Source organism: Haemaphysalis longicornis, unplaced genomic scaffold (genome assembly GCF_048455015.1).
Source record: "Haemaphysalis longicornis isolate Haplotype H1 unplaced genomic scaffold, Haemaphysalis longicornis Haplotype H1 scaffold_5, whole genome shotgun sequence".
Lineage (NCBI taxonomy): Eukaryota > Metazoa > Arthropoda > Arachnida > Ixodida > Ixodidae > Haemaphysalis > Haemaphysalis longicornis.
The window spans coordinates 124842455-124914543 of NW_027526385.1; the positions used below are offsets into that span (position 1 = coordinate 124842455).

Sequence of the window (72089 nt, forward strand, 5' to 3'; positions counted from 1 at the left end):
GGTCTCCGCGAAGGGCATGACAACAGGAACGAGGAGGCCAACCGGGCAGCGCACGCGCTCACCTGCCGCGGCGCACTTGATAGTCCGGCCTCCTCCCCTAATTCGACCCAGCCTGTGGAGACGGAGCCACTCATCACATAAGGGGACATCCTCGAGTGGTACCGCATTAATCGCCGGACTCTCCCGCCACCTCACCCAAAATTGACAAGAGAAGAATCAGTGACATTTAGACAGCTACAAACGAACTCGCTATTAACCCCGGTGTTACCCAAGCACATGTGCCCTGACGTGTATGTAAGTGATAACTGTGTATTGTGTAAGAAGGAGAGAGCCACTGCGGCTCATATCCTATGGAACTGCGAAGTGAATCCAAGCAAGGCCAACGCAGCCACAGTGATCCCGCCGCAATTTATGGACGCGGCGAGAAGCAAGGACTACAACATCCAATTTCTGGCCGTCCAGCAGGTGTTGGCTGCCATCGAACGCCAGCGACCCGAAAGTGCTACCTCCTTCGGAGGTTCAGCATGAAGAGGTAGCAGGTGACGTGCGGCAGACCGACGCGACGTTTAGGCCACGTCTCATCTGCAGGTCTCAATAAAGTTGTTTCCTCCTCCTCCTGTTCGTGGTTTTGTTTACAGAGCAGACCTTTTTTATTGAAAACAGCTACTCTCGGCAGAATACCATCCTCTGCATCACCACAAAAAGTTTCGACGCATTGACCTCCAGTCCGCACGGGCCATGACTCCTGGCGTGCCTGCAGGGGGCGTCGGGGCTGAAGCATCTGTAATGTTTGGCCGTGGCGGAAGATTATGTACGATTACCCTCTCTTCTTCGGGTGTCTTGATCGGGGACATCTTTCCGAAGTACTTCACAAAAACGTCCACAGCACTGACCCCTGAAATATAGGGAATTACATGGTGAACAAATAAGAAATACGTGCCGGAAGAAATTTTAATTCACCAGAGACACCACAAGCCACGTCGTGGAGTATAACGGCTATCTTACCAATGCAAATTCTGCAATTAGTACACAAACCAAGTCGGGCGCGACAGTTAGAAGGAAAAAAATGGGTCGTCAGCAGAGCCATATCGTGTCATTCCACTAAAGTTTAAAATTTGCCGCCCATGCTGAAAACTGGTAAGCCAAAGCTGCATTATCTGTTTGAAGAGGCACGTTGAACTGCCATGATTCTCCTCTACCAAATCTTTTTGAACTTGGTTATCTCCAACACAGAAACGGTAAATACAGTCAATCCCGGATATATCGAACCCGGATATATCGAATTATTGCATATCTCAAACAAACTAACCAGCACCTTCGAAATCCTATGCAAAAGTATAGCACTTTCGTACGTGTGTATCGAACTACCGTTCACCGTCACATTCCATATATTGAATGCCGCGCCGCAAGTGCCCCTGACATGTGCTTCTCCTGATGGAGTTGTGGGCGATGACGATTACTTATCGCGCGTCGCGTCACTTTGGCGCCCCCAGTACTTACAAATAACTGTATGCCTTCAACACCTGCTCCACCTGCTCGACACACTAGCGTGGGGTACCCTCATGACAACGAGAACGCAAAGTGTGATTGGATATGAAAGGGGAAGGGGATACCGACCAGACGCCTGTGACCCATACAGAGAAGCTCGATGTTGTGACCCAGCGGCGGCTCTGCTGGCATGGAGACTGGTGCAGCGTGTTGCGTCCTTGTTTTTTTCTCGGCGGCTTGTCTCCGGAGACATGGTCGCGAAAAGAACATAAGAATTTGGATTTAGCGATGAAGGCGGACATCATCAGACGGAGTGGAGGCAAGTGAGAAGTAGTCGTCGGTTGTAGCGGCATTTGAAATTCGAAATTCTTCGCAGCCCGTTCGGGCACGAAACTGCGCAGCAAGCTGACGTAAGGCAAAGGCAGCGCAGTGCGGCCGTCCAGGAGCGTGTCGTGTGCGTGTTCCTGCAGTGGTTCAGCAAAGCAGCTTCGTGGCGGCTCCAGACGAGAGGCGTTCGGATACAAAAGACCACGGAATTGAGTGCCTTGAGAGTGAATTAACAGAAAGCTGTCATCATTCCATTGCGAAAACCCGGGGCCGCAACAGCATGTAAGTTCGTAACTGTTGATGACGACGTGCAAAGTGTGGTGGATCGCGACGATGAAGCGATCGCGGTGCGGATCGCCGTTACAGAAAAATTGGTCCTTACTAGCGAGGCCGACGATGTTCCCAACTAGCGTCACTAAATAAAGGCTTTCAGAGTATTGGCACTCTTTTCTCCCATTGCCATGTGCCACCACGATTTTCATTGGTCGGTCGGCACCACGTGATATTTGTTTGCGTATGGGCGCAGCCATTTTGTTTCTAGGTGCCTCTCTCACTTCCTCTCTCTCTCTCTCTCTCTCTGCTGCGCGGACGCTAGAGCGGCTGGTCACACTCCGCCCGTCACAACCCACAACCAGCGGCGGTTTCATTGGGAGAGGGGGCAACACTGCAAGCCAGAAACAAAATGGCCCCCAGACGCTTCCGGGTGCACGAAGTGGCGGTACTCTTAAGCGGAGCTTATTAAGTGACGCTATTCCGAACCGCTTACGGAAGCCGAGCTTGCTACTGCATTCAGCGTATTTCGTGGCCATGGCGGCGCAGTAGACGGCGACTGGCTTGGCTGAAGATAGCTTGGTGAACTTCATGACGAGAAGATAAAGCAAGCGAAGCTCACGGACTTTTTTCGTGCTGAATAAAGCTCTGTGGTCGTCGCGTTCTTTCATATTTTTTGTACTTTGAAGAGCAAATTGGGAAGCTAGCGCTTTTCGCCATCTCTCAAAGCTCTCAGTGCTGTGCGAGGTTTTTAGATGCAAGGCATCTCATTCACCCGCCTTGTCCCTGCATCCGGCGTTGTCGTCGTCGGCGTCCGCCCCTCCCCCATTCTCGTCGCCGCGCCAGCTGCGCTCTCCGCCGCTCACCCCCTCTCCTCTCCGATAGCGAACACTCTCTCGCGAGGGGCATTGGATTCGATTCGATTGGGTTGGCTTGGATTGGCTTGGCTTGGCTTGGATTGCATTGGATTGGATTTGGATTGGATTTGGATTGGATTTGGATTGGATTTGGATTAAAGTGGATTGTGTTGGATTGTGTTGCGTCATAGCCGCTGCAGACGCACTGGCGCCGGCGCGTCCCCTCACCGTTATGCGCGCTATAAAACGCGGTGCCTGCGCCGCTCTGCTCCATCGTTCCAGTGCCGTTCCTCCGCTGTCCAACTCTGCAACATGAACCCCCTATGCGTCGCATCTACACAGGGGTTACCGCGAGGGGAGGTGGGAGATTTTTTAGACAAGCTCTAGATGGGCATATTTTATATTGCGAAATATCGATATATCGAAATATTTCGCGATCCCTTAGAGTTCGATATATCTGGGACCGGCTGTATACGATGATTCAAGCTTTCGTTAGTTGATTGATTGTAGGGTTTAACGCGCCGACGCAACGCAGGCGATGAGGCGCGCCGTAGTGGAGGGCTCCGGATTAATTTTGACCACCTGGGGATCTTTATCATGCGCCGAAATCTCGTACACACGGGCGTTTTTGCTTTTCACCTCCATCAGAAAAGCGGCCGCCGCGGCCGGGAATCGAACCCACGACCTCGTGCTCAGCAGCGCAACGCTTTCGTTAGTTGGTGTGATGTAGTTTAAGGAAACATCGATAGGTTGAAACGAGACAAGACAGCGCTGTCGGTCCTGAAACTTCACCCAGTCCTCCCACCTTAATGTACTCCGTTTGTTATCTCTGAGCTGCGGGAGAAACTGATGACCAGCGCTTAAAGCACGGTACCCCACGGTCTCTTCGAATGAAGCAATCCCACATCACCAGGCTGAAATAAAACATTTAGTGGCAGAATTGTCTAGACCGAACTTTGTCCATCCGTCGGGCCAAAAACCATCGAAGCCTCAAGAAAGAATTGGCCCCGTATCTGCTCCTCTCGTTGCAAATTTCGTCAAAAGACGATAGTCTTTGCAGACATTTGCCAAGGAAATGCTCCCCTTTGCTTGCCTCTCATGCTGTTCCTGTTCCGTCGCGCTCATCCCAAGGTAAACACAATAAAGGTTCACTCAAGGCGATTTGAATTTACCGCGTTCCACTGCGACAGGTGGGGTTCCTCGATGCCAGAGCTGCAGTACGGCGGAGACGCGCGTGAATCGAGGCGGCCGACTTCGAGGTTTATAGTACCGCCTTGTCGTGCTCCACGTGCGTTTCAAGCAGAAACCTAACCTAGCTAGTGGAACCTTTCGTTGCTGTTGGCACATGATTTCTCATATGCCGCCAAGAAGTGGCGCGGGCAACAGCAGGCGGTGGTTTTCGGCAGTAGATGTAGAATATCATTTGCTATCGAAAAACCATGCATCCGTGAATTAGTTAATACAGAAACAATGTAAATATCCCTTGGGTATTAATTTTCGGTCTTACATTGTATAATGTCGTTATATTTCACAAAGTTGACAAGTATGAACATATCAACCGGGCTTATATGCTCACAGGATATACGACACAGGAAGCCAGCGACAACCTTACACGCGTAATCACGGAGTGTGCAGTAGAAGTCGGGGGCCCTATGGCTAGACAGGATACTGGTAAACTTTCACAGGAGACGAAAGATCTAATCAGGAAACGCAAACCATGACAATCTCTACCGAAGCTGACAGAATAGAACTAGCGGAGCTCTCGAAGTTAACCAATAAGTGTAAGAAAGCTGACATACGGAAGTATAATATAGAGAGGATCGAATACGCTGTAAAGAACGGAGGTAGTCTGAAAGCAGTGAAGAGACGTCTTGGCGTGGGAAAAAAATCAGATGTATGCACTTAAGGATAAGCAAGGCAATGTCATCACAAATAGGGATAAAATAGTCACAGAGGCCGTGGAGTTCTATAGGGATCTGCGCAGTAGCCGGGACATCCAGGATAATGCCGAACGAGACAGTAGTTCAGAGAAGATAGACATCCCACCAGTAACGACCGAAGAAGTGAGGAAGGCTTTGAAAGAAATGAAAGGGGGCAAAGCACCTGGTGAGGATCGGATAACAGCAGACCTCTTGGAGGATGGCGGAGAAATTGTACTTGGAAAACTGGCAACCCTGTATACGCAATGCCTAATGACCGCAATGGTACCGAATCTTGTAAGAACGCGAACATCATCCTAATCCATAAGAAAGGCGACATGAAGGACTTGAAAAATTACAGGCCGATCAGCTTACTGTCAGTCGTCTACAAGGTATTTACCAAGGTAATAGCTAACCGAATTTCTGCAACCTTAGATTTCAGTCAACCTAAAGAACAAGCAGGTTTCCGGAAAGGTTATTCAACAATGGACATATTCACACGATCAATCAGGTGATAGAGAAGTGCGCTGAGTATACTGAACCCATATATATAGCCTTCATAGAATATGAGAACGCATTTGACTCGGTCGAAACCCTAGCAGTCATTCAGGCATTACGGAAACAGGGGGTAGATGAGCATTATGTAAGAATACTAGAGGATATCTACAGTGGGTCTACAGCTACCATCCTCCTCCATAGAGACAGCAGTAAAATACCTATAAGGAACGGTGTCAGAAAAGGAGATACATTCTCTCCAATGTTATTCACAGCATGTTTACAAGAAGTATTCAGAACATTCGATTGGGAACGTGTGGGAGTAAGGGTTATTGGAGAATACCTCAGTAACCTCAGATTTGCTGATGACGTTGCCTTGCTAAGTAACTCGGGGGAAGAATTGCAAAGCATGCTTTCCGCACTGGGCGAACAGAGTAGAACCGTGGGCCTGAAAATTAATATCCAGAAAACTAAAGTAATGATGAATAACCTAGGGACAGCACAGCGGTTTGAGATAGGTGGCGAGGCAGGGGAAGTGGTAAGCGAATATATGTACTTAGGCCAAGTTGTGACCGCAGATCCCAACCATGAGGCAGAGATAATTAGAAGGATCAGAATGAGGTGGGGCGCATATGGCGGACATTCTCAGATAATGAATAGCAGACTACCATTGTCGCTGAAGAGGAAAGTGTTTGACAGCTGCATCTTACCGGTACTCACCTACGGGGCAGAAACTTGGAGGCTCACTAAGAGGGTTCAACTTAAATTGAGAACGACTCAGTGGGCAATGGAGCGGAAAATGATAGGTGTAACATTAAGGGACAAGAAGAGAGCGGAGTGGGTCAGGGAGCAAACTGGTCTTAAAGACATATTAGTAGAAATTAAGAAGAAGAAATGGACGTGGGCAGGGCATGTAATGCGAAGGCAAGATAACTGCTGGTCATTAAGGGTAGCAGAGTGGATCCCTAGAGAAGGCAAGCGTTGCAGGGGGCGGCAGAAAGTTAGATGGGCAGATGAGATCAAGAAGTTTGCGGGGATAACTTGGTCATAGTTGGCACAGGACCGAGGTAATTGGAGAATAATGGGAGAGGCCTTTGTTCTACAGTGGGCGCAGATAAACTGGTGATGATGATGATGATATGCTCACATTTGGCTGTGAGTATATATAAGACTATTGCGCAGTGTACATTTTACTTTGGCCGAGTGGCTGAATCCCCTGCAAAGTATACGGAAATATTGAATGGCAGTTCGCCATAATAATGCTGATGTGGGGCCGAGGAGAGAATTGTTCTGCCAGAGTGGACGGGAGATCTTAGTGCATAAAGCCCAACCTTCTCCACCTGACTGGTTAAATGTGTTGGAAAGTGCAGCATGGCTTCGGCCTTTGTAACAATCGTACACTAGCAAGTGACGTGCTAGTGTCTTTTTACGCTTTGTAATCATTTTTTTCGTTCGTATAGTGTGTACCGAAAACAGCAATTAAGAAAAAAAAGTCACAGACACACCGACAGACAGAGCAAAATTGCTGGGTTTAAGTAGCCCAAGAAAGACTACCGTCTTTAAAAAAGTGTGGTTAGGGAGGCCCCGGTAATCTTACCCGGCACCTTTACGCCGTGCAACCGGCAGCCCAATCACTGGGCCACCACAAAGGCCCGATGGGTGCGGGGTTTCCAGCGGCGGGCAAAAATAACACGCAAAGCGAATCAAACCTGGTTCCCCCAGGTTATAAAACCAACGACTACCCAATTGAGCTACCATTACATTCCGGGCGCACAGCATATTATTTGGGCTCGTAGCACGGGCGCTGGCTTGGGACTCGGCAGCGGGTTCTAGTGCGTGCTAATGTGGTTCGCTTTGGGAGAGATGTGAAAGCCTGCGCATAAAACGATCCGGGCCTGCCAGTCATGAAGAATTTGTAGCGGCGAGTTCGAAAGTAAATGCGAGGTGCAACAGCCGGGTCTTCAACGAAGGGAGAGGGACCGCCATCTCTGCTCTTTCTAGAGCCTTGCACCACTAGTGCAAGCTTCGCCAATTTTTTAAGTGCAATGCACTTCTTATGCGACCCTGAACCTGCGTCCACCGGCGATGTCCGCGCACGTGGAGATGGGCGCGCGCTGCCTGGCCGCTGACATGGCACATACCCACGTGGGGGATTGGCCAGGAATCTCCTCGTCTTCCTTGGCAACGGGGGGAGATGGGCGCGCGCTGCCTGGCCGCTGACATGGCACATACCCACGTGGGGGATTGGCCAGGAATCTCCTCGTCTTCCTTTGCAACGGGGGGAGATGGGCGCGCGCTGCCTGGCCGCTGACATGGCACATACCCACGTGGGGGATTGGCCAAGAATCGGGCGTGAGAAGGGCTAATGCACCTGCTTAAAGGAGTACTGACACGAAATTTCAAAGCTGAGATCCGCTCTAGCAAGTACAAAGACAACACAAATAGGTGTCTGTGAATAAATGCATCTTTCTTTCTTTGTAGTTGTGTGTGTGTGTGTGTGTGATCTCTTTTTCGCGAACATTACCGAACCGCGCAAATTCAACTCGTGCATTCGCACTTTCACATTCTTCCCCTCGGGGAAATGCGGGGAATTTTTTTCACCACCAACCCCTTGTTTTGAATTTTGTGCCTGAGATACAGTTGTCTCAATGTATGCAAACAAATAGATAGCTGCAATAGATATTTACCATATAAGAAATAACCGCATACTCACCGCAGTGGCGGAGTGTCTGAAACATCGTTGTACTTAGGCCGCGAACGCGAGTGCGATACCGGACGCGGTTAGCGTTTCTGTGGGGACGGCGATAACTAGAAACGCCCATGTGTCCAGATTACAGGGAAGGTCACAGACCCCCGACTAGGCGCTTAAAATTAGGCAATACTTGTCAGTTACCGTACACCTGATAGACCTTAATGTCCGTCGCGTAACCACCCTTCCTAACCCGTACTGAAGGTTCGCGATTTTGAAAGCCAGCGTTTCGTCCATTTGTGATTTTGAAATTGACTAAACATCGGAACTATGTACTTTGGGTTAATCCACTTGGAGCCTTGTGTCCCTCTCTATTTCTTTCACTAAGCATGCGTTCATTCATTCATTCTTTTACCGCAAGTAATCATATTTGCAAGAGAAAACCAGGAGCACAGGAAGGAGCCAGCAAAAAGATATTTTTCATATTGTAAAACCAAATCCCGTAAGCGCGTTGCCATCAACTTCTGGAAAAATCAAGAGCGCCAGTATTTAACACTGTTTCGGGAGCGGAAAGGGCGGGGGTGCATACAGAGAAACCGCAATATTATCAGAGAATGTGGCACAACGCGTTGCGCGCAGTGACCACACCACTGCTGTACCGAAAGTAAGCTCGGGCACTACTTCTGAAACAATTACTTTTAAAAAATAAATTCTATATTTGGTGCGCAGTGCCGTGCTGGCAATTAATAACGCTGGTTTCCTGAACCATCGGGCCCCTTATTATTGTTCCGGATAATATTTTCTGGGGCCAATGGTCTAATAGAGTCAAACTGTTTCTCCGTTTAAAAGTCATGGTCACAACGCTCCTTTTTCGATATGCTTCGAAATCTGGACAAAGCGCACATTGACCCCTCACGGAGTTCTTATTTGCATTATTCATAAGCAACTGTTCAGGTCCCTATTCTGTTCTGCGACGACGGTTTATACCCCTCCAAAACTCAAACTATAGATATGAGAAATGTATCTAGGACGAAATCTCCAATTATTCTAACTCCTTGCCTATTTTCAGGCGCGCGTACAATAATAAATGTGTTACTTAGAATTCGATGCGCTCACGCTTCGTCCTATCGTTGAACATAATATCAGGTGAGGAAAATGAGTGATTCACTTAACCTTCGATATTCAGATGCTCTTAATGAGACAACGTGCTGGCTTAGCACCTAGTTTTTATTTGCCCGGCCCGTCACAACCGTGTAAAAACCTACCTCCACTGTGGAGATGGCAGCGAAGGAGGTTAGGAATTTTTCTCTCGCATGAGCTATTCTATGGAAGCAACACATACATTTTTTTAAGAGAGGTATTCGCTAGCCTGAAGTGCGCCTCCCGCATGACTGTGCTTCTCGCAAAGCTGTTCTAGAGGGTTTCGCTGACGAATATTGTGGGTCACAGTTCCCAATAACGGTGCATCAGTTGAAAAATACCTTGAGCGTGTGACATTCGACTGCGAGTAGAAAGCGTCTGGTGCGGTGTAGTACCGGAGTTATTCCGTTAGTGATCTGGCGAGCGAAGGTCGAGAAATAGATGGATGAACATTTATATGTTAGTTTATCAGCAGCGTAATCAAGGCCCGAGTAGCAATACCTAACTGGCATGTGAAGTAATCCGAGTTCTTGTCATGTTTTTAACCCACTGCAAGCGGGTAGTTGCCTGACCAAGCAGTCTACAAAAGACCGCAATCATAACTATAATTATAGACTCCTCGCAAGACGCACGTTGGAGTCGATCACTAACTAATACACTACATTTTTTTTTCATGTTTCTATTAAGGCTGCATGTTAAACGAAGAAAAAACTTTTTATGGCATTTCATCCCGCCTATGAATAAAAATGGCACAGTTGTATATTTAAAGCAAATATTGAGGAACCGCTACAGAATTTGTAGCAACCGACTTGTTTTTGGGATTTGGTTTTTCTGCGCTGCTATCATATATAGGGGTTGAAAGCAGCTCCAACGTCCGCAAAAACAGCGGCAAAGAAAAAAATAGAATGAGAACACAGATATTTACGTGAATGTTCGCTGCGCATGCTGGAAGGGGATTGAAAAAAATGGTCATATGCTGTACGAAAACCCTTTGCATAGGCTATGGACGGTAAGCGTACCCACGGTCCTTAGCTTCTACAATCACGATGGCTTCCAAAATCTCTTCCTTGCTTTTGTTTCCTTTTTTTATGACTGCAGCGTCATGAATGACATTACCAAAGATTAGGCGGAACAATCACCGATTACCTGGTATCTACTTTTAACTTCTTTAATTGTTCGTTAGGTTCAGGGCTCCTCAACTTATTTTATGGATGGTGAATGCAAACCAACACGAATCACTGAAGCATCAGGCGTGTTATTACGCCAGTCTAAAGATTACTCAGTGATTTTATCTTACGGTGATAATGTAAAACTAGCCTCTGAAACCACGACGAGTCATGAGCGGGTTGTCTCTGTGCAATAGGCTTGTCCAGCGCCGTCTGTATAAGCATTGCCTAATGCGTTGTCCGCTTTCAAATGGGAGCGGTAGGGACGCTTAGTTCAGGCACTCATCCGCTATGTGGCGCGCGCCGGCGGACGTCCCGCCTTACATCACTGCTCACGAGTCGCGAACACTGCACCCACCTTACAGCGTGTGTCTGTCAGCTTGCCTCGAAGGCATGGGAGCGCCGCCCGGGGAACGCTAGACGAACCGTCAACAATTGGCATAGTGTCCGAGAAGCAGCGCTGGCTGGCGGACAGGAAAGCACGTAGGAAGGCTACGGAGCGGGGAAAGTTAGGAGAGAGCAACAGGAGAGTGGCTGTTTGGCAATTTTTCGCTCACGTGATAGGCAAGGATTATACAGGCGGCGTTGGTTTGTCATTAAAGGCTCCTCACTTTGCTGCCCAAGAGAAGAAATCTGAACTGGTGGATCTGCAAACTTTGCAACCTTGCACGTGAGAGATATCTTGATATTGATCACAATCCAATTCCTCGAAAGTTGAAGCTTCACGAAAAAGCATGTCTTCCGCAATATGTTGGTTCTATATTTCTCAGTTTAAATACGGCGGAACGTCACATTGCTTTCGCAAATAAAAAATTCAATTGCGGTAAGAGGTCAATGGCGGCTGCTGCCCACACAGAATTAAATAGCGCCGCGATAGATTGGATACGTTGTCTTCACGTTGACGGCATTAACACGAAGGACTGCTTTTCCTGACGGAACACTTTTGAACTTTCGAAACCAACAAGTTAATAATGGGCAACGTTATGTTTACGAGAAAAGTTCATACTTTTTCATTTTTCGTCAAATGTCAAGACGGCACGGCATTTATGTGAGGTCTTTTCTATATAAGGACGCATGTTGCCACTTTGGGTGTATTTTGCCTGGATCCTTTTTTCAAATGCTAGCCATGAGTTTCACAGGCCAACCATTCAAAAACAAATCTTGAAACCGGTATTGGTCACGGATAGGAATAATTAAAATTGCAAAGGCGAAGCTCGCGACAGAGTTGAAAAGAAACGTCCAATCATACCGCCGAGCTCACAGCAAATTACCAAAGGGGTGATGACACACCAGAGAATATTTTCTTGGCCAACACTTAACTGCCATACTTTTTCCTCAATTTTCTGTCTTGACAAGATCTCTTTAGCTGGGTGCATAACTTCTATTTCCTCTTGCAACCATCGCAAGTTGAGCAAAAGAAAAACGAGACCACTGTACCATTCTGTCATAAAAATGTTTTGATAGAGGCAATCAATTCTTTAGAATGTTCTGTGTCGAAAGTAACAATCCTCTTGGGCGCACTTTTTCAAGAGGGAAGGCCACATTACATTTTTTGTTGTCTCATTTACGTTTGGTTACCGAGACGGCGGAGGCGTATTTCAACCACTGTTTTCTTTGTTTTTGCTTTTCGGGAGAGAGCACAGTTTTTCTCGTGTCGAGGGCACAATTCTACAAGAGCGCCACTGCACTAAACGTCGTTTTATTCATCTCGTCGACTAATTTTTGTCGTCTATGTGTAAAACACATCGCCATTTCCACTTTTTCATGCTTGTTTTTCAGAGTATTCCCGTTCAATAACTTATCAAGTTTGGTTGTCTTTCTGTCGGGACCTATATCATATAAAAAGCAATAAAGACGAAGGCAGCACTCACCTTCTGTATATTTCGTAACATTTGGCTGAAATTTGAAGCCATCTCCACCGTAGGCCATAAAAGAGGTTGTGACTATGCTGTAGACTAGACAATCGTTCACATCTTCATACACCGGCACGCTGCAATTTGTACACAGGATCTTCAGGGACATGACACGACAGCCGTTCGGCAGGCTGAAGTTGTACTCAACACGGGCTCCTGAAATCAGTACAAGACAAAAAATACAAAGAAGCAACTTCAAAGGTTTACGTTGGAACCCGTGGCGATTTTCATTCTGCAGAAACGAAGTAGACGTTAGCGTCTCTAGTTTTGAAATGCATCTATACGTTTACCGTCCTAATGGACCCCGCCCTGTATGCAAACACTGTGACGTCACAAATTCCATGTTCGCAACTTCGACACCTCCTGGCGGCCGCAAAAACGGCGATGGTTGGCCAACCGCGCCTCCACAGGCGGCGGGTTCGTGCTATTTGTAGGGTGCCCAAAAAGAATGATGTGCATTGCCTTGCAACATGGGTGGCGTCCTACATTAGGGGGGCTGATCAGGGTTTTTTGGGCATGCATAAGTTTTCACTACACCACTGCGTACTGTACGGTCAACTGACGACCGCGGCATATAAGCTATCAGATAACAGGAACACAGCGCGCACTGAACAGTTTTCTGAAGGTTGGTACTTATTCGGCGCGCACAAAGAACATTTTTCAGTGTTTCTCTTTTTGTCAGCACAAGAGTACGCTAATTCATCTTTGTTTTCCAGGTCAGTCAACGCCGATGGCTGCGCCAGGTAGCGTTTCTGCTACCTGAACGCTTCCCCCGTCATCCTATTCCTTATTTCGCTGCGTTTTCGCGTTCCAATTTCAGGTATGTTCTATTTCGTCTCACCTACTGAAACCGTTCCCGATTTGTTCTGCGCAGATGTGGCTTGTGCAGAACCGGTACTGCACGTCTACGTTCTGATTGCGCAACTCTTTTCTTGGGAGTGCAGGGCACGCAGTGGACTCGACTCATCGGGCAATACGTGCACGGTAGGAGAACCGAAGACACAATAGTACCGCCGCGTGCAGCCCTTCAAAATCGCGGAGGCGAGTGCTTCACTGCCTGAATAAGTTAGGCGAGAGCTACGAAACCGAAGGCACCTTTTTATTACAGTGTGTACGCTGCCCATTCACGATCTTATTACGTGTTCCGAAAACTACATTTCTTGAGCCCAATAGGGAGCGACAGAGACGATGGAGCGGCCGTTTTTTATTATTTATTTATTTAAATCATACTGCCAATCATTCAAGGTCCCTGCAGGGTGGGTATTTACATAGTATTGAAAGCAAGGAATACAATGGAACATGAACGCAGTGAAACAAATGTAGCAACGAACACCATTTTGAACGAGTTGCTGGATCTGTAAGAGAATTCCACTCAGCTATTGTAGGAGGATATAAAGAGAATTTGCATGTGTCAGTTCTAGCGAAATAAGGTATTATCGAATATGCAATATGCTGATTACGGGAAAACAAGTATCTTATTTCGCCACAGCCTCTTGAGACAATTATTGAACAAGCACCGCAAATGAGCCATTGCAGTTACAAGCACGCGATTGTCTCGGACATAATAACTCTGCTCTTGGCACAACTATTCGGGGTTGATTTGGCAGTAGCCAGCTAATTTGGCGTGGATGGTTTGCCAAAACAGTAATTGGTGTCGTCTACGCAGGTTAGACAATCAGCGTCTTTTTAATACTGTGCTCTGCTTTATCAAAACAAATAAATATTTCGTACCACACGTATAACCCTCCCCTCCACCCGGCACCATTTGCTGCGAAAATTTCACACTACCGTTTCACTTAAAGCGGAAACGTATCAGCGGAAACGTATCAGTTAAAGTGAAAATGTATCAGCGCGCAAAACGGCAGGATCAACGAGCGAAGAACGGGAACTTCGGCGACGTAAGCGTGGGGAGAAGGATGCAGAAAGAGGACAGTGACGAACTTTAGTGGCGGTAATGAAGGCCTTGGCTTAGGCGATGGCTTTGGAAACTCGCGAAACGACCGAAGTAAGTGCTCGCAATAAACAACGCTGTCCGAACCTTATTTCTCGGAGGCAAACTCTGCTTTTGTCTGCCTTTGCTTGCATAATAGGACCTAGCCAATCTGAGACACAGCCAATTTTATAGGTATTGGGTACAAGTCAATGAAAAAAAATGGTTGCCATCCATCCCTGTGAAAGTTGATGTCCAGCAAACTGTTGTAAGCTACTACAAATAGTGATGGAGGAGTGTATAGAAGTTCCTCGTCACCTCGGCGGGCTTCTCGCTTGCGCTCCGCTAGTGTAACTAGGTAACGGCGAATAATATCGGCACTCTTTTCTCCCATTGTTCTGAGCCGCTGCCATGATCATTGGTCAGTTCACAGTACGTGAAATTTGATTACACTGCAACGGTTCATGGGCGCCGCCATTTTATTTTTACGGCGTTTGAGTCGGTCAACTCTTGCAGGCATAGTTTGTCCTCCGTGATCTCCGGCTGCGCTCGACTGACGTCGTTACGAATGCGAATCAAAGATAACGCGTGCAACAGCCTTTCAGCAGTAGAAGTTTGTTTAAAGATGCCGTTTTGCTGCATCTTGTCTAGTTTGGCTAACAAGCGACCCGGTTGAAGTTAGCTTCGAGACCATAGATGCGGCAATTTGGCAACACTGATGAACAAATATTTGCCGCCGTTCTGGAATGCCTGCAGCAGGGGCGGCACTCTGATACCTTTTCTACTGACACTACGCTCGTCTTCTTTGGCGGCAAATACTGGGTCCTGCCTAGGCTGCATGCGTAATCTTGACCAGGAACACATAGGGCGGGAACACATTGATCAGAGGCTCCTTATCATCCATAATGTGGTTTTGATGCTTGCTTTGTGGTTGCCTTAAACGAATGGTCAGCTGTATGCTGTATGCGCGAATAGCCTGACGCATGCGCTCTTCGTCTTAGGCCTTGGCGCCTTGGCGTTTTTGCCCAAGAAGACCGTTTCTGCTGACGGCGATCAAAGCGTTGGCGGCTAGAGGTATACAGCTTTGCTGTAAAATGAATGGAAACTTTTCTAACAGAACAGCATAGCGCAACGCTACGGTGCACAAAGTTGCGTTGTGTGACTTCTCTATGTCCACTGTGATGGTGACCGATTGCTATCTGGCTTGCTGTGTTCACATCCAATTACAGCCAAGGCTCCAACCACGCTAAATCACGTTTCCAATCAATCCAATGCAATTGATTTTTTAGCAGTGTTTTTGGCTGGGTTACTGTGCTGAAAGCTGCAGTAGCAGTTGGACGATGCCCTACCCATGTCCCGTATGTCCCACATTCACGTCCACAATTTACCTTTGAGGAACGAACACTAAGCGACCAAGCGTTCGCGAAGAAGCCGTTAAACCCTCGCCTGGTCACTCGGTTCATTCGCGTTGAACCGATCGACTAGGCAAAGACGCACCAGTCTGCGCTGAGCCATCATGTTGAGAAGGAGCAGCGTCTTTCCCATCGGCTAGTCGTCACGTTCTACACAGTGTCGATGCCGCGAGCGAGCAAAGCTATAAGAAACGTGCATTTGAGCGCCTGCGGCTAAAGTGACTTGGGGCGCTATAAATGACCTTGAAAGAAGTTTTGTATGCGGGATCCATCGAAACGTTGATGTCAGATTGGCACCATTGTTGCTTTTTGTCGAAGGCTAAAACGTTTGAGGACGTACAGAATGCTTCACGTTCGCTAAATATACGGATTGCATTATAAAGCCACTATTTTCCGGTAAGTTTCGTTGTAGCCACGCAAATCTGTTCGATCAAAACATTGCTCCTTCTATAACTGTTGGCGTTTTCATGTTTCACTTGTTACTCACTATTTAGGAAAAGTTAAAACTTCGTGTGTGTAATTATTTCGCGGAAAATATAAAAAAAATGTTTACCTGATACTTGCAAGAACTTTCCATTGAGGTCTGGAAGCCAGGAGAAGTTGGCAACGCTATACTCAAACATGTTGCGGAGCTGGTACCCAGTCATGTTCATAATGACGAGATCGCTGTCGTAAGGCATGGCTCCAAGCAGGTCACCCAATGTAACATTCTCTGGAAGAAAGTTACGAGAGAGCAGTTCACTTGAGAGCTTTGCATATAAATGGTAACAGTATATCGATACAGCGAAGTCTGGCGCCCTAAATACGTCTATTATCAAAATTAGTCGGCGTTTGGGGAAAGCCGTAACGTTTGATGGAAGCCAGTGCTATTATTATAGTTGTAAAAGCCTTGTTCATTTGCGATGATTTGTTTAATTGTAATTCGCCCTAAGAGTAGTAGCTATGTTTTTGTTACTTTTTCCGTATACAAGCGTGGAGTCTGTACGATGGCCCAGGTTACATCAGCCAAGAACAATAAATACCAGTCACATCCTTTTGAAATCGCAGTAGCTGCACAGTACCCGTAGGTTATACTTGAAACTAATATTTTTGCAGGACAGCTGCCTATGGCTAGGGCAAACCGTTCGCGTGTATGCGAGGAGAAACGACCCTAAGCATATATCGTGCATGCGAAAATTAAACCGAGTGCGAGGGGCGCCAAGCTACGAAGGGAAAGACAACGTAGGGACCTTTGGCTATACTCCAGCGCAGAAACGGGTCATGGCGACGTGTTTGTGACGTGGGTGGCGAGCCGCAAATGGAAAGGAAAACTCTCTGATTAGATCACTCGGCCATCTGCTCCGTTACCTTCAGACGACAGGCCTCACACAGCGGCTGTAGCCCGGACTGCAATATTAAAAAAGGCTTCAGTACCCCGAATGGGAATGACGTATCCATGTGTTTTGTTATTTTTTGCTCTCTTTCTCTGCCTATTTAACACGCTTTTGTGCCCTCTATTTCCTTATCGCTCACTGTTTGTTAAGCACGTGAGCTCCCTGCCTAGCTCATTAGCCACACTAGACTTAATTTCATTTCGCTTTCCTTCAAACCACAAAAACAAGAAAGAACCGGAACAACGCCAAGAACAGGGCCGCGTAGAGAACGAGACTGCGGCTGTGCCACTGAATATAACCGTCGCCGTAGGCCTGATCCGACGGCCCGGGAAGTAGAACGGGGCCGCGACGACGAGCAGAAGCCTCAAAGTCGCGCCCACCGGCCGGCGCCGGAAAAATAACGGCATAGGTGGTGTCGAGACAGCGAGGACGCTGCGGCCGTAAGGAAAAATATTCTATAATATGATTTCAAATTCCACCGCTTTCACAGAAATGAATAGCCGATACATTTTCGTTTTACCAAATGTAATGTATCTATCGGTTTTATTTGAACATTTTCAATAAATACAATCATTGATTGATTGAGTGATTGATTGGGTTTAACGCGCCCACGCAACGCAGGCGACGAGGCGCGCCGTAGTGGAGGGCTCCGGATGAATTCGGACCGCCTGGGGATCTTTAACATGCGCCGATATCTCGTACACAAGGGCGTTTTTACTTTTCGCCTAGATCAGAAAAGCGGCCGCCGCGGCCGGGAATCGAACCCGTGACCTCGTGTCAGAATTAGTGCATTCAATCGCCAGGGTTTGAGTTACAGCGTTTTAGTGACTGGAAAAGCACTTCAATGGAGAAGGCAGAAATAAATCAAAACCTGCGAGTTTCAAAGATCTGTAAGTAATAAGGCAAGCACTACATAAACGACCTGTATCAGGGAGTTTCGAGACTTACCCACCTTTACGCATCATGCGCAAACATTTAACATTATTAAGGCCTTTCATCCAAAATGACACTTAAAGGACTTTTGGGGAAGTGCATATTGCATCGGGTCAGTTCTGTTCTATTGCTGACGCATATTCACATGCATAGCGACGTTGGTCTTGTCAATAATGGTCGCTCTGTTGTTTTCACGCTGCGAGTTTCTCATGTTAGCAAAGCGAACATGCCACAAGTAACCCAGATGGTTTTATCGGGCACTAGTAGAATGCGAATACCCGAATTTGATTTCGTATTGCTATTGTCATTGTTATCACGAGGGTACTACTGTCACATTGATACAATTCTCGATCTTCAAGCGCCTTTGCCGAGAGTCACAACGCCGATACTCGTGTGTTTCAGATTGGAGGCAGCGTCGCTTGTTCTCTTCAGAGCGCAGCTTTGAGGATGAGCGCTTAGGATGAGCTTTTGCGGTTTCGAGGTGCCCCTCACCGTCTGCGTTGTAGTTATAGAAAGAATGGGGAGGACCGGGCGAGCAAGCGAAGAGGAAAGCAAGGAGGGGAATGGCTATGGTGTGAGCAGAAGGCGGTACGCCGAGGTTGCCACACGAGACGTGCTCCGCCGCACCGACATGCTACGAGAAAACGCCAGAGCAGCACGCGCCATCATGTATCCGCCGATAACGATTTCACTTCCTGATACAAAGGAATTGCTTCGCCTGCCGTTACAGCTAAACGAGGTGCTCGAGATAGAGTTCCAGTACATAGCTCCCCTCTGGGAGAATAATTGCGCGTCCATCCGCCATCTGGAGTTTCAAATTCACGCGAAAGCACCCCGGCACGCGTGTGAGAGCCGCTCCGCTTTTTCAGTAGCGGGGCCAAATAGGCGCGTGTGTCACGCTGCGCCGGCCCCACTGCAGAGCAGCCCCTGACACTGACCAGCGCAGAACTAGAACAGGCGTTCGAAACACAGCACTGGTAGCGGACTTTCCTGCCACCGGAAACCGGCAGCAACAACGACAGACGCGCTACTCTTGCGAAGCTTTTAGAGTAACTGTATCCCGAGCCAGGTGCGCGTCGCTGAAGCAACACCTATCCACCGTCACCGAGCAGACTTTGGTGCTCTCGCTCTGCTCTGATCTCAGAGTTCGCGCTGCTTTCAAATTTCGCGTTTGGGAGTATCGTAAACGTCAACCACTTTTTTTCTGTCCAGTAAGCAAAAATAGCGTGCAAGTATATCTACAAATCTCCCACCAGAAATGGATGTGACGTTAAGTTTACAGGTAACCTTCCGGGCATGAAAATGAAATTGTCTCTTATAGTTGCACAATAGCTTTGTTTACGGAAATCACTTAGTAATCGAATTACAGAATTCCAAGAGGGCGTGCACTTATGTACAAAGTACAAAAGCGGGCAGTAAAGAGCCTCGCTTTACGCTGTTTAGCCTTGCAAACGCATTACAGAAAGCACGCCACATACCTACTAGTGTATTAACAGTTGTAGTGCGACCAAACAAAAGTGACAGTTAGTAAATTGTTTCGCAACTTGCGAAGTTGGCACGGGCTGGGGAATCTCTGAATGTCACATTTTTGCCTATAGTTGTAAATTATTCAGTAGCAAATATAAGGGAGACTTTGGCTTTGTCAGCGGATCATTAGGATGTTTTATGCCTGGACACAGCCCATGAATAGCACTCAGTCTACTAGGCTCCTAGCTCTGTGAGGAAGAATCTCTTGGGCGATTATTCTTTCCAACCCCTTATTCAAATGATTTGGATGTTGGTGCAGCGAACTAGGTTCACGAAAAACCGGTATCGGCCTAGCCCACGATGATATTATTAGCGACTAAACATACAGGACTTATTATAAACAGTGAGAACATATTTTCGCAGTTTGAAGACGGTATGCATATTTGGCCTTAAGAGTATTTACGGCCGGATAAAAGGTGAAAAGCGGGGCTGACTGTAATCTAACAATTGAGTTTGAGAAAAGCTGAAGCATTCTTCTGTTCTGAAAACCTGCATGTGAAGATATTGCACTTTAAGAGTAACACAAATATCAGCCCAACGATACCGCACTTATAGCGCCCCATGCTGTTCTTATAACTAGCCCTTATATACTACGCGCGGGTGCGAGTTTCGTCAGTGGTCTGTAATATTACGACATCGCAAAATTTCTAAACCACCCGCATTGATTGCCCTGACGTGAAGAGCGTCTGTGAAAAACATTTCTCACGTTTTGGTGGGATTGAGTCTCGTGCTATGCCTCCATTCACGATGGCGGCGTTGACAATAGACCAATATCCTTTGGCGGGGCTCTCCCTGTTAGCGTAGAAGTCGAAGAAGGCATCCGCCATAAGATTGACTGCGTTGCATTCTTTGTAGCGGCAGAGTTTCTCGCTGGCCTCCAGTAACACCTTTGACGACCCAACGACTTTCTTTACTGCTTCGTCCACAATCTTCTTGTAAGGTTGGAGGGCCTTCAGCATATCTTGATCTGAAAGATGTTAATAATCATGAACAAAAAGAACGACTAGAATAAAATATGCTTTCCTGTTTAACATAAAACTACATTTTTAAAATTTACCGGGGCAGGAATGGAAGGTTTATTTGCGTATATTTTTAAATCGCATGTGTTGGGGTCGCAATCAGTGCGGTTAATGTTATCGATTTATAGTGCCGGTAGATAGCATAATAGCAACTTACCATTTCTCTTTTATTCTGCCCAAATGTAAATTTTACTATGTTGCAATTTCGGCATTCACCTCTGTACGAACTGTAGATGGCCAGGTAATAACAAGTACTTAAGCTTTTCTATGGCAATGAGAATTCAGGTAAATGAACTAGCCTTTCGAACGTACAACTGCTCATGAACAAACTAACTCGCACCAGAGTCCTGCTAGGCAGAACCACTTCCAATCCGAAGTGCTTGAAAGGTGTTTGAATGTTTCGCCACAATGTCTTACACAGTCGGCAATGAAGCAAAATCCTTTCTAGGTAGAATAGTGCATTTAAGTCTGCGTTCTATGAAGTTGCAGTGAAACGGAATCCACCTGGAGTAACTATATTAGCAGCTGCTCAATGAGAATATCTATCATAGGCGCTAAAGTGACGCCGTGCAAGTTTCCTGAGTCACTCTTCCCAAGCTACAGACCGAACACTCTCGGGGACCATCGCGACAGGCAAGGAGTTCGGGAGCAATTCGACGCAACAATCGACAGGCGCCCACTTTTGCCGAGAATAGACAAGTTCAAATACCTGCGCTCCGACTTGACCGGTAAAGCTAAGACCACGGTCGAGGGCACCGGCCTTGCTGAGGATGGCTATAACTCCTCGGTCAGGTTCCGTTAGGACGGTTGTGGCCGCACAGACGTGCCATTGGAGTACCATGTGGGCGCCCCACTCGCCATAACGCCTCTTAACATGTCTGAATACAGTGAGAGGCCGACGAACTTGTTTGACAAAATCAACTTTCGCATCAACGCGCTCGAGAGACTCTCATTGTTGCAGCAGACCGGTGCGCTGTCGGCGCACATCGCGTCCGTTTCAAGAAGCTGCTCCCGACATCGCTCTTTTTTCCCGCAATGGGTGAAAGAACAGGAAACGAATGACACGCCAAAGACTTAAAGCAAGTACGAAAAATCCCAAAGTTTCTCAAAATGCAGGTCGATATTCAGGAGGAAGGACTCGTGGACAGTACCGGCCATCAGGTTGGATGCTATCCAGCCCGCTCCACACTCGCCCCCCCCTCCCCTTTCACCGGCAGGCTCCGCATGATGAATTTCGTCCATCACCGGCTTCAGCGTTACCTGCCGATTCTTCCCCTCCTCGTCAGGACCGCTTTGTGCCGCACGAGGCCGAAGGATCGTGCCATTCAACGCAAATATACCACCAAAAGAGAAGTGACTGCGATTGCAAGCCCGCAGACATTAATTCCGGTGCGGCAAGCTAAATCATGTAGCACGTGTCCGCAATAAACTAAAAGATTAAGTTGCAGTCGCTATTTACGCTGACATATTCGCTGCGTTACATGACCAGAGCACACCCAGAGCACGCTGCCAAGCCCGCCAACCCGTCTAACAAGGGGATGCTCCCGCCATGACTAGGCCTTCCGACTGGGCATCCTCAGTTACCTAAGCATCGACCAGCGACACGCGGCCAACTCCATTCTAGTGACGGACCTGCCGGGCGCCGGCGATGGGGCCGAAGGGTGAACTGCGGGTAAGGGTCTTGTTAGACAGTGGCAGCTAGCGGAAATTTGTTTGGCGGGACGTATAACGTGCGCTGAGCTGCTCGTTTGAAGGCGTCGAAGAACTCCAACTACATACCTTCGGGAAGGATCATCTCAGAACAGTTCCAAGAAGTGTCATCGTGTGGCAGTCACTGTATCGAGCCAACACGATGGCAAGCAAGATGACATCGACCCCCTGTAGGTGCCAACCATCGCGTAGCCACGAGGTTCCTAATCGTCGATGAAGCGCTAAGAATCATGGACGGCCGCGGTCTTTTCACCGCGGCCACTTCTCTTGCCTCAGTTCGAACGCACCACCGTATGAGCATCCTGACTGGAGCTGTGTAGGTGTGCTATCCTGTCATCCTGTTTTGACTACTATTGGAGAATCTCGTCCGGGGTAATTTTACGGCTTACTCCGTGCCTCACAGCTATTGAAACACTCCTCAGCTGGACTGTTTGGTGTGCCCACATGTGTTACCGAGACCACACTTGGGACGAATCTAGCGCTTTGTCCCGGGTCCATTGGGAACGCTGGCGTGACAACGTTGCAAGAAATGACAACCTTTCACAACTACGGTGCGACGTGATGATGGAAGGCATGGGATGAGTGGTTCCGCCCGGAAAAACAAGCCTCGACTGCATGCCAGCATGGACGTTTACGAACTTAGGCTTCAGTCGGTTATGGTGGGTGGCCGGGCAACGAGCAGGCTGGATTACCCTGACGCAAATACAGCTGTGTATCCTGCTCGTGACCTACAGCACCCTACAGTTTCTATGTATTCGGTTTGACATAATGCCAAAAAAATTGAAAGGCAAGAAAAAGTCTATGAGAAGGGAATCTGCATTGGCTGAAGGGACTGCCTCATCGTTGACCACATCTTGCTCCAGGGTTTCAAAAGGGGAATTGCAGAGTGCACCACTAGTAACAGCGGAGGGGCTCCGGCCTCAAATGAGGGCAAGTATCACTTCACACGGGGGAGCGAAATCGGCGAAGACGGACATGTTACAGAGGAGCATGCGAAACCGCATCCAGCATCGAGCCAACCTTTATCCGCACAGCGGAAGGCGGCGCCGAAGCAGCCGTAGTAGTCAGGGCACCAGTTCTGGAAGCAGGCGTGCAAGTGCGCAGAAAGATGGCATCTTCGCAAGGGTAGTTCTCGGAAATAAAAAAGCTTGCAGAATAACTCAGGCCGCAGTTGTTCTAAGTAAAGCTACCAAGTGTCCACACTGCAAATTCAACCACCCCAGCATCTCAGCTCCAGGTTTTGTTACAGGCAGAAAAGGCGCCCGTAGGGTTTTTCTCCCGACACCTGGACCGGACCACTTCGAGGCCGCGGGAGGCATTCACATCGGAAGAACGAGCAATGGTGCCGGTTCAGCGAAGTTCTTCCCGGAGTACCAACTGCGGTGGTCCCAATTCGTCTCCCGTAGAGCTTCGGAAGACGCCTGCCAATATTGAAGCAACGCGGATCATGTCTACGCAGTCGTCAAGAGAAAATGTGCTAGACGAGAATTATGGCATTGAGCCGCGATGACGTTGAACGCATTGGGGTGAACTAAGTCGACGCCAGCGGTGTTCTCGGCGTTCGTCAGAGTCTTCCCGTTCATGGAGAAATAGGCGCCAGTGCCCGAGCTCCTCTTCGGAACTCCCTCTGCCTTGGTCACTACGCGTGAACAGGGCAGCGCTTCCACCGAGGTCAGCTGCTACCCGCGTTGCCCTGGTCTACCTGTTTTCTGGTGTGCCCCTGCCGAAGCAAATACTCTAGCAACATTCAACTCCGTCTGAGAACTTGGGCAAAGATAAGGCACTCTACACAAAGGCTGAACTCTAACGCCAGTTTTTACCGTTTGCTACCGGCGTGGAGGGGGGTGGGTTGTAAATAAAAAATAGATGTGCGCAGGCAGGGGGCGATAAGGGGTTGTGAGGAGAAAGAGGATGCTGCGTGCACTGCCTCGCTCAGATGGTGCATTCTAATGCTTTAAGAGAGTCGAACGTCTGGGTCCTGCTTTCCTTGTTTGGTGGGACTGAACTATTTCAAAGTTTATCCCTAAATAGGTGTATTAACTAAATGCTAGCTTGAAGTAAAATATAAATAACGTACACAACAGGATGAAGAAGGGCATCGCAAATGAATAGAAACATTTGTCGTCATTACGTTTCATATTGAACATGAATCCTTATCTGGTTGTAGACATGAGTACTTTTTTTTGCGAAATATAAATGCCAACTGCAGTGGAGGAATCTGTGGTTCCTGCCTGTATGCCTCAGTCCGCTTCCGAATATACCTTTAAGAACCAGCCTCTCAATCTGTGCAAGTGCAACTGCCTCTTCTTACGGAGAAATTTTATGCTTATTTCGGTGTGTCAAGCTCGCACATATTTATGTTAAAGTAAATAAATTTATAAAATATAAATACGCTAAGGATAATTACATATTTCTGTACGCCAATAAGCGAAAACAGTGGCAGGAAAATAAATACTTTTAAATCAACTTTCCCAAGAAATAATTGGTGCTAAGTATATACAGGGATAAATAACACTCCTTGTTTGAGATACCTTGACATTAACCATAAGCGTAATGGTGGACACTAAAAAAACGGATATTTCCCAACCGGCTTAAACCAGCTGGTCTTTTGAGAGTGGACGGAAAGTTTTATGAAAAGGTATACTTGTTGTCTTGGTTAGTGCGCCTACGACACAGGCAAGTAGTCAGATTGCGGACAAACATATTAACCACATGCTCGCTGAGAGGACGCCGGTTGTTTCATTAGGACACAACGTGCAAACTTAAGCCCAATGCTGTAACATAAAGTAAGCCTTTTGCGGCAGAATTGTTAAAGAAAAATGGCTACAGAGTACGAATCACAGGCCCCAAGAAAAAAAATTTCATGATGACCGCTCGAAGCTAGTGTTATGTTAAGGGGCAGGTGTTACCGCCAGAATTGGGGCGATAGGCCGAAGAATAGAACGAGGGATTCCGCTGATATTTCTTTCCGACGGGGCGTTTTCAGGTGCCTGTTTCATTGGCAACCGCTTCTTGTCACCGAAAGCTTTCTAGTACGCGGAGCACCCCTAATGCGTTGGGTTCATTGCCTTGTTTAGGCGGCGGCGTAGCGATTAGCGTGAATCATAAGCACGCTGATTCCTACAGAGGAGAGCGAGAGGCCAACCGCGACGCCGGAATTACGGTCGGCTGCTGTGACCATTCGTTGGTCACATCGGAGTGCAGGGCATTCGTCCTCCGAATTCGGCGTTTTGTTTTACGACATCTGGCCTTCGAAAAAAAACGGCCTCATGTCTCCGTTTTGCGTCACACAAGTCTTCGACAGACGATGATGGTGTACCGTTCTCGCAACGCAAGGCGTGGTTCTCTCTACCCCTATCACGCCCCGGGCACTTTCACTTGCCATCTAATCTTTTCACGGTACAATTTTTAATTTTCCCGTGCGGGCACCCCTCCTGATTTATCTGGTGAAAAAGTGCGCAACTTTGTTTCTCTCTTTTACATGCATGACTTTTTTTCAGTTACTATCGTGGGGATTGATGAAACGTGTATTTCTCCAAAAAAGCAAGTTCCAATTTGTTGGTTGTGTACTGGCATCCTCCCTTAAACGCACCTGAGGTTTCTTTAGCGCTGCATAAAGTGAACAGGTATGACCAATTTTCTTTGCTTCAGTGTTTTGGAGTGACATTGCTATATATATATTTTTTGCTGGTAAGTTATTTTAATTTTCTTCGTATTGGCTCGATCGAGTGGCAGACACATCGAACGTAATATTTGTGCTTGGGTCGCTTTGGAAAACCTCGGGACTTTAAATCCGACTTCCATTGGAAAAATGGGGCATATATTTGGAAAATTAATTTCTATTGCCAACGGTTGTCTCCTATCACCAACTGTTCCATCAATGCACTGCCAACTGCTGTTTGCAACAATCGACCGGTGACTTCCTAACGTGCCGTACCGAGCAACAAGTTAGAGCCACTGGAGAAAAGAAATGGCGTCGTGCAAGTAGCCTCATCACGTCTCTAAGACAATGCTATCTCATGTCTTTGAAATAGCACGTCTTGGTAATGGTGGATTTTCCTATAGAAAAGCGTCATATTCACACAAGCCTATATATCATTTTACGGTATAAGCCAACCGTAAACTGGTTTTCCATGAAACCACATCGTATCTTGTCGCAGTACATGAGGCCGGCGGTAAGTGCCACGAGTTTCCGAACGAAAGCACCTGGGCTCCTTACGCGTGAACCGGAGGCGTCGCGAGTGGCGTAAGGACATGGACGGGGTTATTACCAATCCACGCTTCTGGTAGTGAAGGCCACAAAAGCTGAAACACGGCCGCGCTGGTTTGAGGGACGGAAACACGGTCAACTCTGAGTTAGTCATTTAGCCGAATGGCATGTTCCATCAAGGGAAGCCCGTTTCAGCTTACTCAAAGTTCAAGTCCACTTGCGAAATGTTACTCTAAAGCTAAATACAGACACTGGTGGCATAGATTGGCCAGTCAAATGTTTCTACAACCACTTCACGGGGAAAAAGACTGAAAACAACAAATACTTACCTTCTGGAACGTCTTGGTTGAGTAGAATTGGGTTCCCCGACCACTGCTTAACGTCTCCATTCTTATCAAACACGAGCTCCAGAAAGCCGAGATATTTTCCGAAGCGGTAGTCCTGAACAACCAGGCAGAAACTTCCATCTTGGCGCACTACCTTGTAGGGGTACGTCCCCTCAACAATTTTTTTGTCTTCCTCAATGGGAGGTGTGCCTGCGGTGAAAAAAAATATTTAGAGCCCCTACCCTACTTTGAATACCAGAGACCAGCGGAGCTTTCTTTGGGTGGACGGGAACACCACAACATTTAAAACTTCACAGCGAACATCTAAATACACAAAACGATACGAAAAACGGTGATATATTAAAGTCTTCTTAGCAAATAATTCTGGTTTAATTTTTTTAGATGTCTTCAACGAAAAAAGAGTGACAGCCGTTTACTGAAACAATATCTCTCCATAGACGCCCACTACATTGAGAGCACATTGTTATTAGGTAATGTTGCAATTCATTGTAAAATAGCCGGTCATGACAAATGGAGCTGGGCGTTATGATAGACTTGTTTCCGCGGCAAAGTGACATATAATATCTTTTTAGATAGTTTTGCGAAAGCCAAAGATACAGCCGTTTTCTTTAACCATACTCCCTCCGTTGATAGACATGTATACTCACAGCACGCATTGAGCAGCATCATACATCGAACGTCATACTTCGGGGTGTACACGTAGACCAAATTCGCAGTCGCGTCTAATTGTTTCTACACTGCTTTTGCTCTTGTATGTCGGAGTTTAGCATTGTGCACGGGAACTGTATTCTTGGGTAATGGCGGTATATGGATACTCGTAGTAATATCCATTGGGATGTCCATATTGATTCCGGATTTGAGTGTTTGATTACTGTTAATGTGATCCACATTGCGCCAACCTTACAGGTTCTTAGAGAGCCTTTCGAATGAGCATTGCGCTGAGCATCGATCACCTTGTTTAGTGTACTGTGCAGGTCCCGAAATTAGCCTCGCCCCGTTCGCTTTGGGCTGTTTCTGTGGTATACCTGGTGATAGTGATCATTACATTGTGACTTCCCAGAAACACAACCCGCATCCAAAGAAACTCTTTCGTGATCAGTAGAAGCTACCAGTGCCGCATTTTAAAGCAGGATCATTACTTTCCCGGGAAGGCGGGGGGGGGGGGGGGTAGAGGCGGGGGACGGCGGTGCCAAATACTGTGCAAAAGGGCCTGTCTCACCTACTGGTAGGATTTATGCGGTCTAAAGGACTAAGCATTGAGTGGCTGCTTTCCGTTTCTGGTACAATATGATGAAGCCTCGGCGGAACAAATGCAAGGCCAATTCCGTCTTAGTTAACAATACCTACTACTACTACGAACCGGCTATTCGTTCCCGAGGACGCTTTCGCTACTTTATGTTTGACGGTGAACCTAACTGTGGGGTCTATACTATTCTTTTCGTCCGTTTTGAGATTTTGTAGCGGTGCTACATAGGCCGCGCGGTTAAGGGTGGCTATCTTGACTAGCTTGACTGGTTGCTTTCCTTCATCCAGTGGAGCCAGTTTGGATTCCGTGAGAGGTGTCGGGTGGCCTCATAGACCCTCTTTTAGCGACCGCATGGTTTTGATGTTACATTAGCTAGACTGAATTCAGACACCAAGGACCACGATGCAGCAAACTGTCACGATGAGCTGCTTTCCCCGGTGTAGTTTGATTGCCCGGGCCTAAAGCAGTCAAGCTGCATCCCCTCCGGGTCGGTTGACCGGTTGATAGAGCAGCAGCCCTGTCATTTGAGGACAGCCACCTAAATTACGTGGTTCGACATAAGCTTAAAAGGTGCATTTGCCTCTGTCCAATACGTTTTCTACGTGTCCGTAGGTGGCAACCCCAACACAGAGGGTAACGCCGTCCGTGTACAGATTAGGGTGTGGGCCATTCATGTTTCATAGTATTTCGGGGAGGACAACCGGGGCCACCTTGAAAAGAAAGGACCATAGCATAGATCTTAGTACTAATATTTATTATAGGGAAATCTGGCGCCACTGTCTTGGGGAGCCGCTCTTCAGCAAGCGTTCCGTCATGCATCTTGATGACACCGTCTACACTCCCTTGGTATGGCTCATTAACAGGCTAAAATTGGCCTCTGGCTGCAAAAGGCAGGAATTTTACTGTTGAAGGTTAATTAAATATTTTGGGTTATCATAATATTGCCGCTCCAAACAAGAAATATTTACCAAGGATAATTTTGAACATTCATTCAAGATGAACGAAAAATGTAACATTTTTTGACCAATTTGGCTTCGAGAAAAAAAGAAGCCTTGTGGCTAGCCAAGTCAAGTATGCGAGGAACGTCGTTGGTTGTAATGGCGGAGCAAATGACTGTCCGCGATAGCAGCGCCAGCTTTCCTCTATAAGTTATTGGTATGAAACTCTACGGGCGAAAGTACCGAGGAGTACGAGTGCCCTGCTGCCCAACTCCAAGACATCCGACTCGACGCCCACAACTGTTAGGTTTGCCGTCCGATTAGCTAAGAAGTCTTTCACGTAGGTGCAAGTTCTGCAACCCACTCCGGGTTTTTCTGTTTACACTCAAATGCTTTAGCCAAATCCAACTCCAGTATACCTTAAGCTTCTCAGGAATACCGGCCGCGTCGGTCTATAAGCTGATGTTTGAGCTTCACCAAACATCCTGAGAGAATAGCTCGGGCCAAAATCTTAGAATGGTATGTGAAAAGAGCCCCTTGACATATAATGAACATCTCAAGCCTGTTCAAAAGTATGTGCTTCACTATTTTACCCTACCAAGATATAAGCTGCATGAGTCGTAGGTTGCCTCAGTGTACATTTGCACAGTTTACAAGTCATAAAGGCCTTGGTGGTTTCCAGAAATGTAGCCCTATTTCCAAAATTGGTTGATGGACTTGGTGAGTGGTATGACGAAGTCATTGGGAACGGCAAACCATGACAATCTCTACCGCAGCTGACAGAATAGAACTAGCGGAGCTCTCGAAGTTAATCAACAAGCGTAAGACAGCTGACATATGGAAGTATAATAGGGAGAGGATCGAATACGCTGTAAAAAACAGGGGTAGCCTGAAAGCAGTGAAGAGACGTCTTGGCGCGGGGAAAAATCAGATGTATGCACTTAAGGATAAGCAAGGCAATGTAATCACAAATAGGGATAAAATAGTCACAGTTGCCGAGGAGTTCTATAGGAATCTGTACAGTAGCCGGGACATCCAGGATAATGCCGAACGAGACAGTAGTTCAGAGGAGATAGACATCCCACCAGTAACGACCGAAAAAGTAAGGAAGGCTTTGAAAGAAATGAAAGGGGGCAAAGCACCTGGTGAGGATCAGATAACAGCAGACCTCTTGAAGGATGGCGGAGAAATTGTACTTGAAAAACTGGCAAACCTGTATACGCAATGCCCAATGACCGCAATGGTACCGGAATCTTGGAAGAGCGCGAACATCATCCTAATTCCTAAGAAAGGCGACATGAAGAACTTTAAAAATTACAGGCCGATCAGCTTACTGTCAGTCGTCTAGAAGATACTTACCAAGGTAATCGCTAACCGAATTTCTGCAACGTTGGATTTCAGTCAGCCTAAAGAACAAGCAGGGTTCCGTAAGGGTTATTCAACAATGGACCATATTGACACGATCAATCAGGTGATAGAGAAGTGAGCTGAGTATACTGAACCCCTATATATAGCCTTCATAGATTATGAGAAAGCATTTGACTCGGTCGAAACCGTCGCAGTCATTCAGGCATTACGGAACCAGGGGGTAGATCAGCATTATGTAAGAATACTAGAGATTATCTGCAATGGGTCTACAGCTACCATCATCCTTCATAGGGAGAGAAGTAAAATACCTATAAGGAAGGGTGTCAGACAAGGAGACACAATCTCTCCAATGCTATTCACAGCATGTTTACAAGAAGTATTCAGAACGTTCGATTGGGAACAGGTGAGAGTAAGGGTTAATGGAGAATACCTCAGCAACCTCAGATTTGCTGATGATGTTGCCTTGCTAAGTAACTCGGGGGACGAATTGCAAAGCATGCTTTCCGCACTGGCGAACAGAGTAGAACCGTGAGCCTGAAAATTAATATGCAGAAAACTAAAGTAATGATCAATAACCTCGGGACAGCACAGCGGTTTGAGATAGGTGGCGAGGCAGTGGAAGTGGTAAGCGAATATATCTACTCAGGCCAAGTTGTGACCCCAGATCCCAACCATGAGGCAGAGATAATTAGAAGCATAAGAATGGGGTGGGGTGCATAAGGCAGACATTCTCAGATAATGTATAGCTGCCTACCATTGTCGCTGAAGAAGGAAGTGTATGACAGCTGCATCTTACCGGTACTCACCTACGGGGCAGAAACTTGGAGGCTCACTAAGAGGGTTCAACTTAAATTGAGAACGACTCAGCGGGCAATGGAGCGGAAAATGATAGGTGTAACATTAAGGGACAAGAAGAGAGCGGAATGGCTCAGGGAGCAAACTGGTGTTTTAGACATATTAGTAGAAATTAAGAAGAAGAAATGGACGTGGGCAGGGCACGTAATGCGAAGGCAAGATAACCGCTGGTCATTAAAGGAATACTGACACGAAATTTTTATGTTACGTTTTTTTCGCTGCTATGCGTGCCTACCAGCCCACTAATCATAGAATGACAGATTAGACGGTCGAGCGCAGCGTAAACATTCATTTACGGCGTCGTTTATTCGTGCCAGTTTCGGTTTCGACAAAAAAACGCCGAGCGACCGCCATGACAGCATGTATCACATGGCGTCACCATTCTTGCCGTATCGCTGCCTCTCTGGAAGCACGCGCGAGCGAGCGCACGCGCGCGCCCAGACCAGCCGAGGTCTTCGCCGTCCCCACAGGCCCGGGCAGCATGACGTCAGTCCCAAAACCATGACGTGTACACACGCCCGAGCAGCGCGCGCCAACCACAGCCGGCGCGTCGGCTTCGTCACGGGAGCCCCGACGTCGACAGTTTGGGGCACGTAGCAGATTATGTCACGTCGACCCGCTCTGGCCTTTCTCGTGCGGGCGAAGATTAAAATGGATTTTAAATATGTTTCGCTGAACGGTTGCTGTTGAAACTTGCTGGGAGATATCTCCTTATAAAAAGGAAGCGTTTTACATAGTTATCTCAGCTTTGAAATTTCGTGTCAGTACTCCTTTAAGGGTAACAGAATGGATCCCTAGAGAAGGCAAGCGTTGCAGGGGGCGGCAGAAAGTTAGATGGGCAGATGAGATCAAGAAGTTTGCGGGGATAAATTGGTCACAGTTGGCACAAGACCGAGGTAATTGGAGAATAATGGGAGAGGCCTTTGCCCTGCAGTGGGCGTAGATAGGCTGTGATGATGATGATGATGATGACGACGGAGTCATTATTCAAGTTTCTCGGTGTTTTATTAACAACACTGTGCGGACTCGGTGCAGAATGTACGCAAAGGTTTAGTGACGCCCCCAAACTTCCCCCTCATGAATGGATGGTCGAGAGGTGCGTTTGGAGCTCTTTCGTTCGGTTTGAGTGTTTCTTTTAGGTTTTACCAAAAATAGTGGTTACGAACCTCTTTGATTAGAGCACCATGCGGGCCCTGTTCATAGCGCAGAATTTTTCTTAGGTTGTGTCTATGTTCAATCTTGCTGCACTGTGGATCCACAGGAAATCTCATGATATTAGGGGCTTTTGCAAGGGAACTCTTTGAATCCCTGCCACCGCAGCTGTCACGTCAGCTTTACGCTGCTACTAAACTCTGTATTACTCCGTTTTGTCGAGAAGTGCTAGGCACCTGCTGGGTTTTGGATTGAGCATTTATTTGTTTTGCCGTTAGGACAGAATAATCCAAGAAGATCACGAAGCTTATAAAAGGTTACGATAGCTCGGAGCTAGAAATTCTCTGAGAGCTAGCTATACGTAATGCCAAATGAAAACACGCGCTCCCTACCTCTACGTTACACAGGCGCGGGCAAGAAAATACTAGACGCCTAATTTACATTTAAAGAGTTACACGCCACTACCAGCACACTCCTAAAAATGACCGCACCTGGAGAAGACAAGGTATCCACCAAGATACTACGAAATATCGAAAAGACGGCGATTACGACGCTGACAGCATAGGGCAAGAAGTGGTGGTGGGAGGTGGAAGTTATCCCTGACTGGAAGCTTGCTAACATAACGATAATTATCAAACTTGGCAAGCCAGTCAGAACCGAAAATCCCTAAACAATATCCCTCACGTCATTCCTTGGAAAACAGATGGAACAATTCATTACCGCCCGCATAGTAGAGTGCCTAGATCCGAATTACATGTTACCACACAACCAAATCGGCCTCAGGCACGGGGTCTACACTCCGGGCGCAATTATATAGATACAACACGACTTACTGCACAGCCCACGAAAAACAAACGGGGCCATATTAGCCATTGACCTCCACAAAGTCAATGATAACGTCTCGCACGAGGCAATACTGGCGAAAATGTGCAAGCTCAGACTAGGAGCAAGAACATACACCTAATTTAAATCATTCGTCTCTGGCCGGATTGCCAGGATGAAGCTAGGAACGTCACAAACACAGATCTTCAAGATGCTAAAAAAAGGGCCCCAAAAGAGCCGTAATCTCTCAATTACTCTTCAACCTCGCAAACCGACCAATGGCCAGGGATGAGACGAACGATGACATTGGGTGGGACAGAGATGAGACGGACGATGACATGTGCTGAAGCTATCGATTTATACTATTGATATAGCATTCAAAGCTCGGTAGCATCCAAAAATAAAGACCAACAATATACGCAGAAGATATCACACCCTGGGTCCACCGGTGGAGCGACGTGAACATCGAACGCGTGCTAAGGAACGGCGCCAAAATAGTCGCGGAACTTGAAACCAAGCTAATGATACTTTACCCCCTTCCCCAAGGATGAAACCAGCCACCGAACCACCCATCCAAATCGACTTCGAGGGACAAAATATACCCAATGTCTCGAGCTTAAAGATACTGAGACTAAGCATGCAGACAAACAGAGCACGGCCGAAACAGAACGTGTCCCAAAAGCCACACACCATAAAAACACTTGGCTTGCTAAGAAAAAAACCCCTGAAGGCTGCACGGCCTCACACAGGAAGTCAGACTAAAAATCGTACAGGGCTTCATTATAGGCGGGTGCAGTTACAACCCGCCTAATGTGAACCTAAGCGAATCTTACAAAGATTTGATTGACGCTTACTTCACAGAGCCAATCGCATGGTCCTGCCTTTTACCCACACTCCTTCCACAACCAGAGTTGTGAACCTGGGCATTCAGAACACCGTAGATGAAATAATTCATGTCCATTGGACGGCACACACAGACAGGCTGGCGCAGACGGCGGCGGGCAGGTCGATACTGCAACGGCTCTAAATCCAACCGCCTAACACTTACTTCATTCCGGACAGGATGCCAAGAAACATTCCAGTCGCAATAAAAGCCAACCCCCTCCCTAGAAACATGCGCCCTATCTTCCACGCGAGAACAAGAGAGGAACGCGGGAAGTACCACTCACAGCGCTACCCACCAGACCAACGTACTGTATATAGTTAAACCTAGGTTCAACGAAGTTGGCAGAAATTCGCGATTTTCCGTTACATGCAGGACTTCGTTATTTGCAGCTTTACAGTTAAGGCTCTCCTGAATGAAGCAGACACGAAACCAAAATGTTGGACATAGAAGATATTAAACGCCCCCTTAAACAATTTATTTCACAGTAAAAAACTGCGTTATTTGCGCGTCCTGCTTTCCTACAAACTTAGCCGCTACACTCCACTCCCCAAAAGCAAGGTCACTTACCCCGTATTCACGACATAACGTAAGTATCACTTTTACCATTTGACACTTTTCGGTGCGCTTGTGTTTTCAAAAGGACACAACCTCGTTTATTGCCAGTAGAACTCATCACCGACTAACCGACACCACAGATGGCAGTGGATACGCGCGACTACACGCCGACGGGCAAGTCTAGTACCTAAACAACACCGCTCAAATTCGAAACGTAAGTTTGTTTGCGGTGCCGGCGAAGTTCGCTAAATTGGGTCGTTTTTCCAGCCTATTTTAAATGCATAGCATTTTAGTAACTCACAATGTCACGCGGCGTTGGCGTGCCTTGTCGTAGTCCGCATGCGCGCCTTGTCGTAGTCCGCAGCCAGGAAGAAATAAAATAACAGTTTCCGGCGCCCGGTTTCGAACCCATGACGCCACGGGCGGAACGCAAGGTGCCCGGCGCCCTACCGACCGAGCCACGAAACCGACACACATTTCGATGCACCGAACGCGCCTTATATCCTTCACTCATTTCTCGTTTGTTTCGAAAGCGCCACAAGTTGTCCCGCGCCTCCAAAAGATGGCGACACGGGTCCCGCGATCAAGAGATACGACTTGCCGGCGCACCCCCTCGGAAATGCTGTGCATTTGATCGTGCCCCTCGCGAGGGGGATGTCTTTTTTAAATATAGAGGAGCACTGCGGACGCCAACGCCGCCGACGCCGCCGCCGGCGGTGGATGGTTTGGGGTCGCTTATAAAGTGCATTCGCACTTAAAAGCGACCGTGGATGTGACGCAGGCGCTGCGAGTGTAAATGCTACCGCGGCTAACGAACGACGCGCGACGCTCGAGACGGTGGGTGGCAAGACGCGCGCTGGGAGCAGCCGGCCGGTCTGCCTACAGGTCCGCCTACAGATGTGTTCGGCTTAGCACTGCGGCGGATATTTATTTCACAAAACGTACAAATTACAATGGCTCGTCAGCGTAGCAAATTTGTTACATAAAGGTTAACCGTCGCAATGCCTTCGTTACATAGAAGTTGCCAATACGTGGCTGGCAAAGGGGCTGGCAATAGGGAATTAAAAAACGTCGTTAAATCCAGGAATTCGTTACATAGAGGGTCGTTACATCCAAGTTTAACTGTATGTGGTTTGACTGTACCCAGACAGTACCCCACAAAGCGGCCTTTGCAATCGCAGGCATAGCCTTCACAACATAAACAGAACAAACAACGAAAACCGCAACATTCACGGGAAATCCTATCACTGCAAACAACACAGCCATCACTGTAGCCACAACCAATACGTCAATACTGACCCCCATCGTATCCGACTCAAAGAAGGTGCTACTTAACTATGACAAGGCGGAATATCGACCCCAGCGCTATAAAGGTTTCTAAGACCTCCAGACCGGTCAGTAACGCTGCTGTGGATCACGGCTACCAAAGGCGTAGGAACCAACGAGGTGGGTAATTAGCAAGCCTGAGCGTAAGCACCTCGGGCGAGCAATTCTCTTCGTCTTACGCACGGAGCAACCGCGGTTGCTGGGTACGCCCTCACCATATACCGTGACCTCATGCAACACTTCCACCTCACCCGCAATACACAACCCTCGCCCAATGTAAAACTTACGATAAAGGAATCACACATGTGCCGAACTCAACAAACCCACTGCTTTCCACATCGCACGCAACTACATCGCTGCCGCGCACACGTATTCGTCTGTGCAGAGTGCCCCAGATGCCACGACCTCGACACGATTTACCACTCTTTGTGAGCGTGCCGCAGGTACCCTTATCCGCCTCTCCTAGCCCCACCCACTGGTAGCAGGCCTTGGATAGCACTTGCCTCGTTGACCAACTAACCCTAACGCAACGGGCGCTAAGGTAGCCGCTTCAGCCATCTGGGCGGAGGCCGCCTTCCAGCCCTAACCGGATGTATTCAAGAATGAAGTATTTTTTTAAACTGTCTCCGCAAGCTTCACTTTCCTTCACCAGTCTCTAGTCCCCCTTTTTTTCATACTTTACTGTACCGATAAATCTTGTGTAGAGTGATATGCAACGACTTGTTCTTCATAAAATTTAAACCATTGATTCTACGATTGATGATTATGATGCAGGGTAGGTATAAAAGCAACCACCAGGAGTTTTCTCCAGAAGACCTCACTCATCTCCGAAAAACTCATCTAAGAAAAAGTAAATAATAAAGCAAGATGCAAACAATTTCGCAAAACACAGTTTTTCGACTTACCGTTGTAGAGAAATGTGTTTGTGTGTCCTCCAACAATAACGTCTAGTTCAGGACACTTATGCACAAGCTGCTGGTCAACGTCGAAACCAACGTGGCTTACGAGAACAAATATTTTGGGAGGATCCGGTTTGCTTTTTAGTTTTTTTATTTCTTCGTTGATACTTTGAGCCTCATCCAGTATCTTGACGCCCCCTGAAAACACAGAAAAAATTCCTGTTATTTAATGCAGAAACACCCAACACGGCAGCGACAAACAACTTATTAAGAATTGAGCTGAAGCGCTACATTCAAACGCTGGCAATAAAAAACAAAACTGAGCGGCAGGAAGAGCAAACACCATATTTGAAACACGTTAACCATGTGCAAGAAGCGCCAAATTTTTGGTCGTTATGAAAAAAATAGAAATGTTCGCACACATATAGCGGACGTTAGTATATCATCGCATTCGTTGACCACTTTCCAACTATTTCGTCATGACCACCCTGATTGTCACCATCAGACCTGAGGTCAGTTTTTATAAAATGCTGCTCAGAAAGAATGCATCCGTGAAAAGGCAAAACAGAGTTACTACGTAGCGAAAATATTTCAGTGTTAGTAAAAATTTATGATAGTAATCCTAATGATGATGTGTTATCGTAATTGTTTGATAACCTAAGGTATTTTAAGTAATTTTTTGCATAGACTCCAATGGAAGCCAAAGCAACAAAGCAGATTATTTCCAGGTAATCATATGCAAATAATTGATAAGGCCGATAAATGGCATCAAAAGTTTCAATGCGGGTTAACTAGTAGCCTGAGTGATGGTCAGGTATGGCCACTATTCTGTCGAATATACCTTGAAAACTAATAACTCATAAAAACAGATCCGGATATCGTTGCGCCGAAACATTCTCAGGGCGAAAAGAAAAAAACATCGTTTAAAACTGTCGAATTTAAGAGCATATATTTCTGGTAAGTGGCTACCAATATTTGCCACAGCATCGCAACCACCCATCTGACATGGCATCGTGGCCTTCGGCCTTCAAAGAAGAGAAGACGGAGGTGCACCAGTCATAATTTATTGCTTCGAGCAACAAAAAATTCACAGCTCGCACAAAGGTGATAACTTATCGTTGTTATTCATTACGTATTGTTCCCTCGTGTTGATTTGTTTATGTTGGTTTGCTTTCTGTAGTGATTGCCGGCATCTCTGCGCGTGTACACGCTAACTCACATACGATGTTTCAGTGCGGGCACGAGTTCGCAGTAATTACTGTTCTGTGGTGTGCTCTTCTGCTGCATACAGCTTCGAAATTGGTTGTTCGCCTGCATGTAAAAGCTGTTTTTTATAAAAAAATTTTTCCAACCCCGGTATTGGTAGCGCTTCTGAGATGTTAGCCAAAATTTGCACGTAACAAGGATCTCAGTTCGGTATCTGAGGTGCTTCACGCCTCCACGCCGCCCCCCCTCACCCCAGATATCAAGGTTTAATGCACGTCTTCGTGAAGATACAATAATTTTCTTCTCGTATTCATTTCACAACGGTTTCAAAAGATGTTTCAGTTTGTTTAAGTAGCTCTGCATTGCCCAGCTGTTTTAAATCTACGAAATCTTGACGCACGCAAAGCCTATCGACTTTCAAAAACTTGATAAACTCTTGGCAGTTGGGAAACTTTTGCGTTCGAACCCCAGTGCCTAACACAGAATCAAAACAGTCTTTATGATCTGTATTGGCAATGAAGTAGCCACTGCAGACTTAGTTGAAAACAATTTATGAATGTTAGTTTTGTGATATTGTCTTTCTGTATACATCAGGCATAAATATGTTTATGCCACAAAATTTCCCAAAATTTGTCGAAACGTGAAAACACAGCCGCATAACTAGTAGAAACTGAACAATGTCTGTATAATATTGGCAATCCAGGTGATCTTTTGGTTAAGAGTGGCAAATCATTCCCAGATAATAATTATTACTTCGAAGCAGTAAACCTGCAACCAGCCAAGGAAATGTTTGTGTCTCCGCCAGCAAAAAACTCTCACGCTACTACTGGCTACAAAAAAAAACATGCCAGGCTACTACTGGCTACTGGATACACCCAGGCTAAACATACGGGCACCGCTCGGGACCCAACCTTGTCCCGAAGAGAAGCAGAGCGAAAGCCCGTCGCCTTGCCGACAAAGCTACGGCCGTTTTTTTTTTTCTTTATTGCCTGCTTGGCGACAACATAAAACGCACTCTATGGTACAAACGTGGGGACGGGGAGACAGACGGTGGTCTGGAGCGCTTTTTGGAGGCGATACATGAAACAAGAGTGAAGGGGAGGCAGTGTGGGAGATGGCGCCATAGCCTACCATGCCGCCTTCCCCGTCATTCTTCCGAAAACGCTCCTCTCCATTCTCTTTTTCCGAAGAGACGCTGCTATGCTCTGGACGCCGCCCCTGCGAATACCAGGTAACGGCTGACAGTGAATCTGGTTTCACTCCCCGTAGAGACACGTGTGTGAATCCAAGGGACGCCGCATGGCTACTCGTTGTGGGTGTCGTTTCCAGCTTTGCCGTCCAACCACCTTCACAGCATCGATTGTAGCCAATTTTTTTCAATAAACTTGGACGCATCCATGGTGTGATAAGGGCACTTATGATTTGTAATTCCCAATTTTGACCTGATTGAACTTGAACACCTTAGTAATATTTTTACGACAGAACAGGAATAAAGAGCTCATTTGCGAACCCGGAGCTCAGAACGAGTACGTATTCTGAGTTTCGTTTTACCTATACGGGTTGTGTTATCAGACAAAGTTTGATGAAACGAGTTTTCTAACTAGACCAGGAATGCAACACCGCCACAAAAACAACCACACTGAATACAACGTTTCAGCAAAACCAAAAACTACCCTGTTTTCAGAAATGTATTGCTACTAATGACATGCCGAAAATGCCCAAGCTTTACACTTTTCACACAATGTTAAGTTCTAAATTCTATGCAAAGGACTTCCCCGCACAGTTATTCTCTGAAACAGTTTTATTTTAACTGCTTATTACCTGATCCTTGAAGAGCTCGTTGAACTCTAAAAACGTCAGTGGATGTGCTTCTCCACAGTGTGCCTCAATAAAAGATCTCGCCTTCCGCGGGAGCAGATGGAGCACTTAGAGGAGACCTCAATCTAATTCGACTGCAAAATATGATAAGGCGGTGACATGCGCTATTCAAATTGTTATGCTTGCATAGTCGAGCGTCGAAGCGCAGACCACCATTTTTCGGACAAATCTTAAGCGGTATGACCACTGGGCTATTTTGCCCTTTTTATCCGTGTGAGTGACTTTCTCTGTAAGTTGAGGGGAATTAGGCCGACAAAAATATTTTACAGTGCGGTACTGAATTAATGTTCATGGTGATTGTTTTTTCTGGCGCATGACCATCAATGTGCAGGTATACCCAAGAAATACCTGCTTATAAACTAGCGCGGTGTGGAAGTGAGAGGTGGTTAAATAGAGTGTGTAAAGACATGATGGCTCCGGCATAGGATTAGGTTGAAAAACCGAATTGTTTGAAAAATAAATAGAATGATTGGTGTAGAGGACCAAGTGTAAGACTATAGATAATATGAAATGCGGTTTAAAAGTTGAATCTCCGGCGAAAACTTAAATTACATGGTTAAAAAAACTTGGATCGCCTCCTCAATAATGGATGCAGAGGAATGGCTTTGCTGTAAAGTCTTCCTAAATGTTGAATCGTTTTGTATCGACGGCCTTGCATCGAATTAAAATGTGGATTACGGATAGGCCCTCTCAACACCTGCTACATAGGGGTTTCAGAGATCGAGTCAGCAGGTCTGAGTGTGTTACTTAAGTGAGGCCTATCTCTAAACTTGCTGAGGCAATTTCTGTGTGTCTGTTATGCGAGTCAGTCTGCAGCGTCCGCAATGTTGTTTTGTTACCTATAGTTTGTAGTCCGTCTGTTGACCCCAGTCGGCTAGCCAAGATTTACGAAGTCGCTATTTTTCAACTGCCACCTCATTTTCAGCGATCCAGAGTGACCTGGAGCCCAACACACAGTCACTTCAACATTTAAGCAATGCTCGGACATAATGGTCCTAAAAGCGAGCTGCCTCAGTGGCAAAGGCGTTGCGCTGCTGAGCACGAGGTCGCGGGTTCGATTTTCGGCCGCGGCGGCCGCTTTTCTGATGGAGGCGAAAAGAAAAAACGCCCGTGTGTACGAGATTTCGGCGCACGTTAAAGATCCCCAGGCGGTCAAAATTAATCCGGAGCCCTCCACTACGGCGCGCCTCATCGCCTGCGTTGCGTCGGCGCGTTAAACCTTACAGTCAGTTAAAAGCGAGCTGCGCGACTTGTTTTCGGATAAGAAATCGCGCAAAACGCTAAGTAATTTTTTGCTAATTATAAAAGTTCGTAATAAACAAAATGACTTTAAACAAACAAGTACTGTATACCTCCGCTGTAAAAAAATGCTGTTCTTGATGTTCATCTTCCTATAAACATTGAAAAAAAAATTGGGCCCGTGCGCCGCCCCCCATGACTCAGTGGAGGCTGTTTTGGAGGCGTCGCTGCAAGATTCTGCCCATAGATATTTCTCCTGCAGTAACACGACGTTCGGCAGAAGCGTGTTCCTTCGTACGTTGATTTTGTCGGTTTGGATAAAAGACAGTTCGCTCAACTCGCCATGGGGTTTAAAGTCAGTTAAGCATGATTTCAAGCCGTCTCAAAAGGAGACAACAGAAAAGCAGTTTTCTCTTTTAATCTATCTGTGAAAGAAACAGAAATAGTTTGCGATTTAAAAAAGTTGGGATATAGATGTATTGTTCAAAACAGTTTTGAAGACATGATGAAACTCTAAATGCGTATAACGGGTTAGCCAGACTTTCCTGGTGCGCTGGGCATGCTTTGTCGTATTCAACGTACGGGACTGGGCTGGTACGCAAGGCGTGGCACGAAAGGCGAAGCACGAAGTGCAGCCCTGCATCGGACATTTTTGTACAGTTTTTGTTGACGTCCACTACAGAACACTGCCGTTATCCAACGAACACCCTACCACGCCGCGCTGAATTCGCAAACATCTGCCTGCAACAAAACATTGGTACGGGAGCAACTTCAAAAGGTGTATTTTTAAGTATTTAGGCTTAGGTAGACCAATGTATGGAATAAATTAGAGTTTTGTTTTCAAACACTACTTCAAAGAACTTGAGTTTCATTTTAGCAGGGTTAGAGTTACCCTCGAGTGTATTTTAAAGTACGGCGGGATATCACGCCTTTATCAATGTACAACTCAGGTAATTCTTGCGGGGTTATATTTAAAACCACTTTCGTCTTGCCAGGCGCAAGCTTGGTGTATTTACACCAAGTTGGACTTCGCATTTGCATAATTACAGGTTCAATGATTTACAAGATCATTTTGCATCCTCCATTACATTAAACAGGAGATGTATGGCGCCAGTAACTTCTGAAGCGAATTCGTCTTAACTGTAAATAACATGCAGCTAAAACTGCGCCTTGAGGCACGTCACTTTTCCCTACGTGAACCCTTGAAAGGGCTCACCCGATTCTGATAAGAAATGTTTGTTTAGGCATGGAAACAGAAAGGGTGTTCAACAGGTTACCTGATATTCCATCAAAACGTAAAGTGTCAGGACTGCTGTAGGGCCATGCCGCATCATAGTCCTTTTCAGTACGAAAAAAATTCACATTTAATACCGTTGGTGTATAAACGCGTTTTTAATGTATAATTCAAGGGCAAGAAGAGCTTCGTCTCTGGATCGCTTAACCCTGAAGCCTGCCTGGCAGCTCTTAAGATTACCATTATACGCTATCAAGACTACGAGCCTGTGGCTTACCTTCTTCTCAAGAAGCTTACACAGACAGCTTCTTAAAGAAATGATGCGGCTATTTTAGGGGGAAGAAGCATTCTTTGTCCTTCTTCAAAAGATCTGCTACTATAGGCCACCTCCAAGAACCGGGAAGCTGCCCCAAGGGGCGCATTATATTGAGTACGTGGAGGAGTGTTTGAGAGTTCCTGCTTGTAAGCGTTGTTCGATAGTGTATGTAATGTCTGCTCCTTCAAGTTGAAGGTTTACATGTGCTTAGAGCAGCCATCAGAACATGAGCGAAAATAGATACTTAAAGAAGGGTTCAATTTGTTGTTGTCCCGCAGGGACTTCCTTTCCTAATATATTTTACGTTTCATGAAATTGTTTGTGTAGTGGGCAGAACTGGAGACTTTATGGAAGTGTTGGTCAAGTGTTTTATCCTGGCCTTGAAGTGTCTCACCTGTAGTGCTAACCAGGTGCATGGTGTGTGTCTGTTGTACCTTGACTTTTAGTATTCGTACCCACACCTCGTGTGTGTCTGTGTAATAAATTGTTGATGTCATACAGGAGCACCAAGTCTCGTTTTGCTTCACGATGCAAACGCTTTTCAAGAGCCGCGGCCCTTTTAAAAAATGAGGTTATCGGATGTTAAGCGCTGTCAAAGTATGCCCCATGCTTTGTTCTGCGACTACTGCACACGCCTACAGCCCTTGCTCCACCAGGGCGGCTGCCGGATGCGCAGAACACCAGACGCCTGTAGATTGACTTTTCGGTGGCATCGACAATGTGCACAGTGCTGAGTTGAGTCACTTCTTCTACTCCTAGGTGTGTTACAGATGTGTAGTGGTGTGTAGATATTTCTGGGAATGCTTTCTAGTTTGTTCTGGCTTTGATGAGTCTCTAAAAGGACGTGGTCACTATCGTACAGGTTTGTGCTCACGTTCTACAGAAAAGATGGAAACGGAACTGTAGAGCCAATACACAAGTGAGAGGGTGCAAAAGTGTTGCGTCCTAAGTTACTGCACGAAGGCTATTTTGTGTTAATTAAGCATGCTGCTGAGGACGTCAGGAGGTTTTTTATTATGCGACCTCGGGCATACCTGTGGGTAGAGCCCAGCAGTGCAGTTTGTCTATTTAGGTGACCTGTGTGTTCAGAGAGATAATCTATCGGAACCTCAAAATCAGAGCTCAATAGCTTGGAATTAGGAGGAATGTATTGGCAGCATACCATTATTTACCTCCAAAATATTATTGTACCAGTTGCTGTCCTGCAAATATTTGAACATTTATGTGCTTATATAATCATAAGAGTGGAAAGATAAAAAATAAGCGCCTCAAGCCTTCAAGGGAAAATGCGCGCTTTTTCCCTTGGAGGCTTGAGGCGCTTATTTTTTTATTTTTCGACTCTTATGATTGTATAACCACAGATATTTTCAAATATTTGCAGGAAAGCAGCAGATATTTCCCGGTGTGGACACGCAAAAATAACGAATTGACCGAATGGCGGAGTTTGAGTTAAGCGGCTTTCAGATACAGTGAAAGAGTAGCCAGCCAAACGAACTTTTGAATTTTGTTTAAATAAACCAAAATTACGAATTATCTGTGTTTGAATTATCGCAAGTCTACCGTACCTGCTGTAGTTCGTCATAAAGTTTGAAATAAATGCCACCTCTTTTTAGTAAAAAACTATACATTCATCGTATAATCCGTTTGTCTTAGCCGTGGTATCTGTTTTAGTCGTGGTACAGGAGAAATAGGTAACCTAAACAATATTGAGTAACTTAATCAACAAAATGTTTTTTTTTTAATTTCAGAGATGCCCACTTACCCGGTTTGGCAATGGTGTTCGTTTCAGTCGTGTCTACGCCCAAGATAGCCACCTTGTGATTCCCGTAATTGTGCACTTTGGATTTTGGCAAGTCAATACCCTTGAATAGTTTTTCCCCTCTTGTGTCTAAGTTGGTTCCAAGAACAGTAACTTTGGCCTCCTGCATTCTGACTATGAAGGGAACCAGCCCTTCCGGTCCGTCATCAAACTCATGGTTTCCAAGGCACTGTTATATAAATAGATGAAAATAAATATTTTATTCAAATACGATCCAGTCGGACATTGTCATGCAGCAATTGCGGGTTGTACACTTGGCATTTCTGAATGGCAGTCATGATCTAATACAAAACACGTATGCTGTAAACGAGATTTTCTGTGTAGCTTAAAGAGCTTTGGTTTTGGGATAGCTTACTGCTTGAAACGAAACTACGCCATTTATTTGGAAGGACAAAATTGCTAAGGATTGGCGAAAATATTCAGTGGCCTTTGACTCTATAAAGCAGGATGATCAGAGAAGGTAGGCGCAGATTAAGGAGTGAATGAGACAAATGACGTTTCTTTGTGATTTGTGATTGAACGAAATTTTATGTAAATAACTTAACGAAACTTAAAAAGATTAGAGTTGTTATTTTGGTCGACAAACAAGGGGCTGTTCGTTTCGCTTCCCGCAGAGGCCAATGTGTTCAGACCAGACGGGAGTACGGTACACTGCAATTGAGTTCGTGACGATCTGGGTATATTCTTGGCGAACGTCAGACTTATGGCGGCTTGCGGACGCGTGGCGCGCATCTTGTCTGTAATAGAACAGTCCAAACCACTCCACTAAGGAAAACCGAAGTCAGGTGGCTTAAGACAATCGTAAGTCCGCGTTGATATGTCAAAACAGAATAGCAGCCATGGAATGGTTGCGTCCGTCAAGCCTACTTGCGCGCAAACTCCCCCTTCAGCCCTCTCAACGTGTCTTCCAAAGCGGCCAGGGTGATGTGCCCATGCTGAGACGGAAAAGACACCGGCCGAAATTTTCTTACGGAATCCCTTCAAGCAGAAGGTATAAAACACGAGGAGCTCTTCAAGAAGACTGCAGAAACAGTAGCTCTTGGAGGCAAAAAGGTCACTTATACATGGCTTTATCGACGCAGACAATATATGAGAATGGACCTAGACACATCTTCGCTGTAAACGTTTCCCAAAAGAGGGTCACTTCACGGAGAATTATCGAAGGCGCGAATAACGTCCCTTGAAGCAGCAGGTTCAGCGGATACAGTCCCTTGTTCACAAACACGGATCAGGACAATTAAGCAATAAGCTGTTTCTGCAACAAACCTGCCCAGTGGCCGGCTCCAGATCATTCTCCGTCGAGGACAAGACAGCTCTTCTTCTGTTCTACGAGTAAAGGACTTTGAACTGCTTTAAGGCCGACAGATTTTGTATCGTTATTACCTTTCTTCGTATTCGACACTCTTCGCGATATTTAGGCTACGTTTACTAACAACTTTGCGATTAGCCGCGCTACTGCTCGCGTACTTTTGGGGTGAAATTTCAATAATCCTCTAGGATCGTACCTTGCAAACAGACAGATCTCAAAACCTGCAATAGAATGATATTAGGCGACACTGTCATTCATTCTTCTTTTGTCATGCAGACAATCATTAAGCCGGCAACACAGTACCTGTCTATAATTGTGGACACCTTGGTCTCGGTTGATTCTTCAGCATCACGGATCACTCCATCTGATACGTCAAAAGGGCTCAAAGGCCATCGCAGGCTGCGCACTAAAGGAAGCATTTACTATGCAACCTTACACAAAATTGCCAAAGGAGATGGAGCTGAAGTACGCTGGTTAACTGAATAAAATGTGTTACGCTTATGTTTCTCGGACGTTTTTACGGTGTCCATTTCATTGAAAACGCAAATTTCCGGGCACTCTCTGAAAGCTGAGGCGCTACGGTAAACGTTCACAAGACAAGACCGGACAGACGCCGATCCTGCACACTGGTGCGGGCTCTATCTCTCCTTCCATCTGCTAACCTTAGTTCCTTACCTTTTCAAAAGTGAACTGGAGCAAAATTACCTAGGAAGGCATGAAGCAAAGTAGAGGTTTTACTTGCCTAAGTTACGATACGGGTGAGCGACTAAGCGCAAAAGACAGCTTTGCATAATTTTAACCAACTAACCGTTATCGTGCTCCCGGTTCTCAAGACAGGTGTGTTCTCTGTTTTCGCCTTAAACAGTTGCCGCGGCAGGAATCAAACTGCCGTGATTTGGCTTAGCTGCACGGCGCCTTAGCCGATGAGGGATCGTGGCGTGGGTACGGCGTTTTCAGAGCTATAACAATTAACACGTTGCTACAAAACCATTAGTCCGCTCTTATGTACTTTTGCTGATGACCTTTCCAGCAACTTCGTCACATGTGGTGTATGTTCAACAATTTTTTTCCGAACTATAAATTTGCAACCACGGTTGCACCGCTGATACAAAAGATAATCTTCCTGTAGTAATCGTTATGTTCCCAGTAAAACCGAAACCTAAATATTAGTGGCACGGAATGGGAATCTTTTGCGTTCAACCTGTTTTTTGATGTTTTAGAATTTATCGAACTGAACAAATGGTTTGTATGAGGTAAATTTTTAACACTCATTTTAACAAAATTTTAACAATAAGACCTCAATGAAGCCAATAGTTTTGAATAATTCGGGGCCAATGAATAAAAAAACCAAACTTACGATGTCGTCGTAAGACATGTTCGGCATCACCGCTGTGACAATGTTGTATTTCAGTACCGAGTACCATAATGTCCCCTGGTAGAAGTCTCCAGCATTCAGAAAAAGAGGGTTTCTCTTTCGATATGTCTCTTTCAGTTCTCGTACCTACGGGTAAATTTTCCATTGGTTACTGGAGTTTACGCTCCGCTTCAGTGTAGGTCAAAGTAAGACACGACCCGGAGAGCGAAATACTTGCAGTCCTCCATTTACACGCGTTTGCAATTTGTGGTTTCAAAATATGGCAAACTCTCCGATCATTAATGAACGTTTTAGGCAAAGCCATTGTTATTGCGCGCTGCCCTCCTCTCCTCTAAAAAAATTAAAAAAGATATAAATTTGGACAGCTATTTACGTTAAAAACAAATGAACCCAAAAATAAGCTCGCCAAGATGAATTAGAATCAGGTTTTTATGTGTGTGACTTGGCTCAAACAAGATAATTAAAAGCATGTTTTTAATAGTAACATGAACAACAGTGTGCTGTATACGCATCGGTAATTCCGTCAGTTAGATGCTATGCTTTTTGCTGCCAGCAGCCTGGCAACTAATGTTCCGTACAATATTACCCAGTTGGACTTAAGATTTATATTTAGTTATACGCCACACTTAGAAACATTTGTTGTCTATGGTCATGTCGGGCTTGTGTTTGTTTTCTCTTTTTTGAAGCAAATCTGTATACCTCTACCCCCAGTGGTTTTATCGCCTTAAGCAAAAACGGGAAGGCGCCATGGCCTAAGACACCGCGCGCATGCGTCAAACTACTCAGGCATACAACATAGACATCAGAATCGGCTTGACGAAACCACAAAAAAAGCATCGGAACCGCATTATGGATGATAAGGTGCCTGTGAACAATAGAAACCCGCTGAAGTGGTTCCTGGTAAAAATTAAGTTTGCAGATTATCTTTGAATGCTCGGCAAGAATAGTGCCACTGAAAAGAGCAGTCCTTACCCAAGACACCCAGCGCATGCCTCAGGCCAGACAAGATCTAGACTAAGTCACGGAAGCAAGCACCGGCGGCCATTTTGTCGTTTATCAGTGTTGGCAGATTGCCGCATTTACGACTTTGCCGTTAACTGCGACGGGGCCCCTTGTTAACAATACTACCGGACATGCATCAAAACGGCATCTTCGGACACACCTCTGGGTTATCTTTAGTTAGCATTCGTTTCGTAACGACGTCAGTCGTGCGCAGCCGCAGAGAAGGAACTTCAAGCTAAGCCTACTAGAGTTGACCAATAAACCGCATAAACAACAAAATTTCGGCGCCCGTGAACTGTCGCAGTGTAAACAAATGTCACGTAATGCGAATTCACCAATGGTCATGGCGGCGGCAGGGAGCAATAAAATAAAAGAGTGCCGAGTTTCTGTACCCTTATCTAGTGGCATTAGCGGATGGCAAGCGAGAAGCCCGCCGAGACAACGAAAAACTCTTCATACACTCATGGATTACTATTTGGAGACGATTACAACAGCTCTGGTGGACATACACTTTCACAGCGCTAGATGGCGACAAATTTTTTTGATTGAGTCGTCTGCAATACCTGTAAAAATGGCTGTGGTTCAGAGTGGCAGGCCCGATTATGCAAGCAAAGCCAGCCCAAACAGAGTTTCACACCGAGAAATAAGGTTAGAAGAGGGCCGTTTATTGCGAGCACTTACTAACGACGTTTCGTCAGTTTCCGAAGCCGTCGTCGAAGGCAAGGCCTTCATTGCCACCGCGAAAGGTCGTCGCTGTCGTCTTTCTACATCCTTCTCCCCATGCTTACGTCACCGAAGTTTCCGTTCTTCACTCATTTATAATGCTAATTTGCGCACTCATACTCACGTTTCCGCTTTAACTTATTAGAAAGCCGAGCGCAATCTGCAGGGTGGTCCTACCAACCTTGCTGCTTTCGCCACTGCGACTACGCCGAAAATTTGTGCAGAGATTGACCAGTGTTCTCGGTACCTCCTTCACTTCATGCCCTGACCCCACTCTCCATCCTTCACGGCGCGAGGGGAAAGTGGGCGCTAGAAAAAATCATGAGCCATTACACTTTATAAAGGCGGATGACCAGAGAAGCTTTTTAGCACACGACGCGGAGGGTACAAAGAATTCGGGCGTAAGGTATCAGCAAATTTTAGTTACCCTCAGCGTTGATTGTGGTCTTTCTAAGGAGGGATACTATGTGGTCATACGTTTATTTTTACTTTGGGATCATGGAAATGGTGCCTGAGAAATAGTCTGCAGCTAATTATAATACAAATGGTGAGACGTATAAGCTTCATGTATAGGTCGTTTTCATCTTTCAAATCGTCAATAAAATGACCTATATTAGGGGGGTTGGTCAAGAACTGCGGAGGGGAAAGTAATTAGGTAGAAAAAATTTTGATGTTCTGTAAGCGACGGAGCAGCCCCATATACACCACCCATGCCAGGCCATTGAATTAAAAAGCCCGATTGTTTGAAGTGATATATAGATTATATTTAAGGTTCTTCATTTTCGGAGTTTATTTTTCAGCAAATTCGGCAGGCGTTTTTCGCAGTTTCTTTATTTTTGCAAATTCGGAGTTTTTCGGAGCGTCCCTTCAGAGTACGCAGAATTCGGAGTTTTTCGGGTTATTAGGGTCGTGGAGTATTGATCTTAAAGAAATTGCCATGTACAACAGTAAAAAAAAAAAATCAAACAGCAGATACATTTTTATTGCTGTGCCAATATTTGCAACATTCGTCGTGACATGCCTTTACAACATGTAGTAGTATATCCAGGCATATTTTTCAATGTTAGTGTCTATCACCGGAGCCCGGTCGTTGCGACTGACCACGCGAAACATTCAAAATCGCTACAATGTATGCCCAGATGTCCTATACTCGTCTTTTCTACATTGTTCCTATGCTCTCTAAGTCAGACATTTAGGCAACGACCTGACTGACCAACGTACTGTCTGCCACACGATAAAGAAACCGAATATAGGAAACGAATATCAAATACAATCGAATAAGATTTTGAATGTAGGCCACATTTTGATAAGACCAGCATTTTAGGCCGACACGAGGATCACCTAACAAGAGAAATCACCGAGGCCTACCAGATTGTTTCACTGAAAGACAAATGCGTTAGCGTGGCTTCCATAACACTGATAAAGAAGAAACTGAAATTCTTATCCAATCACTAGTTTTTGCTTTCCTAAAGTGCCTTTTTAACGCGGGTGCTTCAACTGTCATTATCCCCTTTTTAGCTTTTAGTTTTTATTATATACGCTTGTGCTTCTCCGCTTTCCCTCTTTTCTTTTGTACGCAGTGTACCACCCGCATAAAATCGGGCATCACAGTCAAACTAAACGAGCTGACAGTAGCGCCGTGTCCCGTCCACTTCGTTCGTCCTTGTTCCTTTACGCTTACTCAAACGGTCAATCTTTAACACATGAGGTCAGGGAAGGGCGAATGAAATTCTAGGAAAAGAGCGCATATCCGGGAAGAAGGCCCGAAGTGGAGTAGCAGGGAAGGGAAGTGTTTGACCTTGGTTCGACGATTGTTTTGGGGAGAGGTCTTGTTTTCCATGATAAGGGTCCAAAGCGACTTCCTTTGTGAAGCTTGGGAATGTAAGTGGAACGAACAAAAGTGGAAACGTGAAAATACAATAGGAAACGTTGTTCGAGGATGCCAGGGAAAGATAAAGGGTAGTCTGGTTTTCACAGGCAGGGGTGCCTGTTTGGAGTTTTCCGGATAAATCCAAATACGCGAATTTTTTACTGGCGAGTGTTTTTGGGATTTTATCGGATTTACCCGAAAACGCAGCACCCTAATTATATTCCACATAATTTTGCGTCACATTGGAGGGAGATCCAAGCGTACAGCGATACTTCTAGAAACAAAAACAGCGTTAGAAAACGTTTAAGGTCGGCTCGGGTAAGATATCCACAAAAGGGTGGTGGCAGTGGTTGTGCTTTGCGACAGGAAAAGAAAGGAAGTGCCCTGGGGATATTTTGAGCTCGGCAGGGAGCTCACCTGCATAAAACCCAGTGCAGGCGAAGGGAAGTAGATAGGATAAAGAAGAGAGAAAGAGAAAGAGTGAAAGGTTTAAAGAGAGCTGTCAGTCACAAAAGGGATATGAAAAGGTTAGGAGAGAGAGGGTGAACATTTTAAATATTACATCATGCATCACAGCGATGCGACCCTAAGGTTCGCCTAACCATTTTTTTTTTTCAAAATTTGGGCTAACGTTATGAAAATCGAATAAAGAAATAGTCGTGGATGAATAACGAATCATTGAGAACCTGTTTATGATTTCCGCCAGGTAGCTACCGAGGAGGATTGCGACCGGCAACCATAACAAAATAATCGTATCAGGCTAACCATAACGCACCACACCAGAAGGACTTCGTCGAAGACTTACAAAACGATATGTCCAAAAGACGACCGTCTGAATTAGGTTTTAAGAATGCGCTCAGTGCGGCTTCGCGGATTCCTTGTTCAACTACTTTCACGCCAGTCGTCTGTTTTGTCTTTGAAAGGGCTTTTTTTACACCCTGCCTGGACACACGTCATTTATCCTTTTTATCATATGTTCCTTTTTAGCATCCTCTTTATTCCTTTAATTCCTTTTTATCATAAGGTCCATCTAACTTTTCTGAAATATTTAAGTTGCACCTAAATTTATGCATTCCACAAGCTTATTTAAATATTTATTTTTGGCGACCTATTCCCTAACTTGAATTTTGACATCAAACTTCCAGTTACCAGCATAATTCAGGTGCTCGTTCAACGGCCGGCAATGATAAGTTTCTGCATTCGTTAGAGTGCCCACAGAAGTGGTATTTATTTCAGGGCGTTCTGTTTCAACACTTTTGATTACAGCGGTAGCGGGCGATGTCGTTCTTTAAATATTGCAACTGGAACTTTATTCACGTTTCCGCCTGATTATATATTGTGCTCCACCCTCCATGCGGGAAGGGGGGGGGCTCTGTTTCCTTAGCAAAATACAAAGCCAGTCTCCATTCGGAAATATTTCTGGGCTTTTATTCTACTCTCCTTCCAAGCTATTTTCAACCCTCGCCTCAAGCGGACAACGTTGGAGAGTTTCTCATCCTGGTAAATTAAAGGGAACCCCCGAAGTGAGTGCCTAAAATGACTATTGTCACTTTTTTGCATTCGCCATCAATATAGAAAAGCCAGCCGGAGCGTAGGTGGACTTCACACCTAAAAAACGCTCAGTTTCCGTCCCTAAAAATAAAGAACTGCCTCCATAAACGCGCTCGAAAAGTATCATTTGTAGTGAAGGGGCAGAGGGATAAATAAAAAAAAACTTAGAGTAAAAAATACCCGCAGTTTTTCTACCTGCTCGTTGATTTGCAATTGGTCACTTTCCAGATATAAGGTACACGCGTTGTTCCAAAATCAAGTATTTCCGGAGGAATCTAGCTCGTTTCCACGGTTATTCGACTCTCACTCATCATAGCACAAGAAAACAAGCTTTCGAAGTGACAGATTGTATTATGTTTTGTTTGGCGTTGGTATATGACATTGTGTCAGAAGCGTTGCTCAAAGGTACTGTCGCTGATGACCTCATCTTCTATTGTTGTATCGCCTTCCGTAGCTGGAGCTGGTAGCAAGAAGAACATGTCTAATAATTTACGTGGCAGCATTACAGGTGGTTATAGAAGTCGCAACAAAAAAATGAAAAAGTTGCCAAAAACTAGAAGGCGACAATTCTGCACCTTCTCATAGCAAAAGCCATTTCGTTCACATACGACTTCTCAGTTGTTTTACTTCTGCTGCTTAAATACCCATCGCCAACGTTGGCCTTTGGGGCGTTCATGATACACGGTGAGTGATTTAGCGTTTTAGCACTGATAGGGTGAATATATTTTGGGTTTGGCAGTTTCTTAAGTTGTGGTTTCGGAACGAAGAATACTTTCTCACTTACCTTGTAAGTAATCCTTGATACGCCACCGAAGCACTTCCTTTTCTTTCGTTTTTCCTCATCACATTGCATTCCTCTTTTGTCGCTTTCAAGGATGCGCGAATGAATGTCATTGGTATGAAGTATGGTTAAATGCAAATCGCCATTCTTTTCCGCACCCTGCCCAGCAGTTGATACCACCAAATAACAAAATAGAATGGTTACGGGCAAAAGAAGCATCGTCACCACGTGCAAAAAGCCGACGACTGAGCTCAGCCCACCTCTCTGGTGGCTCTCTAAAGTAGAACTTTCTCGCCCCAACCTCAATTCATATAAAACAACGCCCACCACTTCTACAGCTCATTCGTCTCTGTTTTGAGATAAAGCTCCTGACCGCACCGTGTTTCGCCGAAAGGGAAAGAGTATGCACTGACCTGTTTACAAGAACCGCTTGTCTCCGAAATAATCCGCTTCATGACATTGTTATGTCAAAAGACACTTGTACACTCAAAATGCAAATGTCAAAAGGCAGTTGCGCTGAACGACAGCGTTGACGCAGCAATCAAAACTTGATCCTCCGCTTTTTTTTGTTACGTATCCAGCAAAACTTCCCCGGAGACCCCTCAACAAATTTCTAGGTGCTGTACGGGTACGTAGAAAGTCCTTTGTTAATTAGAGTTTCGCGTGAGAATAGAAAAAAATGCCACAGCTTTGTAAGCTTTTATTTAAGTAACATCCGTTGTGTACCGTTAAGCACTTCAAAGAAGCGAAATTATAAGCCTAAACTTGTTCCTGATACTCGGAACAGTAGTTGTACAGGACGAAACTTTATAAAAGAAATAAAAACACAAAAAACGCAATCTTTTGTTACATGTAGACTGTCACTTCATCCATTGGTACTGCTTGTTTTCTGCGGTATAAATAGCGAGACACTGGTATAATCAATACAGAGATTAGGCAAGGTTTTTCAAAAAATTTCACGGGACAATGAGCTATAGAAATGTTCTTCCTGAGCGAGAAAAAAGAAAACGTCGAAGTAACAGACATGGAAGGAGACGACAAGACCAAGCGCTTGTATCTGTCGCTTCTTGTCTTCTTCGTTCAAGTCTGGTTAGCGCAATGCTTTCTTTTCTTTTTGAGCTATTCGTAGGTCGAGCGTGTAAGGACCAATAACACAATCACAGGCATGTCGCGGGCAGGCGAATATGATGCCCGGCGTTTTGTCTTCCCGATTAAGGAAAGATGACATTTCTGAAAATACTTAATCAGATCGACAAAATTGTGGAGAATCCCATTACAATCTACGTAACTTACAAGCGCGTAACACTTTTCTGGCTGTCAAACAAGATAGTAGGGCGCTGAGTGACATCAAAACGAACAAGTGAACCTTCTGGATTTAATTTATTAAAAGATGGCCGTGCACGGCTGGTCGTCAAAGCCCGAATCACCAAATGATTAAGTTTGCGACATTAGTATCCGGACGAACCATTGAAATACATGGACGTCTATCAAAACAGTATAACGCTTTATTCCGAGCAAATTGGTTGGCTTAACCAGGTTTCAAATTGTACACCATATTTACAACGTCGGAGTCGGCACACTGGTTCAAGACTACGGCATGCTTAACATTGGAAGTAAGTGCCCTGTAGTCTTTTGTTGGGTAAATTTTCCTAAACAAAATACAAAACACCGTTATAACGGGCCTCTTAGAGTTACCGTCCCGGACTCACCGCGGAGAGCCGCGGGTAGTCCGAGTATTCCCTACACAATAGAAATATATGGGAAAATGAATGTAGAGCTGCTCCTCGGGGTGTCCGGGCAAAGTCCGAGACTGTAAATCGAAGAGCCGCATTATTTTCATTTATTTGTTAGGTATTTGTACAATACTGCAGAACCTAAGTAGTCCTCGCAGGAGAGGGATGTTCACACCGAGAAGGCATGCGTACGGATACGAGATCAATACATGAACGCGTAGATATATAATCAACAGGCAAGAATGCAATTATTTTACATTGGATGATAGCAAGGGGGAACACTCTGGCAATACATTCTAATCGGAAGCCGTCCTGGGGAAAATGATATTTTGTATTGGTCAGTACGGGCAAAGAACGCCTCAATACATCGACTATGTTTGTGACGAGACACTCGACAACGGTTTTTAGTTATGTAATCTCGTGTTTGGATTTCCAGTTTATTAAAATACAGGTAGTGTAGAAAGTTTAGATGGGCACTTTTACGTCGGTTGCCAATGGCTGAAAGTGTTCAAGCTCTAGCAGAGCCGAAGGGCAGTCGCGACGTCTAAAACGCTTATAAATAAAACGACCTGCCAATATGTAAATTTTTAAGCTTTTATTGATAGTACAGAGAAGCTTTCATTGACGCGTAAAAGTTGGAAGAAAAATTGTATCCCGAACGCTAACAGCACGTTTATTCAGGTGCTACCATCAATTTATTTTTTATAAAGCGTTATGATAGTCAAAACACCTGAGGATTTTGTCATTTTACTAAAAACCCTCAATGACGAGAATGCAATGGTCCTGGAGATTTTAAACTGCTCTTCTCCCGCGCACCTTTGTGTTTTTGGTGTCTCTAACGGTTAGTTTCATAAGCTGACGTCACTACAAGAAGCGAGTGTACTTTTATTAGCAGTGCTACCATGACATCAGTGCCAGCAGTAATATTAGCAACGAAAGGGTTAGTTGCTTTTTTATTTGCAGGGGAATAATAGGTATACTAACACGCGTCTTTATGACTACCCCTGGCGCACACCTCCACTTTGCAATTTTCATCGCGGTGCATCGATTTTGCACTGCGAAAAATTCGCCACGTGGTATCCTTGTATCGCGGACCCGCGGGTAGACGCAGTGTCACAACTAGCCGAATTTGCTTTATTAGAATAGTTCCCCTTCCTACTGTATGCGGAAAAAAAAGTTCCTGCGTTTTTGCAGCCACTCCTTTCCATAGGGGTGATTTCCCGTGCAAGCTAGGCGAACTTGCCAAGCGTTGTAGTCCCACACAAGGGCTAAGCGCTAGGCCGGGGAGTCGCTTGTACCTATTTTACCGGTAGTTGACCAGCGCCACCAAGGAACACGAATGCACATGGTGCCTATTACAGCCACGGTTGACGCTCAACTTGCAACCGCCTGTTGCAGGACATGCCGCCAGACTCTGTCACCCCAGGCAATGGCGCAACGCGGCATGATGTAACCACCTCGCGGGCCCCGCGAAGTCGGCAAGGGTCAGGGGTTCTCGCAGTGGTAAAGGCAACTTTCCAGGCGTGGATCCCCCTTTTCAAGAGTCCACACTCGACCAGGAACGCCTGTACCCATAAAGAAACCGGTGGGTGCCCGGCGGTGCCAGGATATGAACCCAGTACCTTCCGCATACGAGGCGAGTGCTGCACCTCTGAGCCATCGCTGCGGTTCATGCGTTCTACTGCGACACACCGGTTACTAAACACGGTGTTTCAATCGTTATAATCTTGGGCGCTGAACAACTCTGAACTTCGGTTTTTTACCAAGCCCCCTAATATCCCAACGCCTGCTGTCTGGTGTCTAGGAGTGTGTCACGCCACGAGGGAAGCCGCAACAGTTCGGTGAATAACGCACGTAAGTTTATTCCAAAGAAATACATGAAATGCCCATCAATGTTTTGTTTTTGGAATAGCGGCAGCTGCGTTACGAAAATTGAAATAATACGAAAGATGATACTTTGAGTTGTTTACTAGAAGCAGGGGTCTCTGTGGTGCTTCTAATAACCGTTTATTGACTGTGCGTGGGTAGTTTGGATGGAGCTGCGTGGTGTAGTTATTTAAATCCTTATCCTCAAAAGTTCAGATTATTTATTTCTATTATTATAAAACAGTTGGTTAAAGACGCTAGTCATTCTTGGGAACTTATACCCGAAAATGTTGGTATGTATGCGTATATGCCTGTGTTTCTGTCTGCGTGTCCCTCGATTTCGCCTTCGTGCCAAAAGTAAACGGGCACTTGAGTGACAGGTTTATCAAGAAAAAAAACTTTTCCAATTCACTAAACCTGAAAACACACTGCATACTTTTAACATTATTCAGGAAACAGAAGCCATTAGGCATATTTGAGGAAAAAATGAAACAACAAATCCCTTTGCTGCTCCACGTATTTCGTGTGTCTACACCGAAAGAAGAGTGCTAAGCGAGCGATTAAAGTTTCAAGGGGTTCGTTGGATACGCCACGACTCAAGGAAAAGCCGCTTCCCCCAGTTCGTTTCCCTTTCGAGGATGGCCGTACCGGAGAAGTTAATTTTGTGGTCAGCCACTTCACAGTGTTCGGCGACTGCGCTGCGTTCTCTATTCTGTTTCCGCACGTCGTTTTTGTGTTGCCTAATCCTCTCCGGTAGGTGTTTACCCCCTCGCCCCCCTCTCCGGGAAGACGTCGACTCATGTACGCAACTCCAGCAACTTCGTGCAACTTGCGTCACAGTTGTGCATTGACGAAGACGAGAGCCTGGTCTCGTTCGGTGTAGTGTCATTGTGCACTATTGTTCCTGTACCTTTGGCTGTATCCGCGGCCTGAACTGTCCTAGAAATTGACGCAACCCTAAAATAAAGGACGCCGCTCACTGCTGAAGAGCTATGCTGCCTACTGGAGTTCTGCTTGGCCAGCACATATTTTTCGCAGAATGGGCAAATTTTCAAACAAGAAACTGGAACCGCAATGGGGGCCGCCATCTCTATAGCAATGGCTAACTTGACGATAGAGCCCGTGGGAGGGAAGGCTTTGAGCTTTTTCCTGCCGCAGCCTAAACTTTTTCTTCGGTATGTAGACGACTATTTCTTCATAGTGAAGACCTCCGCAGTTGACAGCCTGGAAAAACGCCTAAATTCTGTTCACCCCACCATTCAGTTCACCGTTGAATGTTAACGAGACGGCTCCATTACGTTTCTTGTCGCCCAAGTGACAAGAGGTGGCAAGAGCCTGGTGTTCTCCGTTCACAGGAAGCCGACGCACACCGGCCGCTACCTTCATTTTAATGCGGCCCACCTCGCTAACCACAAAACCTCTGTTGCGTCCTCCTTATTTAACAGAGCCGATGCAATTTGCTCGTCCGAATGCGAACGTAAAAAACTAGTAAGCCGTGTAATTGCGGACCTCCAGAAAAACGACTACCCGAAAAAGTTCATTCACTCCGTAACCCGCCGCAAAGAGCAGAGCAGGGTGACAAACTCTCCAAGGACATCAACAGTCGGTACTCTGAAACGCGTGCCGGTGCCGTATATCCCAGGAACGAGCGAGGCCTTGGCCCGCATTTTCAGAGGAGTAGGAGTGCCCATGGCACACAAGCCTTCGACAACTATAGGCCGCCTAATCCCCCACCCCATAGACAGGACGACAATAGAGAAAGCGCCCGGGGTCGTTTACCGCATTCCGTGCGCTGAGTGCTACGCCTCGTAAATCGGCAAAAGCAAAAACCTACCGGAGAGGATTAGGCAACACAAAAACGACGTACAGAAACAGAATAGAGAACGCAGCGCAGTCGCCGAACACTGTGAAGTGGCTGACCACAAAATTGACTATTCCGGAACGGCCATCCTCGAAAGGGCAACTAACTGGAGGAAGCGGCTTTACCTTGCGTCGTGGAATATCCAACGCACCCCTGGGAACCTTAATCGCTCGCTTGGCACTCTACCTTCGGCGTACACACACGAATTACGGGCCGCAGCGAAGGGATTTGTGCCAGGCCAGCAAAAGTGAGACTATACGACGCAGCTGCAGCGTGGCCCTAGTCACCCCTGAAGAAGAAGCCGAGTCGGCTTCAAAACGTCGGGTTTTGTCTATGTAGTGGTTGGAGCATAATAAATCTCAGTTCAGTTTCTGACCTTTACCACACTTGGTTTTCACTTCAAACATTTGTATCCCATAAAGAGGGCAGAAAACGATCGAAAATGACTCGACGGCTGACCTATGACAAACCAAAAACTAAAGCTTTTTTAAAGCAGTTAATACATATATTTACACAAGAATCCTTCATACATTGGCTATTCATTTTGAGTTTGAAGTTACCCTCAGTAACAGAATTAGGGGTGCCAAAAATTCACATTTTCTTCAGCACAGTTCATATATAGAGAAATGGGGTAAGTTTAAATAGGCTAAGCATAATAATTGGCAGCAATCTTCAACTTATACCATGTAGCAAGTTTCACAGAACCGCTTAGAGTAGACTTACACAAGCAACTTCCTTTCGCGAGGTCTATAAGCAATCTATTATCACTTCTTTTCAAATATACAGTTCCCCAGTAGCCATAACCTCTACAGAACCAGTTTAGTAATGGCATTGAGAAAGCGGTTTCCACATTTAAACACTGCAAATCAGCAGGTGTATGGGGAACAAATACATTGCCTGCGCATCAAAATTTGTCGCTGATATTCCGAAATCCTGTAAACATGGTTGTCAGAAATGGCCGTAAAACAACCTTTGGAGCCATTCTCAGTTTGTTCTTTGCCAGCTGTTTCTGAAAACGAATATTAAATTACATTAGGCCGTAAAATTTACAACAAATAGTATACCCAAAACCTCGGGCTTTGGTCAGAACATTTGACAGTTACGAAAATTCCTCATCCACGTTGAGTAAATCAGTTTTAGATGTTAATGATGCACCCGGTGTTTCAGGCAGAGCATAGTGCTGAATTGAGAAATGATACATACCACCTGGGGACCATTAACGTGTGCAGGTCCCAACACACAGGCGTTTTCCTATTTATACATAATAATAAAACTCGCCACTGACTCAATAGAATGCACTCCATGGGGTTCCCCGCCAAACGACCTCGTTATCGAGCTACTTCAGCACACTTCCGTGGAGCAAAGTCTTGTTTTGGTCATTCAGTTTTAAAGTTTCCACGTTTGGGTTTTTTACTCCTGAACTACACCTCGGCTATAGAGTGTGCTCTACCTGGGCAATACAAAATAATTATATAAATTTTGTGGATGGAACGTGATCACTCTAATTGTCTCGCAGTGCGTAAAGAGGACTTATTATGTACTCTTCTAGAGACTCAGATCCATCCGTATGCATATTTTCGTCCGTCGTGTTTGTTGAACTAGAAGTGGGTGTGAGCATAGGGTTAATGATGGTGAAGGTCTTCATGAAATATCAGTCGTTTCTTTTTTCCTGGAAAAAATACTGGTTTCGTTTCGCCGCTCCAATTAAATTTATTCTGCGGATAGTCAGAGTCTGCCGTTGAATGTATGTGTTTTTTTTTTGCCCCCCCCCCCCTCCCCCACCCAAAGAAAGCCCCCCCCCCCCCCCCCCCAAAGAAAGGGCTGAAGGGCAACGAAAAAGCTTTTGCTTTGCACAGAAAGCAGTTTCTGCCAATTGAGCTACAAGAGATTTTTCTGTACACCGGTGCGGATCACTTTCATTCTAAATACAAAATATGTAGGTGTCGGGCTGCTTTAGAGCATTGTTATCTGGTTCCCGACGTTGTTAAAATATCAAATCCTACGGTTAATCAAGTGAGCCCACCTGAAATTTTCTCCAAAATAATTTTTAAGATGTAACGACAGCGACATAGCTTCAGTGTATTAGCGCGAAATTTTATTTCAGTGGTAAATCGAGTGAAACTGGCTTGAAAAATGTCTGCTGCAGCAGTTACTCCTACCGTTCACCTACTAGTACTGAACAAACGTTGTTTCGTCACATCTAACGTTGTTGTTTTGCATTGAGTTCTTTGATCTACTGCAAATTTAAGGTTGCTCTTTCTTTTGAAAAATTATTTTAATTGCATTCTTGTCAGTTAGTACAAAAAAAAATTGTATCCAAGTATGCTGTGAAACAAATTGTAGATACCTACACCGAGCGAAATGGCCGATTGCGTTTATACCTAGTCATGCTCCCTTGGCAATTCAATTGGAATCAATGTTTATTTATTTCATCAAAAATGCAGGTACACATATATAGAGAGAAAAACGTTTTTGGCAAGATTAAGCCCAGGCCACGACTTAGTATGCGTCTTAAGAGGAGTGTGCGTTCTAGAGTACTCTTAATGTTACGGGCATGGTGTGCTTAGATGTGCGGAGCCAACGGGGACTACAGGGGGGCTGCTTCTCTGGGAGAGCGGCATGTATCATGAATCAGGGCGCAATGGGTGGACGAAAATAAATGTGTGATACAAGGGGCCCTACCTGGTACTACCGAAATAGTTCCAAGGTGGGGTACTGCCCTGCCTGCCAAAGAAACTTCTCAGAAACCATCATCGTAATTGTAATGAGGAGGCGGCCAACACATATGTGGTGTTAGGTTTATTCTTAAAACTTGGACACAATAAAATTTGTATGAGTTGATGCTGTGCTGTCTATGATCGAGATTGCCCAAGTGTATCATTCGTGTGTAAGCAGCAACTCCATCCGGAGAAACCCTTTTGTGACTCACTACAGATAGCTAACCACGCATTGACCTCCAATCTCCACGAGCCATAACACCTGGTGATGTCATAGTTGGAGTGGCAGTAGAAGTTATGTTTGGCTTCTCAGGAAAGTCTATTACAACCACTCGGCATTCCTCTGGTGTCTTGATTGGCGAAATTTTACTGAAGTACTTAAGAAAGATGTCCGTTGCACTGACACCTGAAATTAAAACATTCCTTAGCTATCAAACACAAAAGCACCATCTTTCTTGGACCTTCTAGCCATCCTGAAATTAAATAACTGAGCTGCACAATTTTTAAGGAGTGAGAACAACGTCATTTATAAAAAGCGTTGCGTGCTGTACCGCTTCTAGGGAAATGTCATGAGATGAAATATCATCAGGGCAACACCGTTCGGTCTTTAGCTACGAGCATTATACTAACGCTCTATATTGTGTGAGGAAATTTATAGGAATTCTTTTCGTGAAAACAATTTCAAGTTTGCCTTTTCTGCTTAATAGCATAGATGACCTAACTATGGCTCATGTACTTACACTTTTATTATGCCTTGACAATGCTAGAAAACGCAAGGTGACGAAGAAAAAAAAAACGTGACGAAGCAAAAAAAACGGTGTTACGTAAGAACCACAATGATACAGTGTTTACAAAAGCATCAGTGCCGACTTAGCCTACTACGTTCGATCGTGTGTTTTTCTTCTGTTTTGTACTAAGAATTGCCACATAGCCCTAGTGGAATTGGTAATTATGCGGACTATTTACCTCAAGCGTACTTGGCCAGTGAGTATTTCTTATTTCTGTATGGAGATTCTCTAATTGCTCCTATAAATTTCAGTCCATACTTTATACATATTGTTAGGTGTGATGCTAAATAAAGATTATATCGTTAGTATATTGTCTTGAGCACAACACTTCAGTTCAAAGGTCAAAGCGGGTTTATAAGATGAAATTTGGCAAGTGTATTTATTCAACAGTGGTGGCGTTCTGGATGCGTCGCTTTCCGCATTCCCTGGATTCGATTACTCAACTTTCTTTTCAGCTCAACATCTCACTTGGTTTATTTGAGCCTTTCTCATTAATTACGGTAGCTGCAGATACGTTTCACGTGCTTTTTTATTCTTTAAGCCATTCGTCAATTTGTGTTGAATTTAGTGGCCATTTGCGACGTGGGTACAATGTCAGAATGTCCAACTACCTGGTTACAAATGCTTTTGTAGTAAGAGCAGGGTTATTACTATTAGAATGTCACAAAAATGCAACAACAACTCCCGTCATGACGATTACCTGGGTACCAAAGTTAGCAGTAAAAGGCGTTTTTTACTCTTACACACTGAAGTAACCTTCAATTTTTTGCACCATTTAAACATAAAGACAAAACAGCAAAAAATTAAAACATTGAGATCCAAAAAAATTTAGTGCCCATCTATTCTATTAATAATGACTAACGAGTCTCGGGGCAGTTCAAGGAGCCCACGAAAGTAAACGTGTTCTCTTGTACTTTGCATGAGGCATCCTTTTCAGTTAAGCACCTGAATAAAAATTGGAAGGGCTAGACTTTTGTTCTCACATACAAAAATGGAATTGTCCATTTCACTACCGTAGAAGTCCACGTAGCGACTGCAGACAGGGAATTCCACAATATTTACAATTTCACTGTGACCAACGTATATAGGAGAACTTCAATAAATACGGTGTAATGTTCCAGTCCCATTGGTGGCTTATTGCCTGATAATATCCTTTTTGGTACTTTCAATTAAATAAAAGTAAATAAATAAATAAAAAGCCAATTCAATAAATAAAAAGCCGAATAAATAAAAAGCCATGTTCGGCAAGCATACTCCTTAGTACAAATCCATGATTTTACAATAGACAGTAATTCCGTAACATTTCCAATTTCACTGGGCACCAGTTTTGACAAGCATGCCATATTTGTCGTAATGTAAGAGTTGTCCTAGGAGTAAAGTTTAGAACAATTTGTTTGTTTTCACGATGCCTGCAATAGATGGAGTGCTACAGAGCATTCAGAAGAAAGTTGACTTTAACATACTATTCACATTTTTTTTTTTATAAACACGACTTCATAGACGGACGCTATATGGGCAGTCCGAGACATAAACAGTTGGCTGCAAAACTTTTTGATTGCTTTCCATCTCATACATTTTGTAATGGAATTGTCCCGTGACTTCATAGGAATTACTGGATTTTTTTTCGTACAAACTTACTCCTGTTTAGGTATATTGTTACAGGTTGATTATGACCACTGAAGAGGATGAAAATTTGACAGAGTTTGAAAACGAGTCGTTCAGACGCTTACTGAAGACAGCCACACTAAGTCAAGGCGGTACAGAATATTACTCATGTGTTTACGGCACCCATAATGGTCTTGTAGAAGTTTATCAATGTGAAAGTGGCGGTTTGGTTAGATATTTTGAGTGTTTTGCGTGATTTTTCTTGGAGTAGGGAAAACTTGCTACAGAAGGCCCATTTCTTAAGACTTCATATGTGTTAGGACTGTTTCGAGTTTTCTAGACTGTGCACTAGGGTAAAAAGATACTCGTGGTACCAGGTATTCGAGTTGTTTAAAAAAGTGAGCTAGCCTTTTTTAGAATTATCGCATCCTAAACAATTTATTACATTAATTTTACGGTTCTCTACACCCTCCACAGTGTACTTAATGTCTAGAAAATTTATTTTGCCACGGCACCATTCTTCTGCCTAGGCCTACGCAATGGCATTTCGTACTGCGTGGACAGTTCGCGCCACCCCTCGTGCATCCAACGCCACGGCATGAACCTATACAAAACCCCAGAAATGGCCAGTTTGTTTGATGGCGGTTTGGAAACCAATTCGTGAGACGCCAGCGAGGTAAATAAAAACTTGCTACTCCGAAATTTGCTACTCAGCGCTGAAGATCTTAGTAGTGTGCAGTGGCATATCAGCACTCATGTTTCTCAATACCATATAAAGTGTATTGCGCCGAAGGTTTCAATAAAGGTCTCTTTGCGCTGAAGGCCTCACTGAGATTCTGTGCATAAATTGTGGTGGCCATATAACCGTTGTCATACTACCAGGGCCCGGCAGCTACAACCCCAATAAGCCAGACCTATTGGCCGTCTAATCTTATTGACAGACTCTTTGGGAGTCAAAACTTCCCTAATCTACAAGACGCTGTCCGGGCACTTTTAGAACAGAGAATGAGGTTCTCAATAAGAATGCGATACAACTGCGAACTAGCTTGCCCCGAATACTCTAGTTTGCAGACTTAAGCTCGCTTATTCGGCCAAGTTATTGTGAAGGACCACTTCAATGCACCCAAAAGCCAGCCAAGATATCGCAGAAAATTTGGCGAACGACGCCCGGTGGTGGATGCCCGGCTGTCGCCTTTTAGAAAATGCCTGTTCAGCAGAGATTGGAAGTCTTAGTGCTACCCATGAAGAGGCTGCAGCCCATGGCTGCCACCAATAAGGGTTTTCTACTTCCGCTGCGCGCTATGGGTGTTTGCTCATTTCCTACGGGCAGCGCTACATCTTTTCGCCCTGACGTCCACAAAAACAAACAGGAATGATCGTGTGCGGCCCGTTATTTGTCCCGAGCAGACATCACGTGGCCGAATGCGCAGAAAAATGAGGGAACACGCGCTGTGTCGTCTGTCAGCGCTGTGGCTATTATAAGCCGGCACTAAAACAAGGAGAAAATGTTTTGCACAAAATCAGGCTAATTAACCCAGAAATCCCAACTAGGCTTTCATAATGTAACTGCAGCGAGATAATAAATTTGCGCACAACACGATAACGCTACCACCCTGCGATATCTTGACCTGTAATGTTAATAAAAACCGCGTTTTCGATGAGAAACTGCGCAGCTTTCGCGGCTTTTTTTCGCACCCTTCGAAAGTGGAGGTTGCGAAGCTTGGCTCTTTCGATTTGTGCTTGTTTCTGTGGTCTGCTTGAGCAGTGACAGTGTTTCGTTCGTAAAATCATTAATTAAATCAACTTTCGGTGGATGAAATCTACCGCGCGAATGTTTACAGGTGCAGTCCTAGTTAAGGCAGCCGCCAGCTAGGCAGCGGGAGTTATGCGCTGGTCAGTGCTTTGTGCACGTCTTGGTTGTAGTCACGTGCTCGGTAGTATTCGTGACATCGTACGTCTGCCGGTAAGACAGGGTTATTGGTACCGTGTCTGGGTTCCCGAGGGCGCGAGTTGTAACATAACGCCACCCTGCTGTTGGTGTGTTCGGTGCTTCAGAGACTATACCACGATAAACGCGTAGTCATGTCACAACAGTCTAGATCACGGCGAGACCTCTAGCACGAATGAGGTGCCGAGGGCGCGAGAGGTTACTGCAACAGCATACCGCTCCTCTCGTGTCCTCAGGAGCAATTGTATGTAACAGCGGGTCCTTATACCGTCTTCCCAGTTGGTTTCTCGGGGGCACGGCACTTGGTAGGCGATCTTTGTTTATGACTCGCAACAGGGCTTCGGACGAACGATACCCTGCGGCCTAGCCGTATAAGGTAACCTACCAAGGATGGCGGGTCATTGTAAAAGTTTTGTGACATGGCCCAAATATGCTGCCTGGTGGTCAACATTTCTTCAGTTCTTCCGTTAATGGTTCGAAATGAACACTGGCCCGACTTCAGCGACACCAAAAAGCAGTTTTGCGGCGTATTCACAGCTTTTCTGTAGAAGCACTTCGTGTGCACGTCTAGGTAGGCGCTCTCCCCATTCTTTTCAACCTTTCAACACGACTTCTTTGTAGCGTAGCGTAGCGGGAAACCACACTAGTGTGAATCTAATGCACAGAGAGAGAAAAGGCTCTTTAATGTGAACTGGTGAGGTCAGCCCTGCTAGGGATAAGGCTCGCTACACCAGACGGGGGGGGGGGGGGGAGTGACTACGTTGATGAGAGGTGAATATTAGACATCAGGGTTACAGCAGGAATTAGACAAACAAGAAACGTTGAAAAAAAGATGACTAAAAACGAGAGAATGCTTCCAGCAGAGACCGGACATAAAAATACAATCGAAAAGAGAATCGGTAATGTAAACACTGAAACGAAATGAAAAGTCAACAACGCGAAAAAAAGAGTAACAACACCAACCCAAGAAAAATATATAGATGAACACCAGTGACACCAACACAAGCAAAGTAAGTGGATGAGCGTCACAGTTCGAAAGGGTAGATATCGCGACACAGTTGCTCTGTCTGTGTTCTAGAGAAATTTGTCTAGTTGAGTGTCTCGTAGGAAATGGAGTAGAACGTTTCTACCTAAGGTACTGTAAGCAGTATTGGTCGAGGGCCCAAGAAAATGACGAAGTTTCAGACTGCCTCCATGGGGTACACGAGAGAGGGAGCTCACTGCAGTTTTCTGCGCAGCAGCGAATCGATGGCAGACGCAGAGCAAGTGATCTACAGTCTCACGCACAGCGGAAGTCCCGCCTATTGTAGTAAGTGAATAAGATTAGACTCTTAAAAAGACTGCCACTAAGCACGCCTGTTGGATCACGCGAGCACAGGTGACTTTTCGGGTGGCTTATTGAGGCAAGATGTAAACCTGACAAGAGCCTTGTTGGTTAATTTCTCGCTCACTTTGAAGGAGATGATCCCTCTGCAACACGCCAAACAGTAGTGCCTCCAGTGTCCCGACCAGAGTTAGTTGTCCAGTGTTGAACAGAATACCGTCTAGTCAGGCAAAAGCACGTTTTCAACAATGAAACGTAGGTCACATTCAAGCTACCGCCTTGTCACATTCTAACCACAGAGGACGCGTTTTGTACGGTACGTGGACGACTGCTTCTGCGTCATGGAGAAGCAGCACGTTCGGCGCTTCCTACCGGATCTGAATGATACAAAACCTTCGATTAACTTTACCGTGGAAGTGTAATCCAATGGCTCTACTCCTTTCTTCGACATGATCGCGAAACGCTCCCCGAATGGACTGTCGCTAAGTGTATACAGAAAAAACCACGCACTCCGAATGGCACCTGAGCTGTAAGTCGGAGCACCCCATGTCCCATAAACGATCAATCGTGACGTCACTTGTAAAAGAGCAAAACGGACGTGGTGTGTCCCGGAGAGCCTCAAAAAAGTAATCAAGACTGTCGAGGGAAACATGGAATGCGATGGCTACGCGAAGCATTTTATTTGAAAAGAAGCAAGCAGGGGGATGAGCAGGATACCGCATCGAGATCAGAAGGCAGACCGGGAACAAGGACTAGCCGAAACGTGCTGCAATAGCCTAAATCCCACACATCACTGATGCCCTTGCTCGCATTTTCATAAAGTGCGGTTGCACATCCCGCATGTGACAAATAGCAAGCTGCGTTCTGAACTTGCCAATGCGAATACCCCCTCCCACGCATGAAGTTTCCAGGTGTTTTTTTATAAGATTCGTCGCGCCAAGTGGAAATCAGTGTACATTGGCGAAACGGGGAATTCGCAAAGATTAACACCACACCGGAAGGACACGAACAAGGGCCATGTCGAATCAAGTTATCTTGGGGTGCCCTGTGAGACGGCAGGACACTTGGTCTACTGGAATAAGGAGAAAGTGCTGACAACCAAGCGCAATATATCTTCTTCATTACTGCTCGAGCCCCTCATCGTTCAGCCAACGCCCAGCACTATCAAGAGAACAGACGGCAATCTGCACCATATCTATGCTAACTAACTGCACCACCTAATGCCCGATACATAGCATCGTTTTTCACGGAACATGCTCATTGTATATAAAGTTCCCCTAGGGGGACCCAAACGACACACTGCTTTATGACTTGGCCAGTTACCTACGTTTCCTCGTTGCAAACAGACGAGAGTTAGTATTACCAACAATGTTAAAAAATGGCAGCATCTCCACTCCGTGGATGATGGCGAGGGTGCGGAGTACGGGGACTCGAAATGACATCCAAGTTGCGCCCCGAGTGACATGCTATTTGCGCCCCGACCGTCATTCGATTCAAGCCGTGAGTTGCACCTTGATTATTTTCTAAATGAGACCTCAACTCACGGCTCATATCGAATTTAGCTTGATTTTCGCTTGATGGTGGTGTGTGCACGGATGGTCGCAGACGGAGATTGGGAGGTCATAAGGTACTCCGCACCGTTCCAGGAGAGAGCGTAAGCCCTTTGACTCTCGATCACTAACACACGGTCGTAGACCAATGGTTGAGACGACTGACACTAACTCTGTCGGGTCTACCAGACACAGGCTCGGGTCCTGGCGGTGCCTGTGTGATTTTTTGCGATTGAACATGCTATGCGCATGCACGCGGACGGACATTGTGCGGTCCTAAGGTGCTCCGCACCAAAACGTCTGAATCCCTGAGGGGACCATTTTATCCAACCAACTTCCTTCTGTACCCGTGTTGCTCTATGTAAGAAACCTACGTTCGATAGCATCCGCTTTTGAAGATCCCACGAGAAAAATATCACCGCATTCGTGGCTTCACACGTGATGAGCTAACCAAATGGTTGAAAGTACAAAGGCTTCAGCAGCATGACAACCAAAGAGAACTGAGTAGGGTGCCTTTTCAACGGCAGACATATTATGGCGACGCAATAACGAAGTAAAAAAGTAAGATCAGTGTATTTAAAATGCTAAATACTTTACTGAATCACTGTGTTGTTTGAAAAATGCAATAATAATTTTGACATAATTACCTGCATCTGTATGAAAATTTCCCGCCACATACACACAGCTGGAGTTCGCACAGACCACCACTCTTCTGGGAGTGTGAGAATGTGTGCACCGCCCGACGCAACTCTTCATTACACAGAACTTCGTCTTGTCGAATATTACTTTGAGGGGTCTAAAGATGGGCTATGGGGGTTGAACACCGTTAACGTCCGCAAATAATAGAGTTTTAGCAGTCCGTCCGTTCCGTTTGTTACGTTGCTACCGGGTTGACTGGGACCTGTCGGCGCCTGCGCGCCCGGAAGGGCGAGGAGGAAGGGCGAGGAGGCGCGGACACGGCGAAGGTAGGCCGGCGGAACTAATCCCCCTACCGTGGCGAATACCCAAGTGCCCACACGGGTCCCGGTCAACACGCTAGCTACGTACGCGACGGAACAGACGGACTGCTAAAACTCTCAATTATGGACACCAGTTCTCTTCGGTATCTTTGGGGCCGTGCATTCACTTGCGCTCTGCAACAGGCCACGTGGAGGTACGTCCATCTGGCTTCAAATATTATTGCATAACGGATGTTTTCTTGCCAACCATCACGTACAAGGAGAGATGTCTTTCAATTCATATTGCTATAACATGACGCCTAATTTGCCACAAATGAGTGCCATATAGCTTCTCTACTGATGGGCAGGATAGAGAACTCATTACTTTCGTTGGCGGTGAATAGCGTCCTTATTTAGTCGCGGAACCCCGGGTCAAACGCTTGGCCAACGTCACGACGCTTTATACCGTCGGTTGCCGGCATTTATTAAATTTCATCATCATCATCGTCACTATCATCACCAGCCTTTTTAGGCCCACTGCAGGACAAAGGCATCTCCTATTATTCTCTAATTACCCCGGTTCTGTGCCAACTGTGACCAATTTTTTATCCCTTTGATCTCATCTGCCCATCTAACTTTCTGCCGCCCCCTGCCGCGCTTGCCTTCTCTAGGGATCCGCTCTCTTACCCTTAATGACCAACGGTTATCTTGCCTGCGCATTACATGTCCCGCCCACGTCCATTTCTTCTTAATTTCTACTAGTATTCATGGGAGGTTGTGGCCATCACTAAGTTACTCCTATTCCATCCTGCGTTCCTGGTTGGCGCTACTGTCCGAAATATTTTTTACCTGAAATGTCAGCTACACAGACACATTTACCAGACAACACCGAATTTGTCCAAAAGATGCGCTGTGTGGTCAGATAAAACAGCACTGATTTTTATCGTTTTTGGAGTCATTTGGTGTCCATCAACGGTTTTCTAAAAGGCTGATGGCAGGAAAATGAATATCTTGGAACTCCGAACGCGATTTGCCTCGTTACAGGGGAACCGGATACGTCACAACTGCGGCACTGCGCAGTTTTGAAGCAGCAATATCATTGTTTCCGGGAAAATGCACTAATTTCGTGCCCCTCCTTTTTTAGAGCTCCTAACCACGTGCCGTGTCTCCAAGTACCTGTGTTTATATTGTGTGCATACTGTGTTCGAGCGAACCACCGAGATGTGGCACATAAAATCCGCCCAACTTCAATTTAGGGCACCGTCGCATAACTGCCAGTTTGTGCCAAGCTCTTGAGCAATCTCATTTTACTTACAATGACCACAGCGATTTCGGCCACGTATTTGAGCTAAATACTACATACTAAAACCTATATAAGTTATCTTCTTAATCTTCGTGCACACTTCTAACTGCGCAGCAAGAACCTGTTCGCGGTTAATTCAGAATGGCCTATAATCTCCGCCTGTTCTAAAATCCACCGCGGGATTCCAGAAGGCAAATGCACATTACATCCGCGTCTAATTGAGCCTTCATTGGCGGAGCCTCAAGATCATGAAAACGCCGACATTGATTACCACTGTGGGAGACAATCAAAACATATTTTACAAATTAAAGGAAAGTGGCTGGGGAACAATGTGTGCGATATCATCGCAATATGAGGGCCTGTGTCCATGCTAACACAGTTGCCTTTCTCGTTAAACACAAGAAGTCACGCTTCTTTATTCTGCCAAATATATATATAACAGGGTCGTTATGGTAAGGTGCATTCTTGATTCGTATAGCGTTGCTAGAGTGGCATGTGGACGAGCAGACCTCGCTCTTGGCCACTTGTTAAGCGATGCTTTTTACGAGAGCTCCGGTGATGGTTCCACCGTGTTCTTGCGCCAACGACGTCACCAATGCTGCGCAGCCCGAGCCGACGGCCGTTCCTGTCTGTTGCGGCTGGAGGCGTAACATGGCAGGCACGCAAATTCTTTCCGTGCTGGTAGAGCTAGGAACTGCAGAGCAGGGCAAACAGCGCCCGTCTCTGTCGCGTCTGCTCTTAGTCCCGTCCCCGAGCTGTTCAACTTCATGCAAGCCACATATTTCACCGTGATGTCCTAAGGGTTGGCCCTTTTTCTAGATTTAAGGGACCTGTACGAGTACAGTTTGTATCCGGATGGGGGAGCTTGGCTTTCATTCTGACAGGTTTAGGTCATGAGGTAGACTGAGGTGAACATTTTGTGATAATCATAGTTTTAATATTGTTTACAGTAATTGTCTGGAAGTTCAACAATAATATAAAAAATCCTATGCAAACTCACCTTCAGTATATCTTATCACACATTTAGCAAACTTCAACCCGTCGCCACCATTAGCAATGAATGAGCTTGTGAAGATGCTATAGTTCAAATAGTGCTTAATGTCTTCGTACACGGGAACACTGCAGTTTGCACTGAGGACATTGAGATACACGACGCTGCATTCATCTTGCTGGCTGAAGTTGTATACCCCACCGGCTCCTAGACAGCAGAAGAAACAAAGCCAACGACAAATAGGCATTGTTGTGCCAGAGCGCCTGGCCCAAATGCGTTGCCCGAGGCGACGCGCCGACAGCGAGGCTGAGTCACGCCTCGTCCAAACCGGATCAAACCGCCAAGGCGCCTCTCCCTTCCGTCGCGGCGGTGCGACCGAATCCCGCATCT

General features: G+C 45.8%; 1 protein-coding gene across 1 annotated transcript; it reads right to left on the bottom strand.

Moving 5' to 3' along the window:
- Window positions 1-645: 645 nt before the first annotated feature.
- On the bottom strand, window positions 646-53335 carry LOC144138703 (protein 5NUC-like). Its single transcript, XM_077671103.1, has 9 exons — window positions 53079-53335; window positions 47131-47274; window positions 44408-44633; window positions 36779-36970; window positions 26708-26914; window positions 20146-20406; window positions 16160-16318; window positions 12223-12420; window positions 646-895 (listed from the first exon to the last, which is right to left on the bottom strand). The coding sequence occupies exons 1-9, from the start codon at window positions 53292-53294 to the stop codon at window positions 693-695; spliced, it is 1806 nt and encodes a 601-aa protein (XP_077527229.1). The 5' UTR covers window positions 53295-53335; the 3' UTR covers window positions 646-692.
- Window positions 53336-72089: the final 18754 nt, after the last annotated feature.

Excerpts from the sequence above, each read along its gene's own strand:
- LOC144138703 (XM_077671103.1), bottom strand. The coding sequence starts at position 53,294 with ATGCTTCTTTTGCCCGTAACCATTCTATTTTGTTATTTGGTGGTATCA. Across the intron at positions 47,275-53,078 it reads TATCAAGGATTACTTACAAG|GTACGAGAACTGAAAGAGAC; the intron begins GTAAGTGAGAAA and ends ATTTACCCGTAG. Across the intron at positions 896-12,222 it reads TGTTACGAAATATACAGAAG|GGGTCAGTGCTGTGGACGTT; the intron begins GTGAGTGCTGCC and ends CCTATATTTCAG.